General features: G+C 43.7%; 2 protein-coding genes across 5 annotated transcripts in view; one reads left to right on the top strand and one right to left on the bottom strand.

Annotated features, from left to right (window-relative positions):
* Positions 1-37,998: 37,998 nt before the first annotated feature.
* Positions 37,999-62,525, top strand: LOC138766377 (cytosolic purine 5'-nucleotidase-like). 4 transcript variants are annotated; one of them, XM_069943954.1, is made up of 18 exons: positions 37,999-38,227; positions 39,664-39,737; positions 42,199-42,316; positions 45,055-45,150; positions 46,381-46,472; positions 46,895-46,952; positions 47,220-47,313; positions 48,776-48,829; positions 50,989-51,072; positions 51,152-51,193; positions 55,283-55,390; positions 55,505-55,571; positions 55,645-55,815; positions 58,801-58,852; positions 59,270-59,330; positions 59,626-59,802; positions 60,119-60,214; positions 61,710-62,525. In XM_069943954.1, exons 1-18 carry the CDS (start codon positions 38,103-38,105, stop codon positions 61,818-61,820), a joined length of 1,680 nt encoding a protein of 559 aa, XP_069800055.1. In that variant the 5' UTR covers positions 37,999-38,102; the 3' UTR covers positions 61,821-62,525. The 4 variants fall into 4 exon arrangements, with proteins under 4 accessions (XP_069800055.1, XP_069800070.1, XP_069800067.1 ...); XM_069943969.1 differs by lacking the exons at positions 37,999-38,227; positions 39,664-39,737; positions 42,199-42,316 and adding an exon at positions 42,737-42,806; XM_069943966.1 differs by lacking the exons at positions 37,999-38,227; positions 39,664-39,737; positions 42,199-42,316 and adding an exon at positions 43,828-43,979.
* Positions 62,526-66,960: 4,435 nt separating this feature from the next.
* CKAP2L (cytoskeleton associated protein 2 like) overlaps positions 66,961-72,089 on the bottom strand; it is a 13,286-nt gene continuing 8,157 nt past the window's right edge. The window contains exons 4-9 of the mRNA XM_069959775.1: positions 71,054-72,089; positions 70,360-70,567; positions 70,102-70,257; positions 69,404-69,467; positions 69,147-69,321; positions 66,961-67,449 (exon numbers count right to left, since the gene is read on the bottom strand). The exon at positions 71,054-72,089 is cut by the window's right edge and continues 31 nt beyond it. Of these exons, the coding sequence (XP_069815876.1) occupies positions 67,182-67,449; positions 69,147-69,321; positions 69,404-69,467; positions 70,102-70,257; positions 70,360-70,567; positions 71,054-72,089 (1,907 nt within the window). The 3' untranslated portion in view covers positions 66,961-67,181. The remainder of the gene's footprint in view (positions 67,450-69,146; positions 69,322-69,403; positions 69,468-70,101; positions 70,258-70,359; positions 70,568-71,053) is intronic.

Raw genomic sequence — 72,089 nt, 5'->3', positions numbered from 1 at the left:
TGCTCATAACTATGCACTATTGATAAATCAATTTAATCACAGAACAAACTCCAAGCTGCATTCACTGATCTTCATTTATATGAAGATTATCACCAAAAAGACATTTGTTACCTATTATTGTGCCTGATATGTGTATAACCGATACAGAAAAAAATTCCATTACAATCAACATGACTCAGAATGACGCAGAATGGATTGTATATGTGTAAAGAGTTATATGTTTAGGGGTTGTAAGCTAAACGCATATTGTTCTAAGCATTTAAGTGCATATGGCTAGTATACCATGTCATTACATCACATTAAAAGTAATATCTATCTATCTATCTATCTATCTATCTATCTATCTATCTATCTATCTATCTATCTATCTATCTATCTATCCCTGTTGAGGAAAAGTTGTACAAGGACCTTATAACCCTGGATTAGGCCAGCATCCTCTGAGGAAAAGTTGGGCAAGGACCTCACAACCCTGGATTAGGCCTGCATCCTGTAAGGAGAAGTTAATCAAGGTCCTCACAGCCCCAGATAAGGCCAGCATTCTTTGGGGAGAAATTGAGCAAGGAACTCACAGCCCCAGATTAGGCAAACTTTCTCTGAGGAGAAGTTGAGCAAGGACCTCACAGCACCGGATTAGGCCATCATCCTTCAGCCTGACCACGTACACAAGTGGAGTTCATGTCGTTTATAGCCTAAGGATCTAAACCTCACAGCTAGCAACTGCTGTACAAAAAATTGTGGAGGTAAAACATAGTTCTCTTTAAACAAGTGTTTACTATCACATGGTTATATAAATAAGATTTGGACTTCAAGTTATAAAAAAATTTGAATAGTCTGGCAATGTCGTCACACTGGGAAGCTAGTGGCCACTGGTATGGTTTTAGGGTTCCTGAACCCTTTAAGATTCTCATGAGGAGCAAAATCTCACGTTAAAGGAGTTGTCTCACCATGAAGACTTCTTTTTCAAAAGAAGCCAGCTTTGCCTTTTTTTGAACCATGGCCCGGTTCCTGCACATGGCCCGGTCTATTGCCAGGCACTGGCCCAGCATAAAGCACTGGAGGCAGGTGGGCCGGCCCCCAGTGTGACGAAACCGCTCCCCTTTATGACGCTGCTTCATTGATTCTGATAGAGGGGGAGAAAACAGAGCCGGAAGCAGTCGCTTCTGTTCCCAATGTAGCGGCAGCGCCAGTGTATGGAAGCCCCAGCTTCACTTTCATTGTTTATCCTGGACAGCATGGTGACTGGCAGCGCTGAGTCCTGGGTTCAAATCCCAACTAAGGCAACATCTGCAAAGAGTTTGTATGTTCTCTGCGTGTTTGCATGCATTTTCTCCCACAACCAAAACATACAGATATCTCCATTTAGATTGTGAGCCCTAATGGGGACAAACTGACAAACTATGTAATAAAAGTATTATTATTATTATTTAATGACAACACCCTTATGTGAAGATATATATATATATGTAAAGTTTTTTTTTTTTTTTTTTGTATGAAGCTTACCATTTAAGGCCATGTTCACACATGGCAAAAAGGGCCCGTTCTGGGACACAGCCGTGTTACAGAACGGCTGCTGTCTGAGATGTTCAACCTGGCTGAAACTGCAGTATCGGCCGGATGAACATCCCTTCATTTTAATTAGAATGCGGGCATATTCGGGTGTGCCCGCACTCCAATTTGCCATAGCACACAATGTAAAGTATGTCTGGGAGCCGTACTTTACATTGTGTGCACAGTCTGTCGTGCGGCAGCAGCACAAAAGAGATGTGAGTTTTCTGTACGGTCACATGGAATCCTGGCCACAGTGTATACACTATGGCAATTAATCCATAGGGGTTAATGCAATCGGCCGCTGTGATTAAACAACGGCCATTGTTGCTAACCTGTTTAATAAAAAATACACAGTGTGAACTTGGCCTAAAAGGGTTATTCCATCATCACAATCTATGTCCAGTTAGGGTGTGTGGACATCATAGTGGGCTACTAACAAGCGGTTCTCCAGAGGGGAGATATATAGCCATATGCCAGCAAAATCAGATATTTGTTGGAAAGGTTTCGGAGCTAGATCCAGGGGTTTCCTGTGTTCAGACAACTCCTTTATGAGTAATGAGTAATGCTAGTAAGCGAAGAAGAATAAAAGCTCTGCACAAGCAATAATAGTGGAGAATACACATAAAGGCTGACAACATGAACAAAACATCTTTTTCCCGTCATAAAAAATATGCTGTTTTTCTTCCTTCATTTGCGAAAACGGCAATTGTATAAAAATAGAATCTCATTGTCTTCCTGTAGCAGCCAGCCACATATTGAAGGTGTTAGTGTACAAGTTATGTAATGCTGATAATAGGAGAGCTCACCACGTGTGATGCCTCACTTCCACATATTGCCCCCCGGGTTATTGGAACAATAGGCACATTCTTCTGGGATGATATCATCCGGAGACGAGAGCCCCCGCACAGACCCTTGTACACGGCACACTGTGTCTTATGGGAAAGACCGGAGAGCTGGGTTATTCTTTAACACCTAAAGGACTAGATGCGTCATCAGGAAAAGAACCTATTATTTTATGTGAAGTTTTTGTGTTTTTCCTAATTTTCCATTTCACTTATCTAAATTTAAAAAAAACCAAAATCTTTCAATTTTTTTCGTGGTTGCGTAATATTAGGCTGACGCTTCCTGTTCTTTTGGGGGGGGGGGGGAATCACTAGTGTCTTCCTTATCACAGGCAGTAATACAGTGAACATTGGAACCAGTATATAGATAAAACAGGACCAGACCATTCACAATAGGTGATGTTCAGAGCTCAGTCTATCCACAGGGAACCGGGCCGTGGCTAAAGCACTGGAGACGGGCCGAGCCGCCCCCAGTGGGAGAAATCCCCCTCCCCTCTATGACGCGGCTCCATTGATTCTAACGTCATAGAGGGGCGGGGGTTTCCTCCTACTGGGGGCGGCCCAGCCCACCTGCAGTGCTTCAGCCCCAGCCCGGTACCTGTGGATAGACCTGTACATGGGAACCGGGTTCCGGTTCAAAAAGAGGACCGCAGCACTGGCTTCCCTGCGCCTGCACTGATCTATCTGTGGGTCATGTTAAAGCGAATGTACCTGATGGTACATTCGCTTGGCTACGTTCACACTTACCGGATCCGCAGCAGATTTCATTTAAATAACTGAACACAGCATCAAATCTGCACCATCAAATCTGCTGCAGATCTGCTGTGGATGCTGTAGGTGTGAACGCACCCTTAAACTCCATTTACTTAAATGGAACTGAGTTTGAAACCCCAACCAATCTGGAGACAAGAGAGGCATGTTTTTGTAGCGCTGGATAACCCCTTTAGGGTACGTTCACACTTACCAGATCCGCAGCAGAAAATCAGCTGATCCTCAGCAGATTTAGTTTAAATAACTGAACACAGCATCAAATCTGCACCATCAAATCTGCTGCGGATCTGCACCCCTAAAATTGATATTATGGTGGTCCGATTTACCTGTTTTGCCCTGTGTACTCAATCGTCTGAACAGAAAAGGCAGCAATGACAGGGCACTGGTTGCCAGAAGCTAACCCTGCCAACATTTAACCAGCCTGATTGTACTTGGAGAAGTCCAGCAAGACATACACTCACCGGCCACTTTATTAGGTACACCATGCTAGTAACGGGTTGTCTTCTGCTGCTGTAGCCCATCTGCCTCAAAGTTGGAGGTACTGTGCGTTCAGAGATGCTCTTCTGCCTATCTTGGTTGTAACGGTTGGCTATTTGAGTCACTGTTGCCTTTCTATCAGCTCGAACCAGTCTGCCCATTCTCCTCTGACCTCTGGCATCAACAAGGCATTTCCGCCCACAGAACTGCCGCTCACTGGATGTTTTTTCTTTTTCGGACCATTCTCTGTAAACCCTAGAGATGGTTGTGCGTGAAAATCCCAGTAGATCAGCAGTTTCTGAAATACTCAGACCAGCCCTTCTGGCACCAACAACCATGCCACGTTCAAAGGCACTCAAATCACCTTTCTTCCCCATACTGATGCTCGGTTTGAACTGCAGGAGATTGTCTTGACCATGTCTACATGCCTAAATGCACTGAGTTGCCGCCATGTGATTGGCTGATTAGAAATTAAGTGGTAACGTGCAGTTGGACAGGTGTACCTAATAAAGTGGCCGGTGAGTGTATGTTAAGTAGAGAACAAGTTGCTACATCCAGTCCTGTCAGTACCGGTATTTGCCACCACTCCCTTTAAAAACTGGGCTAAGGTCCTTCAGCCTGACTGGGCAAATTGCCTTACATTGTGCCTCCCGGCTATTTGCAGAGATATAAAGTATATGTTTAATATGTTTTTGTAAGTTTGATAGTGATACTTTAAATATAATTGATTTATTTATTGAAATTTTATTTAAATGGCGTTCTTTTGCCCCTTTTTTAAAATTCTTTTAATTTTTTTTTTTTTATCCTTTCTTTCCACCATTTTTTTTTTGCCCATTTAGCCACACCAGTGGATGGATGCATCCTGCAGTATGTCCTGTATGTCACTCTATATTAAAGGGGTACTCCCGAGATTTTTCCCCCCCCAAATCAAATGGTGTCAGAAAGTAGAAATGTATACATATATCATAATAAATATTTTTAAATTACTCTAAAAAATCTCAAGTCTTCCAGTACTTATTGGCTGCTGTATGTCCTGCAGGAAGTTTTGTATTTTTTTCCAGTATGACACTCTACTGCCACCTGTGTCTATAACAAGAACTGTCCAGAGAAGAACCAGATTTCCATAGAAAACCTTCCCTGCTCTGTACAGTTCCTGACATGGACAGAGGTGGCAGCAGAGAGCACTGTGTCAGACTGGAAAGAACACACCACTTCCTGCAGGACATACAGAAACTGATAAGTACTGGAGGAGTTGTTTTTTTTTTTTTTTAATTATCACTAATTTACAAATTTATATAATTTTCTGACACCAGTTGATTAAAAAACCTTTTTTTTTTTCTGAAGTATCCCTTTAAGCGGTTAAGCCTACAATGCATCGGGAATAATAAAGTATCCAGCATTACATGTCTCAGTATAGTTCTTTTTAGGATAATGCTTATGGTTACTTTACAAGAAATATAACCCAGGGGATAATAGGTTTTATATGTACAATGGATGAGTCATATGAAGGCACAAATGGCCGACACCTTACAGGACTAAAAATGAGTCAATAATTTGTATGGAGCCTGCAAGGCGAGGTTCTCTACACTGGCCTGGGCTGGTTTACAGAGGAAAAGAGACACATAAGGAAATACAGCATTAGTGCAGGTGTAGTATATACAGCCAGTAACCTATGTATATCATATTCAGGTAAGGAGTTCCATAGGTTCTATATAACTAGTGCAAATGGGTAGTAAAGAGTCAAGGCCTCTTTGCCTGTCAATCATCCCCTCCGAGCACGCTGACAGGCAGAGAGCGGTGACTACACACAGGCAGGGAGCAGCCCAGCTGACTACCTGTCGGGCTCCGGGTAATAAAACTTCATCTTCTTCGGTATAAAGCTTCTGCGTTACGTGCCGCGGGTTGCTCAGGAGCTTTATATCATAGCCAAACTGGGACGATTGGTTCCCTTTAAGGGCACAGGGGTTATCCAACATTAGAAAAACATGGCCTCTTTCTTCTAGAGACAGACCCACTCTTGTCTCCAGTTCAGGTGTGGTTTGCAATTAAGTTCCATTAACTTCAATGGAACTGAGTTATGCTGCGTTTACACGGAACGATTATCGTGCGAATTTTCGCTTAAACGGTCGCATTTGAGCGATAATCATACCGTGTAAACACAGCAAACGATCAAACGACGAGCGAAAAATCGTTCATTTTGATCTTTCAACATGTTCTTAAATCGTCATTCGTCGTTCGCTGATAATTCGCAGATCGCTTTGTGTAAAGAGTCTTTCACCGATTTACCCTATGTAAAAGATGGGCTTAAGCGATCTTAAAAACGATTGCAATAACGATTTTTGATTAATGAATTTTCAAACGATTTTTCTAACGATTGTTTTGTCTAAACTCTGATCGTTATAAAAACCAAATCGTTGCTTCAAAATCGTTAAACGATCGATTGGGCGAATTATCGCTCCGTGTAAAAGTAGCATTACAGAACCTACATCTAAACTAGAGACAAGAGTGGTGCTGTCTCTGGAAGAAAGTGGCCATGTGTTTTCTAAGGCTGGATAACCCCTTTAAGGACCAGGCCAATTTTCAGTTTTTTGGTTTGTTTGATTTTCTAAAAGTCATAGCGCTTTTAATTTGTACCCTATAGGGCTGTTTGGGGTCTTATTTCTTGTGCTACAATCTCTAGTTTTCGATGGCACCATATTTGTGTTGATGGGACGTTTTGATCGCTCTTTATCATTTTTTTGGAACAAAAAAATCAGAAATTCTGGCACTTTTTTGCTTTTTTCGTTTTTGCTGTTCACTGTACGGGAACACTATTGTTAGATTTTACTATGTCGGAAAATTACACATGCTGCCATATATAACATGTTTATTTATTTATTTATTTTTAGGCGTTTTATATATAAAATGAGAGGGGGGTGATTTAAACTTTTATTGGGGTAGGGCATAGGTCATTTTTTTTCCAAATTCAAATGCAAATTTTATTTTCAAAATAAACATAGGAAGGGGATGGGTACAGAAAAAAGAAAAAGAAAAGGGGGGGTTGGGGAGGGGGTGAAAGGGGTATACATAAAGAATAAACACTACCAGTTCAGTACAATTCTTGAGAAACACATGGTGCTAGTTACAATTATAGACAGCTATAGACCACGCTTTTTAAGTCCCCCTAGGGGACTATTAAATTCATGCCTAAATTCATTCCTAAAACCGATCAATGATATGCCATTGCAAAGCATCGATCAGTGTTACCTGCGATCTTCACATAGAGTCTGCCTGCAGCAGACTCTATGAGAAGATTACCGAGCTGACTGCACAGAGATAAGTAGGGTGGGTTGGTGGATACAGAGTCGCTTTAAGTACTGTAAGGCTTAGGTTCACATTATGTTTTGCAATCCGTTTTATGCTAAAAACAGATTTAAAAAAACGGATGCATCAAAAGACTGATCAAAATGCAGCCTTTTTTTTATCCTTTTTTTTTTTTAATGGAAGTCAATGGAAAAATGGATCAAAACGGAGGCCCACAAATGCTTCCGTTTCTTCATCTGTTTTTCATCCTTTTTTTTTGCATAAAACGGATGAAAAGAAAGGATTGCAAAAACGCAATGTGAACCCAGCCTAAGGCCCTTTTTTCTTAGTAAAACTCATTTACCCGGTAATCAGCCAACGTAAAAGAGACAGTGATTGGTCTGCTGTCAGCTGGTTGTGGGACCATATAAATTATATTTATCACCTGCACATTTCTCTGTCTAACCAGGGGATGTGAGGCCGATAACAATACATAGAAGTGGCCGCATGAGTGATCCATTAATCTGTGATGTGGCCAAGCCGCATGATTAATCGAGCCTTGTAAGGACTCAAAAGATTTTGCTAATGCTGCGTTTACACGGAACGATTATCGCTTGAATTTTTGCAATAACGATCGCATTTGAGCGATAATCGTTCCGTGTAAACACAGCGAACGTTCAAGCGACGAGCGAGAAATTGATCATTTTGATCTTTCAAATCATCGTTCATCGTTCGCTAAAAATTCGCAGATCGCTTCGTGTAAACAGTCTTTCAAAGATACACCCTATGTGAAAGATGGGCTTAAGCGATTTTAAAAACAATCGCAATAACGATTTTTCTTACGAATTTTTTAACGGTTTTTCTAACGATCGTTATAAAAAAACAAATCGTTGCTTCAAAATCGTTAAAAAATCGATTGGGCGAATTATCGCTTGGTGTAAAAGCAGCATAACCTTCAAGCATAAATGACGGTGTTGTGTAAGGACTCAGGAGACTTGATATTCTACAGCTGTAGCCAATGTAACCTTGTATCTCTGCACGCCCAGTATATGTAACACACACATGTAACAACACATGGTTGCTGAGGCCTCTATACAATCGTCTCCTCCCTGCAGCATTGTAGCAGCTAGAGGCGAAAGGAATGAAATACCTCGAATTGAATGAATCTCCTCGGAGAACGCGTCGCTCAGCCTGTCAGCTTTGTTCTAACAGGTCAGCTCATTCTTCAGTCACATGCGGAGGGCGGTCAATAGGACTTTCAGTCAATTTCATACTGTATGTGCTGACACCCATTGCTTTATATATAGAGGCAGTGCCTTTAACAAGCAATAGATTTACCTTTACTTCCCGGCTCACAACAAAAATTTTAAAAAAAGGAAAGTGTCCAGCTCAATTTTTTTTTAAAGGGGTACTCCGGTAATTTTTTTTGGTGTGTTTCAAATCAACTGATGTCAGAAAGTTATACAGATATATAATTCACTTCTAATTAAAAATGTCCAGTCTTCCAGTACTTATCAGCTGCTGTATGTCCTGCAAGAAGTGGTGGATTCTTTCTAGTCTGAGGGGATGTGCACACTTTGACAGAAAATCCGGCGGGCGCACGCGTCTCCGTCCGTTTTATAGACTTCATTCTATTCACGGGCGGATTCTGTCATCCGTCGAAAGAATGAGTGTTCACATACCCTGACACGGTGCTCTCTGCTGCCACCTGTGGTAAATCTCCATAAAAAAAACTTTTCCTGCTCTGGACAGTTCCTGACACGGACAGGGGTGGCAACAAAGAGCACTGTGTCAGACTGGAAAGAATTCACCATATTCTGCAGGACATACAGCACCTGATAAGTACTGGAAGACTTAAGATTTTTTAATAGATGTAATTTACAAATCTATATAATTTTCTAACACCATCTGATTTAGGTAGATTCTGCTTACACTAACTCTTTTGCTCTCTTTTCATATCCATCTTGTGCTCTGTGCTGGTATTTGGTTACGTTCCCACCTACAAGTACCATGTTGCTGTGTCCTGGCAGCTGTCACTGACCGGGGATGATTCCGGGAAGCACAAACCTTAAATCTCCTTGCCGCAAAGTCACCTTCCTGCAAGGGTTAAGGGGGGGGGGGGGACCAGAGATTCCTTAGATGCCATGACCTCAATTTTAGTCTTCCCTGACGTGTTTGTGGCGCCAATGGTGCACGTCGCCAGCCATGGATACACCAACCTGTGGACACACACTCTATATAATCTCTGTCCGCCATATAATGTCTTCCCCCCCACTTCATATTTCTTCCCATTGTTCTTCTTGCACGTCTTGACATATACTGTATATACTGATGTGTGGGAGACACTTGGAACAAACCTGTCTCAGATTATTATATAGCACGTAAAGCGTCCATATATTTGTTAGTGTTTAATGTATATTATAGTACGGTTTGATTTTTTTTTTTTTTTTTGCCTTTATTGAATAATAAGAGAGGCAGGGATTTGCTTCCACAGCTGAATATAATCCAGATTTAATTGCAATAATCCCTTTAATTAGAAGGCATAGCGTCCATTGTGTCCTCTTGGAGGATGACTATGGCAGATGTCATTGATATATTATAGGTGTGTCACATTCTCTAGATGTGGCATCATAAGCCGAGAAACTGAACGTTATTGTCCGGATTCCATAGTGTGACCAGCTACTTATGAACAGGAACCAGTCTTCACAAATTGGTGGACGAAGAAAGGGCCTACATAGGCAACATGGCCAATGTCACATCTACATGTCCACTGTTCTGCCCATCATTGGAGCCACACAATAAGAACGGCAGAGGTGCGGGAGCCATCAAACACATACACAAACACATGGAGTAAAGTACTTCACTGTCTCTACTGAATTGCAGCCCTGTGCTACTAACCTTCCTAATATAACAATTACCATTGTTTGGGTCTAGGCATGCCTATACTTAAAGGGGAACTATGGCAAAAAAAAAAAGATTTGCTTTCAAATTAAATGAAGTCAGAAAGTTTTATAGATTTGTACTTTACTTCAGTTTAAAAATCTCAAGTCTTCCAGTACTTATCAGCTGCTGTATGTCCTGAAGGAAATAGTGTATTCTTACTACTCTGACACAGTGCTCTCTGCTGCCACCTCTGTCCGTGTCAGGAACTGTCCAGAGCAGGAGCAAATCCCCATAGAAAACCTCTTGTGCTCTGGACAGTTCCCGTGAAGGATAGAGGTGGCGGTAGAGAGCACTGTGTCAGACTGGGAAGAATAAACTACTTCCTGCAGGACATACAGCAGCTGATAAGTACTGGAAGATTTGAGATTTTTAAATAGAAGTCAATTACAAATCTGAATAACTTTCTGAAACCAGTAGATTTGAAAGACGTTTGTTTTTTTTTTGCCATAGTTTCCTTTTAATTTAGAAGAAGGGGGTTCGAGATGATTTATGTCTCTTTTTACATTAACCACTTTATGTAAAATGTAATACATTTGCTGCACAGTAAAAATATACTCTGATATACATATATATATATATATATATATATATATATATATATACAGTGGCGCCTTGGATTACGAGCATAATTTGTTCCGGGACGGCGCTTGTAATCCAAATCCACTCTTATACCAAAGCAAATTTTCCTATAAGAAATCATAGAAATACAGACATTTGGTTCCACAACCCAAATATAATGATTTATTATTCTGAATAACATGTAAAACAGATGAAACATTCAGAAGCAGCAGAATCTGTGATATTATAAGTTACTGTACAGTAATGGAGAGGATAGGAAACACAAGGGTGGACAGAGACTGCAGGGAGCATGAAGGAATGAGCAGGGCAGATGTGGGCACATACATGCCGCACTCAGGGCCGTCTTAACAGCATTATGGGCCCCTGGGCAGAGGTGTGAATTGCCCCCCCCCCAACCGCCACCATCAAATCCCCCACATCTTTGTATATAGTGCCCCCCATAGTAGCCAATCGCCCCATATAGTGCCCCCCATAGTAGCCAATCCCCCCATATAGTGCCCCCACAGTAGCCAGTGCCCACATAGTAGCCAGTGCCCCCATATTAGCCAGTGCTCCCCATATTAGCCAGTGCTCCCCATAGTAGCCAGTGCCCCCCATAGTAGCCAGTGCCCCATAGTAGCCAGTGCCCCCCATAGTAGCCAGTGCCCCCATAGTAGCCAGTGCCCCCATAGTAGCCAGTGCCCCCCATAGTAGCCAGTGCCCCCATAGTAGCCAGTGCCCCCATAGTAGCCAGTGCCCCCCATAGTAGCCAGTGCCCCCATAGTAGCCAGTTCCCCCCTAGTAGCCAGTGCCCCCCATAGTAGCCAGTGCCCCCATAGTAGCCAGTGCCCCCCATAGTAGCCAGTGCCCCCCAAAACAACAATCCAGTTACTCACCCGTCCGCCGGCCCCAGCAGCTCCTCTCCCGGCAGCGCGCACTCCCGTCATCCTTCGGGCACAGGCAGCGGGGTACAGAGAGACTGCCTGTGCCGGAAGTGTCCGGCTGCACGACACATCCAGGACACAGGCAGCGTCTCTGTACCCCGCTGCCTGTGCCGGAGGATGACGGGAGTGCCTGCTGACGGGAGACATCAGCTGCTGGGGCCGCCGGACGGGTGAGTTCCGGGACCGCCCGCCCCTTCTACCGCCGCTCAGCTGAGTCAATCAGAAGCCCAGGAAAGTGCTGCTCATTGCACTTTCCTGGGCTTCTGATCGGCTCAGCTGAGCGGCGATAGAAGGGGCGGGCTGAGCGGGCTGGGCAGGCGGAGGGGGCAATACAGGGGGCGGGCGGGACGGCTTCCTTGTGGTGCTCAGCACTGCTTGGGAGCCGTCTTCGCTTTATAGGATGCACTTAGTGCGTCTTATAAAGCGAAAAATACAGGTCACAGAGGGCAGGGGCCCCCTAGGACGCAAGGGCCCCCGGGCAGCCGCCTACTCTGCCCATTGGGTAAGACGGCCTTGGCCGCACTCTCTGTCCGGGGAGAGAGGGGTTACAGCTATGGAGAGATTACCCCCACAGTCCTGTCCCCTGATGTAAGCCCCAGCCTGAAGTGATCTGCTATGATTTGGAAGGTGTGGGAGACTTCCATGGTCGGTGTACAGGGCTGGAGACCCCGCTGTGCAGGCCATGCCCCTCCCCTGCTCCCCCTCCCACCCAGTACAGCGAGCTCTTACACCAAAACAATGCTCTTACGCCAAGTCACTGTTTTGAAAATCTGTGAGCTCTTAAACCAAAACGCTCTTAAACCAAGTTACTCTTAAACCAAGGTACCACTGTATATATATCTATATATATAATTTATTTATTTTTTCTTACACAAATTCTAAAATACTTCTACTTCTTGCAAGCATGCTGCATGTTTAGGCCTCCAGCATTACAGCAGACCTGTTAATCTTTCATTGTAACCTCCACCTCAGATAATGAGATAACATTACTGATAAACTGTAAGCTGAAAAGCGAGATGGCATTAGTAATAAATGACTGTTGTACTGACATCTAGTGGCCAATATGATAATTACCATAGATCACAAGAAGACTTTTAGTCAAATCCCGTATTGTATCTCCTTACAAAAAATTAATTCCTTAAAGCTGAATTTATATCTCATCTGTTCTTACCCTTCAGATCGATATAGGAGCCGAGCAAAGGAAGCTGCAGTAACTCAGCATGGCCACTATACAATGTATGGAGCTGTCTGTTTCTGCTCTATGAATAATAGCTGGGGTGCAGTGTGTTGGTCCTTCACTGATCAGATATTAATATAATTAATTAATAATTAATAATATAATTAATATAAAACATCCGATAAAGCCCTTTAACAGCGTCTGTACATCTGTGACTTTGCAGGTGCTTAGCTGGTACCCACTGTAATTTCACCCTCTGTGGAGAATATAGTAATGTATCAATCACACAGTTCTGGTTTTGTCCAGTCTTGTATGTCTGCACATTAGGAGAACAGATTACCGACATGTCAGACCCATTTATAGCGCTATGTTTAACATAGTAAGTTTCCATCCAACGTCAGAAATCTCCTATAGTGTGGTGACCCAGACCTCTGCTGAGATAAGTATAGGCAGGGCTGCTCTTTGACCCGACCACTTGGTTGTTGGATGTAGAACATGCGTCTCCTGGGGTCAATGTATGTAGTGATGACTAAGCTGCAGGTCATGTTCCACATGGCAATCTGTTTTCTGTCATAGAACATGGTCAGACATCAATCTATTCAGCGGGGGCTGGAGGCCAAGCAGAGAGAGAAGACCTCTAGCAGCCTATGACTACTTGGATAATTTAACACTTTTCCTTGCAGAGAAATCAGGAAGAGATGTCAGTACTTACGTTATCTTTTTTAGAGGATTTAAAGGGAACCAATCACCCAGAAAATCAATGTAAAGACAAGGATATGTGCTGATAGATCACCCAGCACACTTCCCAAATATGCCCCTGTAACCTCTGTGCCCCCCTCAATTAGACAGTAATCTTACTTTGTTCAGGTCACGCGCTGTATGTAAATTTTTGCTAAGTAGTCCTGGTGGGCGTATGTAGTCCTGGTGGGCGTATGTAGTCACGGTCCGGGGGCGTATCTAGTCACGGTCCGGGGGCATATGTAGTCACGGTCTGGGGCTGTAATCACGCCCAGAGGGGCGTGATTCGGAGGCTTGCGGCCCAGTGACGTCATCCGGCGGCTTGCGTTCCGCGTCGCGGCCGCGCCGACGTGTTCGGGAACCCGCGCATGCGCAGTACGGCGGGAGACGACGCTGACGTACTGCGCATGCGCGGGTTCCCGAACATGTCGGCGCGGCCGCGACGCGGAACGCAAGCCGCCGGATGACGTCACTGGACAGCAAGCCTCCGAATCACGCCCCTCTGGGCGTGATTACAGCCCCAGACCGTGACTACATACGCCCCCGGACCGTGACTACATACGCCCCCGGACCGTGACTACATACGCCCACCAGGACTACATACGCCCACCAGGACTACTTAGCAAAAATTTACATACAGCGCGTGACCTGAACAAAGTAAGATTACTGTCTAATTGAGGGGGGCACAGAGGTTACAGGGGCATATTTGGGAAGTGTGCTGGGTGATCTATCAGCACATATCCTTGTCTTTACATTGATTTTCTGGGTGATTGGTTCCCTTTAAAAGAATGAATTATTGCCTGATCCTGGGAAAGCTGGGTGACAACCTCTGAATAAGAAATTTGCCTCCATATCCAACCAATCATCCCACTCCATTTATATCACTGCAAAACTAGGTAGATTTATCCTTCAGAATACTAGAAAAGCTGGGTGGCAATTATAGCGTTAAAAATATTTTTTTATTCTGCAGCGATGTCAATGAGGTGGGACCTAGAGCGTCCGTGGCTGTGAGGCCTCTTGAGTCTTCCTTCCCGCCCTCTCTGTCTTTAGCTACACCCCTTGCCGTGATTTCTCCACTTCTGAGTATGCGTCAGTGCACCTGTGCCACTGCGGATTGAAACGGTGCATGAGCAGACTTCTTTACTTCTATTTAAAAATCTCAAGTCTTCCCATACTTAGCAGCTGCAGTATGTCCTGCAGGAAGTGGTGTTTTGTTTTCAGTCTGACACAGTGCTCTCTGCTGACATCTCATAAACATTACAAGAACTGTCCAGACCAGGAGAGGTTTTCATCATAAGGAACGCCTGGAAAACTGGGATACAGCCATTGGCATTGGCTGTATCACAGTGTTCTAGGTGTTCCTTACGATGTATCCACCCACTGCACGGAGGGAACAGACAGCGGGAGTCAACTGCAGAGATTTTTTATTCATACGAACCAGAAATCCGGCTGGTTTGCTCATCTCTACTTATCAGCTGCTGCATGTCCTGCAGGAAGAAAGTCATGGACAGAGGTGGCAGCAGAGAGCACTGTGTCAGACTGGAAAGAATACACCACTTTCTGCAGTACATACAGCAGCTGATAAGTACTGAAAGACTTGGGATTTTTTAATAGAAGTAAATTACAAATCTGTATAACTTTCTGGCACCAGTTGATTTAAAAAAAAAACAAAAAAAAAACATTTTTTTGCTGAACTACCCCTTTAAACATTTTTTTTTCCTTCTAATGTGTTTCTATTTTTTGGTTGTAATATTTTCTACATTATCATGGGTGGCTGCCATCTTGCCTGAGATGTTTTAACAGCATTTAGAGATATGTTTTACAGCAAGCCCAATGGACAATAATCAACAATAGACAGGATCTATCCCATTTAAATAAATGAGAACGGCTTCTTGGTGTGCTGGGTTATCCTTATCGAGGTCTTTCTACAGGAAGGGGGGATGGACGCTGAGTTGTGAGCAGCAGTTATAACCATATAAAACCTCACCAATAACAGCAATGCTTTTTCCCTGGCTTCCTTACCACTGAGTCCAGGTCTCCTGGAAACTCTATTAGCTTCAGTATCTATACCCAGCATTCTAGGAAGTATTGTCTACATTGCAGCCATAGACAACCTTGGAGATTCACAGATCAGCCAGAAGAATGTGGAACCCACTCAGAAGCTGCTGCTGCAGTCAGCAGGGGACACCGGACACTGGGCAAAAAAAAATAAAAATCTTTCAAATCAAATGATATCAGAAAGTTATACAGATTTGTAATTTACTTCTCTTTAAAAATCTCCAGTCTTCCAGTACTTATCGGCTGCTGTGTGTCCTGCAGGAAGTGGCATATTCTCTCCAGTCTTACACAGTGCTCTCTGCTGCCACCTCTGTCCATGATAGGAACTGTCCAGAGCAGGAGAGGTTTTCTATAGGGATTTGCTACTGCTCTGGACAGTTCCTGACATGGACAGAGGTGGTAGCAGAGAGCACTGTGTCAGACTGGGAAGAATACACCACTTCATGCAGGACATATAGCAGCTGATAAGTACTGGAAACCTTAAGAAGTTAATAATAAGTCCATATAATTTACTGACACCAGTTCATTTGAAAGGACTTTTTTTGCTGAAGTATCCCTTAAGCAGTGAGAGTCACAGACCTTCATAACAATAACAGATACAGGTGTCCGTAACAGTAACTACAGGTCTCCATAAAAGTAACGACAGACCCCCATGTTATAAAGTCAAGAGAAAGGCAAATTTGTCACCACAAACCATTGGGGTCCTTATGGTTATACATGGTAATGTACTGTTTTGCATAAACATTTTCTTATTGAAATTGTACTATAAAATATAAGTGAAATTTATTTTATACCTAAATACAACAATGGATTGTTGACTTGGGGTAAGTAATACTGCTGTGTAATAAGAGTTTAGATGTAGCAGTCTTACCCTATGAAGAAGAGCAGCTAGAATGTGAAACTGTATTGTCTCCAGTGACCACAAGGGGGCAGCAGACTCCCTGCATTTTCTGCAGTCTCTTATCACTTTGTATACACATTTTGTTGTACATTTCTAAGAACACCGTGTGACTGACACATGAGAACATCTAAGTACTGCAAGGGCTTACCTCAAATGAGATAATTCATTGAACAGAAAGTTCTCCTCCTCGAACCATATCCCTAACAATTATTACGTAACCCTGACCGTCGAAATTATAGATAGATGCTTGTCATTTATATTGGAAGTGTAGATTAAAACATACAATAGCCATCTGAATAATATTACTTAGAAAGCCATCAGGTACTGCGTGGCTTTTAAATCAACTGGTTTTAGAAAGTTATATAGATTTTTAATTTACTTCTTTAAAAATAAAATCTCTAGTCTTCCCATACTTATCAGCTGCTGTATATCTTACAGGAAATTTTTCCTTTTCAGTCTGACACATTGCTCTCTGCTGCCACATCTGTCCAGGTCAGGAACTGCCCGAGCATTAGCAAATCCCCTTAGAAAACCTCTCCTGCTCTGGACAGTTCCTGACATGGACAGAGGTGACAGCAGAGCGCACTGTGTTAGACTGAAAAGAAAACAACATTTCCTGCAGGACATACAGCAGCTCATAAGTATGGGAAAGACTTGAGATTTTTAAATAGAAGTAAATTACAAATCTATATGACTTGTTGGAGTACCCCTTTAGGTGCTCCAGAGCAGGACTTGCTCTATATTAATAATGGTGGTCCATAGAGGACCTATACTACTCTAAGATGTTTATGCAGTGGCCCAGAACAGAGGTTTTCTCTAATTTCTCGCAAAAGTGTATATTGGTGTCAGGATTTGTTCTTATTTGTATGTTTCCTAATTATTCCTGTTCTGGAAAAGTGGTCCCACTGCAAACTGTTTGTATTATGTTGCCCCCCAGTGTCCAAGTATGGTACTTCTCATGTATATTTATCTACCTATGGTCCAATGGTGTGATAATGCAATAGGCTTGGTGAGTCACGTGACTGTTCCCCTGCTGCCATGGTAACTCCAATAGCCGTCGAGCTTTGGCTGGGGATACCATGTCACTTCCTGTCTACCTCAGTAGTCTTGTCCCTACCTTCAAGGGAGGAGGTTGTGTAGTCCTTTCCTCTACCTTCAAGAGGGAAGGTTGTGTGTGCTCTCTCTCCACTGTTAGGAGAGAAGGACGTGTGCTCTGCTGCTCCAGTGCTGACCAGAAGTAGTCTAGTCGGAACCTTTTTCCTTATTCTCAAGTTCTCCAAGATTCTCATCTCTAACAAAGATCTGGGTGTCGTTCTTCAGTCACTATTCTCATCATTATCTATTATCATCAACAGCAACTCCATTTCACCCAGTATCATATCTCTGGCACTACTACTACCATCATTCAGTCTCCTTGCTTCAAGTTTTGCTATCATCACAGCCTATTGCAGCATCACCCATTTCACAGTTATATTCAAGTCCGCCTCAATCCTGGTTGCATCCAGCAATCCTGGTTGCTATTGGTTACCACTGTTACAATAAACGCACAACTACCGTTGTTTCTGAACCCTGGCATTGGTCTAGTTATTGGTGCCTTGACTAAGGACAACGAAGAATTGCTCGGGCCCCGCATGGTCAGGATCCCCTCGTGGGTTAGTCTGCTCCCCTCGTGCCAATACCGTCACCTAACATCTGGCAACTGGCTACCCGGGTCCTACCCAGTACTACCACCTACTACTACCCTCAGCGGGAGGCCCCAGCGCATTTATATTCCCCACAAACTTATACTTATACTATACCCTTTTTTTTACCTTTTGTGCCCCTATCCTCATAGGTTACATCTCTCATTAGGAATTGCATAATAGTTACAGAGTGAGGCAATACAATGTACACATTATAATGGTGCTCGCCTATACAACCCCTATCTCTCTTTGTTTCATCACTTATACCGGGGACACGTTACCCTGAGGTCACTGCTCCAGTCTATTGCACGTCTGTCCTGCCAGCATTGCCGTCCACGTAACCAGTCTCTTACTTGGCACGCTCCGAGCCTTCTACCACACGACCTTTCACATGAATGTCATTGAACCTGCGTTTCATTAATGGTCAGTGATAAATTGATGGAGTTGAGGATGTATTTACTTTTCTTAGAAGACTCCACTGTGGCTTTAAGTGACTGTACCACCAGGCCCAGGCTGAAGCACTGGAGGCGGGCCGACCCACCCTTAGTGGGAGGAAACCCTTCCCCCTCTGTGATAGGGTTCCATTGATTCTAATGGAGTCACGTCATGGAGGGGCTGGTTCCCTGGTGTCTAGTGGGGAGCATCCACACATCTTACCCCGTTCGGGGTCAGCGCCGTAATGGCTGCAGCAGCCGGAAGCAATCAATGTGCCTATCTCATCGATCTATGCAGCATATCTATGCAGCATAGATCTGTACGAGAGATCAGTGCACTTATATTAGAAGTCCTCCATGGGGAATAACCCTAACCCCTGGGGGGCTTCTAGTATAAGTGTAAAAGTACAAATAAAAGTGTTGTTTTTAATAAAAAGCCCCTCCCTTAATAAAAGTTTGACTCACCCCCCTTTTCCCATGTTATAAATAAAAATAAATAAATTAATTAACATGTTTGGTATTGCCGCGTGCGTAATCGCCCGATCTATTAATTAATCACATTCCTGATCTCGCACAGTAAATGGTGGAAGCGCAAAAAAATCTGAAAGTGCAAAATTGCACATTTTTGGTCGTATCAAATCCAGAAAAATTGTAATAAAAAGCGATCAGAAAGTTGCATATGCGCAACCAAGGTATCGATAGAAAGATCACATCATGGCGCAAAAAATGACACCTCGCACAGCCCCATAGACCAAAGGATAAAAGCGTTATAAGCCTGGGAATAGAGCGATTTTAAGGAACATATACTTGTTAATGGTTTGAATTTTTTACAGGCCATCAGATACAATGAAAGTTATACATGTTATATATCGTTGTAATCGTAACGACTTGAGGAACATATATAAGAAGTCATTTTTACCCCCCCCCCCAAAAAAAAAAAAAAAATGAAAAAAATATTTCACCACACTTTGAATTTTTTTCTGGTTTCGCAGTGTACTTTATGAAAAAATTTAGTACAATAAGTGGCGCAAAAAATAAGGGCTCATCTGGGTTTCTAGGTGAAAAAATGCAACTGTTATGGCCTTTTAAGCACAAGGAGGAAAAACAAAAACGCAAAAATTGAAATTGGCCGGGTCCTCTAAGGGTTAAACTGGCAGCCCCGTGCCCTACGGGAGTGGCCTAGATTGTGTATGCATTAGGCTGGCACAACCTCTCTGTCCCTCCTTCCCACCCTCCTCATCATTAGGAATGCTCCAGGCAGATTGCCTACTATTCGTCAGCTGTGTCAGCCTGGCACATGGGGCTGGATCATTAAAACACCTGTGCAAATGTTCAGCATGGAGAAAATGTTCGAGTGGCATTCCTAATGATGAACAGGGTGGGGAGGAGGGACAGATTGGTGGTGCACAGTTAGGGCACAGATATTCTAAGCCACGCCCGTAGGGCACGGGGCTGTAAGTTTAAAATAGTTTTTTAGGACAATAACTGCATCACCTGCTGAACGGACCCCAGGACAGATTCTGGATTAAAAGCAGCTATCCGAAGGTACAAGCGGTTTGGGGGGGTCAGATTGTGGATACAAAGTCGCTTTAACTTGTGAACAGTGTGAACTACTTGTGAACTACCGCCGTAGCAGCCGTAACGGCGGCCCGTGGCGCTGGCCCCCGGAGCTCACATAGCCTGTAGCACCCGGCGGCCGAGCAGGCCTCCCGGGTGCTACAGCTGTTTGGGGTCCAGGGATGTCCCGGGGATTCCCAGGCAGCACAGGTGACAGGCTCGGAGTGGCTTGGCGTCCGCCGGGGGCCAGGGTAAGTACTTCTGGCGCAGGGACTTCCAGCACTAACAAGCGCTCCTGTGTACAGGCTAGGGGCGGATGCTGAGCTCACTGGTACCTGTGCTGCCGGGGATGCTGCCCCCCCTGCCACCGTATTGCCGTCCCGGCAGCACAGGTACCGGTGAGCTCAGCGTCCGCCCCCAGCCTGTACTTCCGGCACAGGAGCGCTTGTTAGAGATGCACCCTGCGCCGGAAGTACTTGCCCCGGCGGACACTGAGCCACTCTGAGCCCGACACCTGTGCTGCCAGGGAATCCCCAGGACGCCCCCCCCCCCCCCCCGGGAGAAGAGGAGAAGACAGCCGACGGGGGAGTTAGGTGAGTTGTGTTTTTTTTTATTTTCTATCTGCTTTGCAAAGGGGGATAATACAGGGTGGGGCCATCTATGGGGGATATACAGGGGGACCATCTATGGGGGATATACAGGGGGGCCATCTATGGGGGATATACAGGGGGCCATCAATGGGGGATATACAGGGGGGCCATCTATGGGGGATATACAGGAGGGCCATCTATGGGGGATATACAGGGGGGACATCTATGGGGATATACAGGGGGCCATCTATGGGGGATATACGGGGGGACATCTATGGGGGATATACAGGGGGGACATCTATGGGGGATATACGGGGGGACATCTATGGGGGATAATACAGGGTGGGGCCATCTATGGGGGATATACAGGAGGGACATCTATGGGGGATATACAGGGGGCCATCTATGGGGGATATACAGGGGGGACATCTATGGGGGATATACGGGGGGACATCTATGGGGGATAATACAGGGTGGGGCCATCTATGGGGGATATACAGGGGGGACATCTATGGGGGATATGCAGGGGGGCCATCTATGGGGGATATACAGGGGGGGCATCTATGGGGGATATACAGGGGGCCATTTTTGGGGGATATACAGGGGGGCCATCTATGGGGGATATACAGGGGGGCCATCTATGGGGGATATACAGGGGGGGCATCTATGAGGGATAGTACAGGGGGCCATCTATGGGGGATATACAGGGGGGACATCTATGTGGGATATACAGGGGGAAGCATCTATTGGGAATATACAGGGGGCCATCTATGGGAGATATACAGGGGGGGCATCTATGGAGGATATACAGGGGGGACATCTATGGGGGATATACAGGGGGGCCATCTATGGGGGATAATACAGGGGGCCATCTATGGGGGATATACAGGGGGGACATCTATGGGGGATATACAGGGGAAGCATCTATTGGGAATATACAGGGGGCCATCTATGGGAGATATACAGGGGGGCATCTATGGGGGATATACAGGGAGGACATCTATGTGGGATATACAGGGGGGCCATCTATGGGGGATAATACAGGGGGCCATCTATGGGGGATATACAGGGGGGACATCTATGGGGGATATACAGGGGGGACATCTATGGGGGATATACAGGGGAAGCATCTATTGGGAATATACAGGGGCCATCTATGGGAGATATACAGGGGGGCATCTATGGGGGATATACAGGGGGCCATCTATGGGGGATATACAGGGGCCATCTATGGGGGATATACAGGGGGCCATCTATGGGGGATAATACAGGGGGGCCAATCTATGGTGGATTATACAGGGAGGTATATATAGGGGGATAATACAGGGGGCCATCTATAGGGGGACACCATAAGGGGGCATTTATAAGGGGACCAAATGAGAGGGCATCTATAGGGGGACAACATGGGGGACCATCTATAAGGGGGATGGACAACACGGGGGGTAATTTATAAGGGGCCAACAAGGGTGGCATAAGTACGGGGGAATACACAGAGGGGCATTTACTATAAGAGGATCACATAGTGTCAGGGCTATCCACTAAACAAGGGTGTAAATGGGCCAATACAGATGTGCAGTGTGTATAGAGATGAGGATGGTGCCATAGTGAGGAGTGAGGATCCATAGTGTGGATTCGTGGCTCGGAGAAGTTCTAATGGCCCATGAAGGATGAAGAAGAAAATGAAGGAAACAACTCCCATCAGAGAAGACGTCCCCTGTGAGTCACTTAATATAACTGTACTGTAATTTACACTCACCGGCCACTTTATTAGGTACACCATGCTAGTAGCGGGTGGTCTTCTGCTGCTGTAGCCCATCTGCCTCAAAGTTGGAGGTACTGTGCGTTCAGAGATGCTCTTCTGCCTTCCTTGGTTGTAACAGTTGGCTATTTGAGTCACTGTTGCCTTTCTATCAGCTCGAACCAGTCTGCCCATTCTCCTCTGACCTCTGGCATCAACAAGGCATTTCCGCCCACAGAACTGCCGCTCACTGGATGTTTTTTCTTTTTCGGACCATTCTCTGTAAACCCTAGAGATGGTTGTGTGTGAAAATCCCAGTAGATCAGCAGTTTCTGAAATACTCAGACCAGCCTTTCTGGCACCAACAACCATGCCATGTTCAAAGGCCCTCAAATCACCTTTCTTCCCCATACTGATGCTCGGTTTGAACTGCAGGAGATTGTCTTGACCATGTCTACATGCCTAAATGCACGCCATGTGATTGGCTGATTAGAAATTAAGTGGTAACGTGCAGTTGGACAGGTGAACCTAATAAAGTGGCCGGTGAGTGTATATGGTGTACAGAACCTGTGTAGAGCTGAGTGTGTTGATGGCGTAGTGGTCGATTGAGGGGGTGGGGGCCCCAATCAAAAGTTTGCTATGGGGCCCAGCCATTTCCAGTTACGCACCTGCTTGTGAATCTTCCTCCAATACATCCAGATAGATGAATTGAGTTTGTGAATCCTATGGGAACAGGGATCGATTTGAGTCAGAAGAAGCTATGCAAGGTGCTGCGGAACTAGTTGCCGATATATAAAGAAAGGAATTAGTCTGTTTGAAGCAGGTGCTATGTAACTGTTGCACCACGGATCTATTAGTCTGGATCAACTAATCTTGACAGCTAGGCCCGAATAGTTTAGAGTGGAGTTCCTGACTGGTTCTCCTAGTTTTTGTAATTCTGTGCTCCTGTGTTCTTTGTGCTTTCCGTGCAAGGTTCTAGTCTAGTCTTGTCCCAGTTAATCCTTATATTTGTATTTTAATGCTATATTCACACTATGTAAAAAAAAAAAAGCTGTATTTCATAACAATGTCCATTGTTTGCACAACACCAGCCCATGTTATGAAATATGGCTGTTGTGTGAATATAGACTAAGGGTACAAACCCACTTGACGTATTTGCTGCGTGAATCAGTCTTAAAAATAAGCAGGCAAAATGCAGGTTGGCTTTATACAATTGTTCTGCGTTAAAATACGCAATTGCGTATTTTTGAAGTGTGAAGCTACATGCGTTTTTCGCACAGGTTGTTAACAACTGATGCTTTGCTAACACAAGCTTCACGGTTCAAAAATACGCAATTGCGTATTTTAACGCAGAACAATCGTATAAAGCCAACCTGCGTTTTGCCTGCTTATTTTTAAGACTGATTCACGCAGCAAATACGTCAAGTGGGTTTGTACCCTTAAGTTGTATTTGTAAATATCATTTGCCTGTTTGTTTAGCACTTCTTTCCTTTGCTTTTGTCTCTTTGTCTTATTGTCGACTTATTGAATGTGAAAGGTAAAGTAAGTTCAGGGTTCCTTATAGGGTATTTGCCTGGACAATGAGGCTTAGGGTGCCTTTACACAGAGAGATTTAGCTGACAGATTTTTGAAGCCAAAGCCAGGAATGGATTTGAGAAGGAGAAATCTCAGTCTTTCCTTTATCACCTGTTCCCTGTTTATAGTCTGTTCCTGACTTTGGCTTCAAAAATCTGTCAGATAAATGTCTCTGTGTAAATGCAGCCTTAGCGGTGTCTGGTGTTTGGTTAGAGTTCAGGGACAGACCTAGGAGAAGAATAGGGACAGTTTACTAGGATCAGTCCTTGTATTTGTCCCTGTTTTTTTATGGTCTGTATTCCTTCACTCATCTATTCATCCCTTCCAGCTCCTGCCATCTAGTGGTAAGATGCTATTCCTGTTCTTATTGCCTGCCAGTATTGATATGTATGTATGTATGTATACAAGATTTATTGGCTCTCAAGGACAACCATGGAACATTAGGAAATGGATATTTTCATCAGACTGTGTTAAAGGGAGCCTGTCACCGGGGACGCGGGCACAGAGCCCGCCCGACCCCCCGGTGCAGCTCCCGGATACTTACCCTTTGCGATGAGTCCCGTTCCTGGAGCTGGTCCCGGGACGAAGATATGAGCGCCCGAAGCCGTGCGCGCGCTGTATGCAAATGAGCAGAGATGAGTCTGATGCCCATAGAGAATGACGGCTCCGTCACTCTCTATGAGCGTCGGACTCACTTCAGCGGCGCGCGCGCACGGCTTCGGGTGCTCATATCTTCGTCCCGGGACCGGCTCCAGGAACGGGACTCATCGCAAAGGGTAAGTATCCGGGAACTGCACCGGGGGGTCGGGCGGGCTCTGTGTCCGCGTCCCCGGTGACAGGTTCTCTTTAAAATCTCAACAATAAAAAAATCCTATACTAAAATGCAGTGCAATAAAAAAACCATTTTATGCATATATATTCCTCATGCATGCCTTGATGCAATATATCTTTAGGATGTCCTGTATTCAGTTTGTCTCAATCCAGAGGTTATTCTGTTATCCTAGTAGATTGTGGTGCTGCTTTCAATTTTATTGATCCCAAGATAGCAGAAATCCCAGGTATTACTCCTGTATCTTTAGAGAATCCAGGACAGGTTCCTGGGGGGGGGGTAATCAGATTCTCTACTCCTGTAACCATTCTGGTGGATTATATTCATTCTGAGAATTCTGTGAGGTATAATCTGTTGTTATTCTAGGAATTTCATGGTTTCAGTTGCACAATCCTGCTTTACATAGGGAGAAAGGGGAACGGGTGACGTGGGGACAGAAGGTACAGCCAGGCATGATGGGAATTGTAGTTTTGCAACAGCTAGCTGGCCTTAGTTTGACCCCCCTTGTTTACTTTATCTTTGTCTATAGTGGAGGTTGAAATTTCATTAAGGATTTTACTTTAGTGTCAAACATGGGTGAGATGTGCAGCCATTTTCTTGTTCTCCAGACTTGTACATTAAGGATTTTGTGTCTTCTCTCAGTCAAGTTGAGATGCGCTACCTCCTCATAGGGCGTATAATTGTGTGGTTCCTATGGGAGATGGTGAAACAACCAGAGAGAGATGTAACTGTATAATAATATGGATGATATATGGGTTTAAACTGAAATTCAGCATTTGGCCACAAGATGTCGCTGTTTTGCAGTTTAAGGCTGTCCTGTTGTCAAGGGAGACGAACCTTACAGTTGGAAGATGTGACCTGAGGAGAGAAGAAGGAACAGATGAGGGAAGTCTGAGCAGTCATTTTGATGAGAGATGGCTATAGCAGATGCAGACTTGTGGTGTGGTACACCTCCGGAGTGGAGGCGACACGGCGACTGTGCTCTGCCGGGATGTCGGAGGTAGAAATAGCAGAATACTTGAGAGAGAGAGACAATACTTGTGCCTGTGTTTTGACTCTTTGGTCTTTGCACCACCTATTGCCCTACAATTGTCGGGGGACCCATCCTAGTGGGTGACACAAGCCCCAGACCCTGTTACCTGGGATGAGTGGAATGCTGAGGGTTCCCTGCTTACACCTGCGCTGCGAGATAGAGTTCATAGGCTTTTAGCAACTTTGCTCTATCCGGATCATTTACTTTACTTTTCTTTATGGATACTGTCCTGCACTGTGACTCTCCTTTTACACGGCGTGGGTTGAGATGATCTCTGACTTGTCCTCTCTAGTGAAGGGTTTAACACTGCATAGTGTTGAGTGGAGTTACTTGAGAAGAAACTGTAGGTTGCATCTTGTCTCTACAGAGTCTAGCAACAAAAGACACTACACTTCCTCTACCCATGTGACTTCCTATCTACAGCCCCTTTAAGGTGTGCTGGGAATGGGTGAAGACTAGTGCATATGTGAGAAGTAAAGAAAGAAATGATAGGACAGAAGAAGAAAGCACTCTCATTGCTCTACAGATCCATGTGACATACAAATAATTTCAATACTACAGCTGTGCAATAACTAAATACACATACTTACAGCAGCGACATCTTGTGGCGAAACTTTAACACTACTACATCACCACTTACATCCAAAAAGTACAGGCTTTTATGAAGGCTGTAACTACTAGCAACACCCGTGGTGGGACACCACAGGCTGATGCCATCCACATGAAGTATCCTCCTTCTAGGACACTAGGACACCATAACTGCAGAGAAGAGCAGCTATACTAGTCTGTGACTGGATCCTGTTGAGAGGGGAGAGATGTGCTGAGACAGCATAGGAGCTGTGTCAAATCCAGTTGTGAAGAGAAATGACCGCCATCTTTACTACAGAACTTTGGCAAGAGGGACCCCCTCATTCAGTAACCGTCTAAAGGAGACCCGGGTCAGTAGCATGCACGCTAAACTTTCTGTTACAGGTATTGGGCCTGTAGATAGTTTAGTCAGGACTATTGTCTGTCACAGGCTACATTATATTGAGTAAGGAACATCACAGCATACTCAGCCATTTGTCTTGTTATTTTGTTATTTGTGGTTTGGGGAACAGTGTAAATAGTTTATAAAGATTGTAAGCTGTTGTGCTACACCACAAATGCCCATGAGATGCACCCCCACATATTGATTCCTGTTTATTCAGGAAATTAATAGGTATATGGCGGGTGGCCTATCTGACAGGTGGCAGCCATATGGTGGCGGGGAGGACGGGACCGAAGGCGGACAGGGAGCAGAGCGGCACTCCTCCCGGCAGGCATATGGCGGTGGGGGCGGACGGGGAGCAGAGCGGCACACCTCCCGGCAGGCATATGGCGGTGGGGGTGGACGGGGAGCAGAGCGGACAGGCTGGGGGTGCAGGAGGCGTGTATCAGGGAAAATGAGCGGAACGGGGAGCAGAGAGTTCAGTGCAATACTACTATATCGCACTGAACTGTTAAATTTATAGTAGATTATCCTCTAGAAAGCCACCGACTGCCATAGTAATCGGCACCCCCTGATTGCTTTGGGGGCAGAAATTGTTGTCATGCCCTGAGAACTGGCAGCTTATACTACAGTACTGCCCTGGACACTCCTTTCCTTATCTGCAGCTTTTTGCTCACATTTTGTACATACCCCAGATTCTCAATGCAAACCATGAGCTTCTAATGCCAAATGTGAACTTCGAGCATGTTTGGGTTTGTCCGAACCCGAACTCTTGGCATTTGGTTACCGGTGGCTGAGGAAGTTGCATCTACCGGTTTGGGTTTGGGTGAACCCCAGTTGTACACAGACCCCCTGTGTGCTCCAACAGTTGTATAGACCCGTGTGTGCTCCCCAAGTTGTATATAGACCTGTGTGTGCTCCCCCAGTTATATTTAGACCCCCTAAGTTTCTGATGCTGGCCCTGCAGGGCCCCCCCCCTCCGACAGACTGTCACCCTAATCTCTTTTCCAAGCAAATTTCCCAGCTCTAATTGGGGATTATACATAGACTTCTGACCACATGGAAATCTTGACATATTTCCATCTTAGCCCCTATAGCTGCAGTAAGGATGTATTGCCTACATTCCTGTATCCCTTTGTAATCTTAGCAATGCAGATCCCCACCTCGGCTCTTTGCACCAAACAATCTTCTATCATTAAAGGAGAAGTCCGGCGAAAATTTTTATTAAAGTATTGTATTACCCCCAAAAGTTATTCAAATTACCAATATACACTTATTACGGGAAATGCTTATAAAGTGCTTTTTTTCCCTGCACCTACTACTGCATAAAGGCTTCACTTCCTGGTATATGATAACATGGTGATGTCACTTCCTGGTATATGATAACATGGTGATGTCACTTCCTGGTATATGATAACATGGTGATGTCACTTCCTGGATAAAATGGTGATGTCACGACCCGACTCCCAGAGCTGTGCTGGCTGTGGCTGCTGGAGAGGATGATGGCAGAGGGATGCTTAGTGTCCCTCCAGAGCCCTGTGTCTCTTAGTGTCCCCCTGCCATCGTCCTCTCCAGCAGCCACAGCCCGCACAGCTCTGGGAGTCGGGTCGTGACATCACTATGTTATCCAGGAAGTGACATCACCATGTTATCCAGGAAGTTACATCACCATGTTATCCAGGAAGTGACATCACCATTTTATCCAGGAAGTGACATCACCATGTTATCCAGGAAGTTACATCACCATGTTATCCAGGAAGTGACATCACCATTTTATCCAGGAAGTGACATCACCATGTTATCCAGGAAGTGACATCACCATTTTATCCAGGAAGTAAAGCCTTGATGCAGTAGTAAGTGCAGGGAAAAAAAAGCATGTTATAAGCATTTCCTGTAAAAAGTGTATATGGGTGATTTGAACTTTTTTGGGGGCAATACAATACTTTAATAAAAAATGTCGCCAGATTTCTCCTTTAACTTTATTTGGAATTCAGAACTGCACTGAATCCCTTGTAAGGTAGGTAAACGGACTATCCTTCCTTGAAGAACTGTTTTATAAATAGTGACACTTGAAATAATTATGTCACGCCAGAGAGGCTGTTCAGTGAGTATTGTTGTGTGTTTTGAGTTTATATATGTATTTACTGATGTATGAGGTTATGCTGCACTGTATTAGTGTTATGTTCTGCTTTATTACAGGTGCTGCAAGGCAGTGGGCCATGGTTCCCAGCAGTGCCACCATGTTGGATTTTGGTGATTGGCAACATGTATGTGGTTGGCTACTAGATGGGATTCTTTTTTCTTCTTCTTTTTTTTTCTTTTACTTACGTAGAGGTTCACTATCTACAGATTATACTGCTCTATCATATTTCTCTTCACTTTTGTCCTTTGAGCTTGTCATCTAACGCGTTTCCAACCTTCATTGTCTTTATTTATAATGTGACCAGCCTTGTGACTATAAACCTTACATTCAACCCCCTTCCACACTTGTTTTATTACAGGTGCTGAAGGTGGTGGGCCACAGTACCCTGTGGTGTCTCCATGTTGGATTGTGGTAGTTGCCAACATGGCCGAAGACTTGGGCAGCCAATCACCAAGGAAGTTACAGGTATAAGCATAGACCTTACCTATACCTACTACAAGCAGGGAGATGGTCACGGTTATGCTGGTGCCATACTACCAGCTGAAAAAGGAGCTTAGCAAGATAGCATCATTGGCACCATAGGAAAACCTTGAGGATATACAGTAGCATTGTCAGAAGTGGTAAGCAGCATTGCTGGCCCGTGTGTAGCAGGCCTGGGCTTGGACATCAGGCTGCTGGCTTGCTTGTCACAGGAGAGCCAGGACAGAGGATGCTTATAAGTCATGTGATTCCGGTTGCACGTTTCCCCGCTGCCCGAGCTCGTGCTTAATCTTTTCATATAGTAAATATTGCACCACGTGCCAAATTCTAGTAATAATCGACCTTTGTTCTCTCTAATATTTACTCTGAGGTCGCTTAACAGCAGAATTTCTTTGTATTCCATGGTTTCATTCTTTTTTGACCTTGTGAGTTAACAGACATGCCTCTACTAATAAGGACCTGGAAATTTGCCGTATACCTGGACGCTGATCACGTGAGCCAATTCAATGGCATTTAACATTCCTTCCCTAAGGGCCCTATTCCACCGGACGATTATCATTCAGATTATCGTTAAATCGTTCGAATCTAAACGATAATCGTTCGGTTGAAATGCAGTTAACGATTAAAAACCGAACGAGAAATCGTTGATCGCTTTATAAGACCTGGACCTATTTTTATCGTTGCTCGTTCGCAAAACGTTCGCAAATCGTTTGCATTGAATAAGACGTCGCTCGGTCGTTCGCAGTAGATACGAATGCAATAGCGAAGAAAAAAACGATCGCAAATACGATCATAAGAAACGATTATCGTTCCATGGAAATGAGTAAACGTTAATGAACACTATTAACCCCTTTGTACAGTGGTCCCTAATGATGGCCTCAGGTTACAATAGTGTCTGCATACAGTGGTCTTTCCTAGCCCATCACTCATTTCATTGGTTTGCTTACTTAATTCAGTGCAATACTACTATATCGCACTGAACTGTTAAATTTATAGTAGATTATCCTCTAGAAAGCCACCGACTGCCATAAACGGCACCCCATGATTGCTTTGGGGGCACAAATTGTTGTCATGCCCTGAGAACTGGCAGCTTACACTACAGTACTGCCCTAAACACTCCTTTGCTTATCTGTAGCTTTTTGCTCACATTTTGTACATACCCCAGGTACTCCATGCAAACCATGAGCTTCTAATGCCAAATAGAAATGAGTGAACTTCTAGCAAGTTTGGGTTTGTCCGAACCCGAACTCTTGGCATTTGATTACCGGTGGCTGAAGAAGTTGCATCTAACTTCTTCAGCCACCGGTAATCAAATGCAGAGAATTCGGGTTTGGGTGAACCCCAACGTACTTGATGTTCACTCATCTCTAATGCTGAAGACACAAAACCAAAGCCCTTCATATCTGTGGTGCCAAGTCTATTACTTTTTCCATCATCCCACCCAACCACACCCATAGAAGAGAAAGGTTCTTCCCTTCACTATATGAAGCCTGCACTTGGATGCAACTGACTAGGGTCCTGGCCTAGTGATGCAACACCACGAGCTGAAAAAGAAATCGGAGTAACATCTGATTATTATTATATAATGAAATAGAAGAGGAGTAGCACTCACCACTGTAGTCTTCATACAATTCTTTATTACTTACTTCATGAAAAAACACATATGGACACAGTGTGGACTATGTGAGCAGAAGCTCACACTCTGTGTCCATGCGTGTTTTTTCATGAGTAATAAAGTAATAAGTAGAGATGAGCAAGTAGTGAAATATTCGACTTTCGAGAATTCGAATCGAATAGGCACCGATATTCGACTATTCGAACGAATATTCAATCCCATTATAGTCTATGGGAAAAAAATTCGAGGCACTTGGAAATCCAAATTCGTCCACCTGGAGGTCACCAAGTCCCCCATGAAACCTCCCTAAATGATGCCAACACCTCTGGAATGACACTGGGACATTAGGGGGAGCATGCCTGGGTGCACCCAACACCCCAAAATCGCAGTATAATGCCACTCTCTGCAGTTGCGAATGAAAAATATTTGCGAACACTTTACGAATGTTTACGGCAATGTTCACACATTTCCTTTGTATTTCATGCGCAGCGTTACATACATGATTCCAATGTGTGTCCGTAGAGCGTCACGTTATTCGCGCGTATTACGCAATACACTGTACGAACGCTAGGCCGCAGCAGAGCAGAGATTAGGCAACTGGCACTATAGGTATCATGTGCCTTAGGCCTTTTACTGGGCAACTGGCACAATAGGTATCATGTGCCTTTTACTGGGCAACTGGCACAATAGGTATCACTTGCCTTTTACTGGGCAACTGGCACAATAAGGTATCACATGCCTTTTACTGGGCAACTGGCACAATATATATAACGTTTACCTGCCCTTAGTGGGCTAAACGCGGGACACTATACGTCACTTGTACACACAGGGTACTGGAATGAATACACCTGCTGATGCTACTGTTATATCATCTATTTCTTAGCACTGAGAAGTGCTTTGGATTCAGAGATGACTTTTTCGCTGGATCTTAGCCCTGAAAAGGACTTTTGGGTTCTGTAGTAAGCCTGCCTAACCAAAACGCTACTAAAACCTATCTCTCCCTGCTGCAAGATCTTTCCCTGGCTAGGTTGAAAGCGCATCTGCGGTCGAGAGGCAGAAGTCAATTATTAAATATTCAAGGTCATGTGGTTCAGCCATCCAATGAGGGTAGACGCCGTTTTCGTGCTGCGTGCGTACTCCCAGGGTCCCTCACGGCCTCCCTGCATGGTGATTGGATTAAAAAAAGCACCAAGTGCGATGGGAGGGCTTTGGAATGTTTCCCGCGTATTCGTCACACTACTCGATTGAATTCGAATCTTTCAAATACCGCTATATTCGATCAAATCGTATTCGCTCATCTCTAGTAATAAGAATAAGTAATAAAGAATTTTATGAAGACTACAGCGGTTCTCTGCTTTGGAGTTTAGCACTCCGTAGTCCGCCCAAGTGGGTGAATGGCACACCGCAATCTGTATGGACCTTACCCATGGCACCTGTAGTTACCACCTGCTGTTGTCTCTTAGTAGTGGGGATCAGAATATCATTATTTAATCCCTATTTTCTTGAGAAAGAATGTTGGGGTCATATGAATTTGTTCCACCACAACCCTTGTAACCTGAGGGAACTATTATTATTGTTGTTGTGTTATTATTCAGACACTTATTCTGGGTAATCGCACTCCCATCTATCACGGTATGTGAAGTATAAACATTGACATAAAGTCACATGTGTTTCAATGAATAACACTCCTAAAGAAATATGTATTATTGCACATCAATGCGAGACTCAAAAGAGAAAAAAACTTCATGCAAAACACTTAACCTTTATGTGTGTTTTTTATTTGTAGTGTTTTGACTTTAAACAAATATGAAATCATTGGTGTTTATATTGAACGATGGACAACTAAAATGTGTCCTTAAAGAGGAAGCCCACTTAAAGGGGTATTCCTGCCTTTAGTACTTATCTCCTATCCATAAAATAGTGCCTGATTGTGGCGGCCCAATTGCTGGGACCCCCTGAATTCTCATGTGGATAGATTATCAATTTTTTTTCCTAGAAAACCCCTTTAAAATTATCACAAGCTTCTACGGTGATCTAAGTTCAATTCACTTGAATTGTGTAATGTTTGAGTCGTACGGATACATTCCCAAACTTCTAAATAGGGAGTAAGAGGGCACCCCAGAGTGATAACCCTCACCATCCACTTCTTTTACACTGCCTTTGAGTTTCATGTTGTATCTCAGCAGATCAGTAGCGCCCTCTAGGGGTGCGTTATGTTTTCTTGTTGTTTCCAGTAAATTAATGAACTTGACCTGATTCCTGATAAATCGCTCTCGCCAACAGAGGAATGAAGTCATATGAAGAAGTAATGACATACCTGGTCAAGTCTTTAACATTTGTGAATATCTGAATATTCACTCTACAGTCAAACAGTATATAAAAGGGGTGTGATTAAAGAAAAGCAATAAAAACGTGACTTTATCATGATGTCCTGCGTGCATTTCTTATGTCTACCAATCTTTAAAAAAATATTTCCAACTCATCCATGGAAAATTTTATACATTCCCCTATATATAGGTTGTATAATGGGAAAGCTCCCAACATATCCGGCTAAATGTGACCATAGATGTTCATTGTCGGAGAACACTCCAGTCCTCTTTATTAGCTAACAAAACACAGTAATCACTGAACTCAAGGAGATCAGTGAAAAAATTCCAATGAAGTACTCAATAAAGAGTCTCCACTGATGCCCCCCAAAATTTAAATATGCAAAACAGGAGTCCGTGGAGCCTCGGTTGCGAGTCTCAAAACACGGGAATAGCCAGATATCTCTAGCCTGTTGCCACGGGGTGCCTCCATGATGGGGAGAGCACCACACCACCCTGATAAATAGCCCCTTAAGTCCCACTTAGTTGCAAGTATTGGAACATAAACAGGGAAACAACAGGGTGGCCCCTTTTTGTCAATGTCTAACTTTTGGGGGCATCAGTGGACACTTTATTAGCTAGACAGATTTAAAAAAAGGCACATGGTTGGTTGGTGTCTTTTTACTTTGCTGGCAGTATGCATGGTTTATATGTATTTGTAGCATGGAACAGTGCAAGCAAAGACAGCTGCTAGATGGGATTGGGGTGACTTGGTAAGGTCCAAGTAGGTTGTTAGAAGTATTCGGAGCCATGCTGACTGCAGTGCATCTTACAGGAGCATGATGGTGGTGGTTCTACAGATGCTCGGTTGTGTTCAAGTCAAGTGGAGAAATAAGGGTCAGGGCAGTTCTTGGTCTATTGTCTTGGTTATAATCTTCCAACTAATTACAAATATTTCGAGCTATGTGACATGTCGCATTTTCTTGCTGGAAGACCCCACCCCCCCTAAGAAAGATGATGAGCATGTGTGGGTGCATGTGATCTACAAGGATGGATTCTTACACAGATTGGATACATGTACCTTCCCCGTGGATTGGTGGTCCCAGAAAAAGGCACCAGAACATTCCCCAGACCATAATGCCATCAACACCAGCTTATGTTTTCCCCACAATGGTCTCAGGGTGTTTTGTCTCTGTTTCTATAATTCTAACCTGACATGCTGATGCGTTAAATGAAGCGACTCAGCAGAGACTCTTTGCTGGTCCAATTCTAATACTGCAGCGAACAATGCATTAGCAGAGGTGCAGTCACCACCCGTATGCTCCAGAGTCACTAATGCAGTAGGGTTTGCAGAACTGTTAGTTTAGACTTATTTTGGTAGCCCCCCTAGTTAATTTCGATGGTGAGCTGCTCCACTGTAGCATGTTGATCGGCCCTGATATATCTTCATAGCCAGTGTTCATCTCTGACATCAATGACAAGTGGGACTCCGCAGTTTTCACGTCACTTATTTACAGTGGTGCCATTTGTCTATTCACTGTACACTTTCAGCATAGAAGGAGACAAACAGTTCACAAACTATTACTGATAGGAGGAGAATCCTAACCATACTTTATTTATTATTTATGTTGCACCAACATACTCCACAGTACTGTACAAAGATTCAGCATTTTTCATAGCAGTTCCTGTCCTCAGAGAGGCTCACAATCTAATTTCACATGCAAAATCTTAGTATCTTATCAGTATCAGTATGCTTTTTAATTGTAAGAGGGGGCACCAGGGCACCCATTAGGAGCACTGCCCGCTCCCGTAGTGCTGATCCGCTCCTGGCCAGACAGATTGGCGCTATGAGGACGGGCAGCGCTCCTAACAGGTGCCCCAGTGCTACGGTCTCATCGGACCAGGGAGCAAACTACTAACTACACCGGAATGGTGCCGAGGAGGTTTGTGTGTATGGGTGCTGGTGAGTATAGAATATGAGTCCCAGTGATGTAAAAATAGTACAGCTTTACTGTCAAGTTCTTCAGTACTACAATTCACTTTTGCTGAATAGATAAATCTTTAACAGAGACTTTAGTGCTTGAACTTGTTGTGCTTAAGGAGGTTCTTGAGAAGTAGAATAAAAGAGAGGTAGTTGTAGCGGTGCTTGAAGAGTGAAGGAGAGGAGAGGAGTTTGTCAGAGGAGCCCCAACCCAATGTAGCTGTGTACTCTGCCTGAACTTGAAGATATATTTTGTAGTGAGATACTTGTAGTTGTGTTTAGACTTTGGTCTGACCACCTTCTGCCCTACAGTGTCAAGCTACCTGTCCTGTCAGGGTACTACAAGCCCCAGCTGTGGTTATCTGGGCGTAGCTAAGTGTCTGTGTCTTCCCAGTTACCTGCACTGCAAGATAAGATATGTAGGCCTTCAGTACTGGCTGCTTTGTCCTATCCAGGCTAGTTCCTCTTGTACTCATGATACTTCCCTGCTCTGTGTAGACATGTTCTCGGTGTGGGTTAGGGTGTTCCTGGATGACCTACCACGTAGTGGTAGTTGAGAAAGAACTGGTTGTCTCTAGTTGCATCTATACACTTGGGTGTCTAGACTAGACTGCACTGCTTGTCCCTGACAGGGGTCCTGGCATCAGCCAGGCCCTGGCTTAAAGGGAACCTGTCACCCCCCGTGCTGGGGTGACAGGCTCCCGACCCCCCGTTAGAGCCCCCTATACTCACCTAATCCCGCCGGGTCCCGCTTCTGGAGGTGGTTGGGTGACGGAGATCTCAGCCTCTGCAGCCCGGCGCGCGCGCTGAGAGATGAGTCCAACGCTCATAGAGAATGACGGAGCGCTGGACTCTCCTGTCATTCTCTATGGGTGTTGGACTCATCTCTCAGCGCGCGCGCTGGGCTGCAGCGGCTGAGATCTTCATCACCCGACCACCTCCAGAAGCGGGACCCGGCGGGATTAGGTGAGTATAGGGGGCTCTAACGGGGGGTCGGGAGCCTGTCACCCCGGCACGGGGGGTGACAGGTTCCCTTTAAGTACTGCAGGAACAGCTGTTGTTTTTTTTTGTGTCTTCCCTCTGAGAATCTGGATAAGACTTACTGTGCACTTCTTCCACCAGTGTCTCCTCCTACAGGGGCCTAAAGTGAGCTACCCTGTGAGTGGTGGGGATGAGTGTGTGCATAAGAAAGAAGAGAAAAGATTGGCTAGAAGCAGAGAGCACCTCCTGTTAGTCAACAACTACACATGGTATAACAATAACATTAACCCATAACTAACTTCAGCTGTGCAATACATAGAAATATTAAATACTGACACCTAGTGGCAAAATTGTCCAGGACAATCGATGCAGATGACAATTGATGTTCTGGTGCAGAATAAAAATTTGGAACTGATCTGCTGCCTGAGATAGGAGTCGTCTTGGAAGAATTTTTCCCACACCTGCCTAAAACTCCACAAATGTCTGCACAGTACTGTATAACCTCCATTCTATCAATAACAGAATATTGTTATTGTTATATCGTGAAGAACAAAGTGGAATTGTGAAGGTGTTATACTCCATTGGACAACAGGTAGGTACGCAGAGGCATCTAGATCGTCCTGTCTTTATCTGCACATCTCCTAAAGTCAAGCCCTTTGTAAGCAGAAGCCAACCCTGTGATGGTTGATAACTGACCTGACTGGAGACTACCTTCTCGACCTTATTTTTTAAAACTCAACTGTAAATGCTGGAGTGGAAATTAATGGTCATATATATTTAAGAGCAGCCCTATGTCAAATAGCAGTTCGATCCCCAGCCAGAACAGGGGTAAGATAAGCAACTCATTGCATCACCATTACAGATCCTACAGCTCCCACTGGGGTTGACACCCATCATTCTTAGTGCCTTATATTGCAAGTCATCTCGACCAATAGCAACACATTAGAGAACAATGAATCATGGCAAGACCAACATTTCATTCCACACTCTCCATACATTATCTATTTAGTCTCCTTCCCCCAGTTCTCAACTGCTGCTTTCCACTGAAAACACACTCTGTGTGTGGACTTCACTTTTAAGTGTCCTCCATTTGGATGTGATTTTGCAGTTCAGTTATATTAGTTAGTCGTGCTTAGCTGCAATACCTCACACAACCTGAGGGCAGGGATGGCGCTGTTTTTTTTTAGTAGCTGTGCATTTACTTATCCCTGGTTAAACCCCTTTAAGGGGCTGTAGTGCTGATTTAGTGCTGCGGCTCTCCCAGTGACCCGGCTATGCAGGGGGCTACAGCTGGATCCATTTAGGTAATTCAGCACTGCAGCCCCTTCACTCTCAGGATCAGCGGGGGTCTTAAACATCAAACCCTCAATGGAGTGGTGGCTTATACTAGCAACATGTTATCACTTTACAGATGTTCATACTTGTATAACGGAACAGGGGCAAAGTTTACCATGCTCCGGCACTGTGGGGCAGGCTGCCATGTGATTGAAGAATGAGGTAACAGTGATAACACTTGATTTGAGAGGTGCAGACCAGTCACGATGGGCAATATGCCCCCCATACAGGTATACTGACAGGTAACCTAAACACAAAAAATGGCATAAAAAAAACAAACAAAAAAGATCGGGAGGAAATATGAAAACATATGAAGAACCGCGTGACACGACGAAATGTGAAGAACAGATAGACGGGCAAGTTGTGTATGTGACAGACTGTGCAGGGGAAGAATGAGACTTAGAGAATTGGGAACAGGAGGGATTGTAGAGAGGAGGGGGCTGTTGGAACAGGAGTAGGAGGGAGGGATGAGGCAGCGGCTGTCCACTTCTGATAACATAATCTGCAGCATACGATAGACCCTTGGACCTGGGTGTTAAGCTTTAGTGAAGTGGCACTGAGAGCACAGGGAGTGCAGCACTGAGCGTACGGCTGGCACACACACAGCTTTGGCCATGGGCAGCATCAGTAAGGAGCATGACATGGGTACCGATGGACGCCAGCTGCATGACCATCGCCTCAGCTCCACCGACATCAGTGGTATCGATTTACGGACATTCAAGAGAGATTACCACCACCGGTGAGTAGCAAGGGCGGACGGCGCTTTTTAGCAATAGAATTGATTTAATATTTGCATGATCCAATGTCTATAAAAATGCAGGAACGACAACGGGCAATTGAGAAAAACTTCCAGCAGGCCTGAAGGATTGTCGCTAGAAATGAGCGCAACTGGAGCATGGTCTAGTCTGATCATTCGGCATTTGATTACCGGTGGCTGAAGGAGTTGGATGCAGCTCTAGGAAGTCCTGGAAAACCACAGGGCTGCATCTAACTTCTACAGCCACCGGTAATCAAATGCCAAATGAAGTTGGATGCAGCCCTATGGTTTTCCAGGACTCCCTAGGGCTGCATCCAACTTTTTCAGCCACCGGTAATCAAATGCCGAACAATCAGACTCAAGCATGCTCCATCTGCGCTTATCTCTAAATGCCACTTCTATGGCCACCTTGACATGTTCAGCTAATACTAGTTCTGTGATTCTGTGATGTTATACTCCAGTTCTGAATTGGGGACACTTAGGTGACGCTTTTAGACTTTGTGAGGCCTATGAAATACTACAATCTGAGGACCCACAATCTGCAGGGCAGGGGGTTATAGTGCATGCTTCAGGTCACCCTCAAACAGTTCACTGAGTCCGTTCTGGTGAGCTTATCTATTGCAGCATCGTTTTTGATTGTAATTTAACTAATAGGTGTCACTGAGATACAGATGATTTCAGGTTATCCTGAATAACATGACTCTAGATGATCATCAGTGTGACCGCAATTCAGCCAATTTGATGAGTGTGCACAGGGGTAACAGGTGTGACAAAATGAGCAATAAAAGTTAGAAGAGAGCGCGGTAGAATGTGCAAGTTACACCCAACTTTCAAGCTGGTATATGGATGTAGCATATCGATATATATAAAATATAGCGCGTTCCTTATCTTTGCGCCCCAAAGATCTGCAATAAACATATATCTAGTATAGTAGGCTCTCAAGAAGTGGATTTTTTAAAATTGAATATAATATATGCTGATTGAATTAATGATCAATAAATCATATAATAATATCATATTATTGTCATATTGATTTATTGCTCATTAATTCAATTAGCATATATTAAACAATAAAAAAATTCTACTCCTTGAGCTCCTACGATACTAGAAAAAAATTAAAGATGAGCGCAACTTGAGCATGTTCAAGTCCGATCAGCATTTGAATGGAAAACATGGATGCAGTCTCCTAGGGCTGCATCCCACTTCTTCAGTCACTGGTATTCAAATGCTGAACAATAGAACTAAAAAATGCTCACGTTGCGCTCATCTCTAATAATTGAATAGAAATTTTTTTTCCTAATTTTTTTTTTTAGTTACTGTGACTATTAACAACCAATGGGAAACTGGAAAAACAATTTGTAAATTGTAGAAATAATGAAGAAATATTGCGTTCTTGTTAACTTCAGATTTCCCTGCAGGATTTTTGTCAATCGGAGTCTGGGTCTGGAGAAAATAAAATGTTTTGGATTTGATATGGATTATACATTGGCAAGTAAGTTGTTTCTTTTCCCGGAATGTAAAATCACAGATTGTTTATATAAAAATGACTATGGGGCTCTTCAACATAAATACAGTGGCCCCTTAACATACGATACTAATTGGTTCAAGGACAACAATTGTATGTTGAAAATATTGCATGTTGAGACCAAAATTCTACTGTCTGTAACATTGTATGTCGAGTCTGGTCTCAAGTTACAATGATCCAGAAAGGACCATTGTATGTTGAAAATATTGTATCTTGAAGCCATTGTAAGTTGAGGGATCACTGTACATCCTTGGGTGCATGGATTTAGCTATGTGATTGTTACCTAATAACATTGTCTTATGCTGCGATTACACGGAACGATTATCGTGTGAATTCGCACGATAACCATCGAATTCGAACGATAATCGTACATGTAAACACTGCGAACGATCAAACGACGAGCAAGAAATCGTTCATTTTGATCTTTGAACATGTTCTAAAATCGTCGTTCGCAAAAAATTCGCAGATCGTTCCGTGTAAACAGTCGTTCGCCGATTTAACCAATGTGTGAGATAGGCTTAAGCGATCTCAAAACGATCGCAAAACGAATTTCCGTACGATATATCGTACCGTCTAAACGCTGACCGTTATAAAAAAAAAAGGGTTACTCCGACTTTGTTAATTGTACGATCGGGCCAATTATCATTTTGTGTAAACGCAGCATTACAGTTAAATGGTCATAGTGGTTTCAAACAGCTTTCTTCTTTGCTACAGCCTATGTGATTCCTAACATATTTGTAAGTCACTTCCTTTACCAAAAATGACTCCTTAACCTCCAAAAACAGCTCTAAATTCTTGGACAACAGGTGTCTCATTTCTTTGCAATCTATTGTCCACTGGATGTTGTTAGGGGAACTCTGTCTCTAGTGACAGAGAGATCTGAACAGGACACAGGAAGTGGGGGCAGGGTTTACCACATGCTATGGAGAGAGGACAGGAGAGAGAAAAAGCCAGGGCTGTGTATCTGAACTGCCCCAGCCCCAGGGGCCGCTTGTAGGCCGGGACCGCGGCTATTAGTGGGCAGGGTCCGATCGCCGTGCCCGCTAATCTAAATCGCTGTGACAGCTGCATCTGAATACTAACTGCAGCCTATTCCCTGGTGTCTAGTAGGTGGATCGACCCCCCCCCCCCCCCCCGCGCGCAACGTGATTGCGGAGGGGCAATCCCTGCTTCTGATCTGGGCCGAGGTCTGCGCCGTAATGGCGCAGATCCCGACTCAGCACTCTATTGAATTCGGCTGCAGCAGCCGAAAGCAATCCAGTGCCGATCTCATTGATCTATGCAATATTAGTATACTGCATAGATCTCAATGAGAGATCAGTGTACTTATACAAGAAGTCCCCCAGGGAGAATAACCCTAACCCCAGGGGGAATAACGCTAACCCCAGGGGGAATAACCCTAACCCCAGGGGGGCTTCTAATATAAGTGTAAAAAAAAAAAGTGTTATTATTGATTTAAAAAAACCCTCCCCTAATAAAAGTTTGAATCATCCCCCTTTTCCCATGTTATAAATAAAAATAAATAAATAAACGTAATCGCCCGGACTATTAATTTATCACATTCCTGATCTCGCACGGTAAACGGTGTAAGCGCCAACAAAGTCCCAAAGTGCAAAATTGTGCATTTTTGGTTGCATCAAATCCAGAAAAATTGTAATAAAAAGCGATTAAAAAGTCACATATGCGCAATCAAGGTACCGATAGAAAGAACACATCATGGTGCAAAAAATGACACCTCACACAGCCCCATAGACCAAAGGATAAAAGCGCTATAAGCCTGAGAATAGAGCGATTTTAAGGAACATATATTTGTTAACAATGGTTTGAATTTTTTAAAAGCCATCAAATAAAATAAAAGTTATACATGTTACATATCGTTGTAATTGTAACAACTTGAGAAACATATATAACAAGACTTTTTTACCCCAGGGCAAATGGCGTAAAAAAAACAAAAAAAAAAACAAATAAAAACAAATAAAAAAATGCGTGCTTTTTTTCAATTTCACCACACATTGAATTTTTTTCTGGTTTTCCAGTGCACTTTATGCCAAAACCCAGCCTGTCATTGCAAAGTACAATTAGTGGCGCAAAATATAAGGGCTCATGTGGGTTTCTAGGTGGAAAAATGCAAGTGTTATGGCCTTTTAAGCACAAGGAGGAAAAAACAAAAACGCAAAAATTTTAATTGGCCCGGTCCTCTAAGGGTTAATGGTTCCTCTTATAGAATCATGCAGGTATATATAATGACAAGCATGCTTTTAAGTAGCATACACAAACACAAATGCATAAATAGACATTTCCTAAAGTATCACCATCTGCGCTTAGTCACAAATCTACCTACAGGACTTTATATATCTGCCTATAACGCTGTGGATGTGTATCATATTCTCTATTATATTGTGGTATTCACTATACACCTTCTGCACAGTGTACCGCTCCCCCGACTACGAGGAACTTTGCTTTGAGCTTCTTGTGGACAGACTGGTCTCCATTGGATACCCCCATGAAATTCTTGAGTATAAGTATGACCCAAGCTTCTCTACAAGGTTTGTGTCTATTTTGTTTTTCTAGTAATATATGAATATTAGCGGTATGTCCACCATCCCCTTTTTTTTTGCAGTGTTCCCAATGTATTTTGGCAGACTGATCCTTTGGGGTATTTACTATTGTCTATTTACTGATGTCTTATCCATAAGGTCAATCAAATATTAATTGGTTTTTATATCCATATCCAATGTCCAGACAAACCTTGTAAGTAACGGGAGATATAGGTGGCTTCTCATATCCCATGCTTTGCTTTGCATGCGTTCAGCTGACGGCAGGACTCATAGCACAGGCACTGCACAGCAGCTTGCGCCGTGCAGACCAGGGACAAGGAAGATGTCACGTCGGCCGGGGGGGAGCAGCTGACGGCAGCACAGGCACAATACCTACAAGGGAGCTTGCTTGGGGACCGGGGACAGGGAATATGTCACAGCGGGCAGGGGCCCCCTAGGACGCAAAGGCCCCCGGGCAGCCGCCTACCATGCCCCATGGGTAAGACGGCCCTGATTACACGGGGCGATGCAGAGGAGCAAATGAGGGCCGACTTGTCAGGTCTGCTCGGGTGATTGCTAGATCGTCCAGGCAGCCCATAGAAGATAGCACCAGTCTGCTACCGCCGTTCCTATTCCGCGGGGCGACGACAGCAGATCGCTGGTATCTTAGTCGTTTCTCTTTCAACATGTTGAAAGACAACAACAGACAACAATCAGCCGAAATTTCACTGTTTTCGTTCCAATTTTTTTTTTCTGCATACAAATACACAGTCAGCTATGCTTTCTGTATACAGCAAAAGTGTATGCGCTGCAATCCGTTTTCCCTTATTATGTAAATGAATAGGAATAAGTGGATCTTGCTGTATGGAAGACAGCAGCTTACATCCTGTTAAACAGTTTTAAATGTATATGTTAAAAACTTTTGAGTGTTCAGACCAGGGCCGATCAGGAGAATAAGCTGGGAGAAGTGCGCCCTCAAAGTGTTCTCACGCGGCTTTGTAATAATAATATAAGTCTATGGAGCCGTCCTGCTCACACAGACACAGAGCTGGGATAGAAGCACCGGGCAGTGCGGTCTTCTGTCCACTGATTCCCCTGATCGTCACACCCCAAATGGTCAAAACTTTTAACGTCAATACAGATACAGATACACAAAATGCAACCTTAGATGCTCCCCCTTCCCGCTGTAATTATGGCCGGGTTTATACAGAATTTTTTTTTTTAATTGTCTACATACACAACAGATAATATGTACATAAATGCTGTGTGTATCTCTGTATCTTTCTACAAGGTTTTCTATACTAAGACATATGATATGGGGGAGATTTATCAAACATGGTGTAAAGTGAAACTGGCTCAGTTGCCCCTAGCAACCAATCAGATTCCACCTTTCATTTCCCATAGAGTCTGTGAGGAATGAAAGGTGGAATCTGATTGGTTGCTAGGGGCAACTGGGCCAGTTTCACTTTACACCAAGTTTGATAAATCTACCCTATATATTGTATATACTGTATTGCAGCTAGACCCTATGGCTTTTACTTACACCGTGACAACTGATTTGTTGATGTCTTGTTTAGCCGTATTCCTGCTGGTCTTCCCTTTCATAGCTTGTCACTTACAGACATAAAAGACTTCTCAATAGGGTCTTAATCCAAGGAATGAATAGGCCCTGGTATCATTTTCCTAGCCTGAGAGGAAGCTATTTGTATGACATATAAAATGCCATTGGTTTGGAACTAGCAAAACTGTGACATGACCACAACGTGTGAATAAACATCCAACTCTCAGCCAATTGAGTCAAGCCTTTTAAAGGGGTATTCCATCGAAAATCTTCTTCTTTCAGATCAATTGGTTTCAGAAAGTTATATAGAGTTGTAATTTACTTCTATTTAAAAATCTCCAGTCTTCCAGTACTTATCAGCTGCTATATGTCCTGCAGGAAGTGGTGTAATCTTTCCAGTCTGACACAGTGCTCTCTACTGCCACCTCTGTCCATGTCAGGAACTGTTCAGAGCAGTAGCAAATCCCCTTAGAAAAATCTCTCCTGCTCTGGACAGTTCCTGACACAGATAGAGGTGGCAGCAGAGAACACTGTGTCAGACTAAAAAGAATAAACTACTTCCTTTAGGACATACAGCAGCTGATAAGTACTGGAAGACTGGAGATTTTTAAATAGAAGTAAATGACAAATCTGTAAAACTTTTAGAAATCAGTTGATTTGAAAGAAAAAGAATTTCGCCAGAGTACTCCTTTAATGATCAGCTTCTCACTTTATTGGTTTAGTACCTTGTCCTGCCTACAGGTGGTGCAGTAAGGCTTACAACACATAACAAACTTTTTTCATTAACAAAAGTCTTTCTCCAGAGGGTAACAATGTGTATTACTTTTAAAGGCGTGAACCCAAAATACTGCTTAGAAGCGGAATCCCTCAGTGACATCACCACGCTCTTCTCCACAACACTTTACATGATCTGTCAGGAACAGATAAGGTTATCCTGCCGCACATACATGACATAGTCGTATTTTTGCCCGGGTACATGTTACACGTAGTCTTTCTCTGACACACAATAATGGGGCACTATTTTGCTCTGTGTATCAGCAGCAGTGACTGCAATAGATTGCATGGTTTCACATGCGTCAGAGCTGGATCGGGCTTTGTATTCTTTGTGCACTCAATGACACTCTCAGCTCTGCTACATCTGTATACGCCTATCTGAATGAATAACTATGCCTTGTGTCTTTGGCAGGGGTCTGGTGTTTGACAGTCTCTATGGAAACTTGCTGAAAGTGGACTCTAATGGGAATGTGCTGGTCTGTACTCATGGTTTCCGCTTCTTGAAGGGGTGAGTGACATAAACACCCCCAGTGATTGGCCGCAGTGGCTGCGCCCGCTGTTTGCTCAGGCTCATCTATGGGACGGAAATAGGGTCTGGATCCAGAGTGACATGTTTGTGGGGTGCCGTCATGATGCTAAATTCTTACAGAAGATCCCTGTGGGTTTACTATTTCTATACATAAATCCATTGTGCACTGGCCAGAATTCCATTGAGTCTCCTCTTTGTCCTCTGACCGTCTCCCTCGCCGTGAGCGGGCCTGACACCATTACTAAGTATCTCACTTTTATTACATAGAAAATAACTTCCATATTATATGGATGAGTGTAATGGTTGTCTCCCCATCCTGGGGTCCTGGGCAGCAGATCTGCTTGGCAAGGGCATTAATACTATAGAGGAAGCCCATGCAGTTGCTCTGGGCCCTTGGAAAGACAATGGGGCAGCCCCGGACAGTCCCAAACTGTGAGGGACTCTCCATTTCTAGATGAACTGGCTTACTGGCGAACAAGGAGTGTGGGATTGTCCCAAGGGATTATCCAGGATTAGAAAACACTGCAACTTTTTTTCCAAAAACAGCGCCACCCCTGTTCTCAGGTTGTGTGTGGTATTACAATTCAGCTCTATTCACTTCAATAGAGCTAAGCTGAAAAAAGTACACCCAAAGGTAAGGACAGGAGAGGCCATATTTTTCTAATTCTGGATAACCCTTTTAGTAGACAAGGCCCAGCAGTGAGTTTAGTGTTAAAGCTTTGCAGCCAGGGAGTGAAGTGAACTGATCACCTGACCTGGCTCAGGGGATGGAGGACAAGTAAGAGATTGAGGGTGTTCTGACCTCCAAAATCCTTTGTGATCCCCAGATCACCCCTTTCCCCGGTTATTTTGTATTGAATACAGTCACAGGTACAGCATGCGACTCACAGCTCTATTCATTCTCTATGAAGCTGCCAGAGAAAGCAGAATACAGCACTCAGCTTTTTCTGGCGGCTCCATAAAGAATGAATAGAGATGTGAGTCCCATGCTGTACCCGCGACTGTATTCAATACTAAGGAGTTGTGGGCCGATCTGGAGATCACCGAGGGGTTTGGATCTCTTACTTGTCCCCTATCTATGTGGGGATAGTGGGGGTTAGTTTCAAGTTGGAATACCCCTTTAAGATAAGGGAATATTTTGTGTTGCTTATATAGCTTATATATCTTTTATACACCGGTATATCCCAACCCATTATTATTATTGTTTAGGGCTGAAGTGTGGATAAAATATCCCAATAAATTCATCCAGAGAGATGACACCAAGAGGTACCATGTCCTCAACACGTTGTTCAACTTGGCGGGTGAGTTTGGTGAAATACGACATTCCAAGTACACCGGAATGAATGACATCACCTATTCGTATCACTTCTACTATTTGCCCCGGAAACCCATGGGATTAAGCAGAATATAGTTAGCACAGAGCACCTGGACCAGGAAAGCTAATCACAGTAAGCTAGGGTGCATAAAGCATCCCTTGCTTACTGTTTAGTCAGATCTACAGGTTTAACAGATTTGTATATTAATTTATTAGTCCCCAATCTGACTGCTTGGCCGTGATAGAAGTTGCATTGAGGCACGGGTTGGAGACAACTGGGCTAGACCTTCAATGACATTGACTACTACTTCTAACCACTACCATAGCCAGTTGGCCTACACAAGCGCTATCTCTTCTACTACTAAACAAAAATTGCATTCAATTGATCTGGGCTGCCTCTCTTCACAGAGACCTATCTTTATGCCTGTCTGGTGGACTTTTTTACTGACTGCCCACGATATGTGAAGTAAGTGTTGTCTATTTCATCATCATTTTGGGATCTTTATACATTTGTGCTAGCCACCTCAATGGACGCCAAACTAGAGCAAAGATTGTGTTCACCACCTTCAGCCAATATGGTGGCTTGTTGGTGCTCCCTTGCTCGGAGAGCCCAGGTCACATGTCTTACTATTCATTGTGTAATACGTTTATAGTGAAATGGGGAAGGCCCTTCCAGGCGAAGTTACTGTATATTATAAAATGTCAGTGATTGTTTATTTTAATTCCCTTGTAGCTACGACACTGGATACCGCCACGGCAATCTGTTTATGTCCTATAAAAGTATGTTTCAGGATGTGAGAGACGCCATGGACTACATGCATGACTCGGTGAGATCATGGGTGGGAGATATAGAGGTCATGCACATTATCTCATTGACACGACTGTCAGCAACACATCAGGAGGAACCCCGTATGAATTAGATAAGAGCTCCCACTGCTCCACCCCTTTCTGTGAGGAAATAGTCAATGGTTCAAGTATCTGACCATGACTCACGTAGTATTGGAGTCATCAGATCTTCACATCAGCAGAATTCCCACAGAGAGAGAACAACATTCCCCTCGGACATATATGTCATGCAGAAACAACCGTAGGTTATCATAAGCTGTTCTCAATTACCACCTGGTGGATGGCTTGGGACTAGGCCCGGACAACATCTGTGCCCATAGCTGTACTTGCCAGAGTACGCTAGGAATGTTCTCTAAAACAATACACCACAGTAAAAGTAAAAAAAACACCACAAAACAAAGGTTAAGCCATTGGGAACAAAGTGCACCATTGGGTTAGGTTGGAAGTGAAGTATAACTATATGATGTATAGTATTAAGAACAGAATATATTAGAAAAGGCATGATAACATGGTTCAAGATTTTTTTAAAAAAAAAACAGTCTGTTAATTTTTACAGAGACAGCGCCACTCTTGTCTATGGTCATGTTTGGTATTGCAGCTCAGTTGCATTCATTTGAATAGAGATGCGCTGCAATACAAGACACAGACTATGGACAATTGTGGCGTTGTTTCTTGAACAAGTAGATTTATTTTAAAATGTTAACATTTTATCTCATTGATATTTACTAGAGCTTTTCTTACATAGCTGTATATGAATTGGACATCCTAGAGACAAGGGGAGGTATACTAAGAAGCCTCTGCTCTGGTGGCAGCTTATTTCGCAGAGAACAAAAGGATTAGGCCGTTTAAATCCAAAATGTCTTCGATATAATTTGCAAGGGGGGAATTGGGAGGCCATAACACATTAAATGGTTGGCTGGTCCCATTAAAATCCAAGGGTTTGATTAACACATGACTAATGTTTATGACTAGCTTAAGGTTTTCCACTTACACAAACTGATATGCATAGGCTTAAGATATGCCATTAATATCTGACCAGTGTCAACATGTGGGTTCCCGCCAATCTGCTGTTTGGCATTGGTTGGTTGCACATCTACTCTGTGAACAATGGAGCAGGAAGCAGGTGGCTCTGTTCACCACCTAGTGGTCATGTTGAGTTACTGCAGCTTAGCTTCCGCTAAAGTAAACAAGAGCTGAGCTGTAGTAACCAGTCATGGCCACTACACAATGAACGGAGCTGTTTGCATCTGGCTCCATTCACAGTGTAGATGCGACCAATGAGATACTGATGAGGGTACATTACATAAAGTACGACAATTCAACCCTTCTCTTAATAAGGAAGATGTAACACTTACTTTTTACTTTATTTATGTGTACTTTTATAATTACTATTATTTTTCAATATGGCCAATTCCATGAATTCTCCATTGTATATTCCCATAGGGTGTCCTGAAGGAGAAGACACTGCAAGATCTAAATAAATACGTTGTCCAAGATGTAAGTTCTTCCTGTTCATCTTTGTTTTAGCATTTTTATATTTGCATACATAGATAAACTGGGTCAAATTCACACATGCGGAACACAGGTGTATTTTTGTGCCCACTCTATGACTGTAGGTCTCGGTCTAATGACATGAACTGAGAGCATCATAGGGCATCTATGATGGTGTCACTTTAAGTCGTTGGAGCTGTGGTCAGGCTGAGACTTATGGACGTAATATGGTCACAAAAATGTGCTTGTATTATTTTCATGTGAATCCAGACTTGAATTTAAAGGGGTTGTCCAGGCTTAGGAAAACATGGCTGCTTTCTTCCAGAAACAGCACCACTTTTGTCCTAAGCTTGCATGTGGTTTTGCAACTCTGTTCCATTGAATTGAATGGAGCTGAATTGTAATAACCTGGAATTGTGTGTGCTTTGAAGTCACCTCAATAGACTACTGGAATTGCACTTGTCGAGCACTGGATTATCACCTGCTATTGTTTGCTACTGGGGCTCAACAGTGTTTGTGCTCTTCGGGGAAACACCTATTGAAAAACCACCAAGTGTCTAGGGAGCTGGTCTCCTCTATTCATGTTACAGATAGATTAAAGTTTGCTTATGTTACATGTCTGCTGGAATCCTTGTGAACAGCTATAATCTGTCGGGGAGTTTAGCAGCAAGTGATCAATTTCCCTACAGTAACACCACAGGTAAAATTAAAGGGGGGTTCCACTCAAACATAACTTTTCATATGTTGCTGTCCATGTTCAGACTAACAATTCATTCCATACTTGTTATTATCGATTCAGTTTCCTTACCCCAGTTCTGAGCTGCTGCTTTATGCTGAAGACACAAAAATCTGTGTGAGCTTTTCTCTCTGTCTCCCCCACCTCCCTTCCAAGACGGCTGATGTAAATAAGTCCCTATCTGCAACTTTGTAATCCTGGGAGTGTAAATCACAGTAAGTTCATTAACAACTTGACCTCAGATTAACACTCTCAGTCTTACAAAGAAGCTACAAAGTTGCAGATAAAGCGAGAGCTTTACATCAGCAGTCTCAGAAGGGGGGAGACAGAGAAAAGCTCACACACAGTTTTTGTGTCTTCAGCAGAAAGCAGCAGCTCAGAACTGTGGGAAGGAGACTGAATAGAAATAACAAGTATGGAATGCATTATAAGGCCATGTTCACACGACGTATATGACCTGCCGTTACGTGACCGTCTCTGAAAAGATCATCTCTGCCGGTGCTGAAGTACTGGCCGGAAGATCTTTCCGGCCGCAGCGTTCTGATGTAAGCACATTAGCGCGCGCCCGCATCAGAGCTCCTCATAGCACACAATGAAGCAAGCGGCCGGAGCCGCTCGCTTCATTGTGTGAACTGACAGGGCTTTCTATCGCGCTATTTACTGAATTGACATGTCAGTTATTTGCGGCGCCGCTTGGGATCCCGGCCGGAGCGTATACTATGTGTATACGCTCCGCCCAGGATCCCCTAAAGCAACATAAGGCTACTCCACTCGTACAAAGTACGGCCGTTGTTGCCGATGGCAACAACTCCGGTACATTTAAGATGTGTGAACATAGCCTCAGTCTCATTAATAGCAGCAACATATAAAATCTTTGAGTGGAATACCCCTTTAGGGTGCGTTCACACCTACAGGATCTGCAGCAGATTTGATGCTGTGTTCAGTTATTTAAATGAAATCTGCTGCAGAAAATCAGCTGCAGATCCTGTAGGTGTGAACGCACCATTAAGCATTATAAGGTGCTCATTAAATCAATGGGCTGTCTGAGTATTGTATGCGCATATTGAGTCCTTTAGGGTACAAACACACACGGCTTATACGCTGCGTATTTACTGCTGCGATACGCAGCCGATACGCAGCAGATACGCAGCAGATACGCAGCAGATACGATCTAAATAACTGAACACAGTATCAAATCTGCTGCGTATCTGCTGTGTGTGTTTGTACCCTAAGGCTTTGTTCACGCATAGCGTTTAAATAGCACTTTTTTACTGCAAACTGTACGATTCGCTAATTACTGCTATGTGTGAACACAGTCTCAGAGTGTAGCTCTGGTTGGTAAATGAGGGTCCTAAATGGGAGACCTCCATCTATTCTGTAAACAGCCCCCGTTTGTTCTATCATAAAACCCCGATACCTGATTTTGCAGGAGAGAATCCCTTTGCTGCTGAGTCGTTTACGGGAGGTGGGGAAAGTTTTTCTTGCCACAAACAGTGATTACAAATACACCAATGTGAGTATGTCTACCATCTAAGCAGCAGCCATAGCTCTGTATTCTGCACAGTGCCTTATACTCTATCTTGTTCCTCCAGGCCATCATGTCCTACCTGTTTGATGATGGAATTGAAGATAAGGTTAGTTAATGTTTTCATGAAGACGTATGAATTGCATATAGATTTTAGACAAGGGTAACCCTTGTCAGAGGTGCAATAATCTCATACCATAAGTATCCAGGCTATAAATACAAGTCAGAGGTACAGAAACTGGCTGGATAACAAAGGAAGTGTTCATCTATAATATGTTCCTGTGGCCTGCATAAGGCCATAAGAAAGTTAGGGACCGACATACGCTGGCGTTTCCTAATATTATTCTCCATCTTGATCCATTGCACTGTTCATGTTAGCTGTAGCCTCGCTATAGACGTTACAATAATCATTAGTACATCAGCAATGAACTGTAGTGGCTATGTATAATGAGAAGAAGCAAAATAGAAGAAAATAGAAAATAGAAAAGTAGTAATACAGCCATGTATATGATGGATATTTGCAACAATGGGAACAATTATTCTCATACCGTGTTTCTTAGAAAATAAGACAAGGTCTTATATATATTTTTTTTCTCTAAAAAAAAAAAGACTAGGGCTTAAAAGGTAGGTCTTATTTTCAGGAAACATTGTATGTCCCCATTCTGGACAGTAGGTAGCTGCCATATTGTATATGTCCCTGCTGTTAGGTTACTATACTGTATGTTCCCCTGTAGTTAGGCCTCCATACTGTATACCTCCTCCCCCTCTGTAGTTCCTCCCCCATACTGTATACACCCCCCTCCGAAGTAAGGCCCTCCATACTGCACACCTCCCTCCCCCTCTGCAGGTAGTCCCTATACTGTATACATATCTACCCCCTCTGTAGTTTCTCTCCCATACTGTATACCTCCCCTCTGTAGTTCCTCCCCCATACTGTATACACCCCCCTCCGAAGTAAGGCCCTCCATACTGCACACCTCCCTCCCCCTCTGCAGGTAGTCCCTATACTGTATACCTATCTACCCCCTCTGTAGTTTCTCTCCCATACTGTATACCTTCCCTCTGTAGTTCCTCTCCCATACTGTACACCTTCTCCTCTGCAGTAAGACCCTCCATACTGCATACCTCCCTCCCCCTCTGCAGGTAGTCCCTATACTGTATACCTATCTACCCCCTCTGTAGTTTCTCTCCCATACTGTATACCTCCCCTCTGTAGTTCCTCCCCCATACTGTACACTGCCCCCTCCGCAGTAAGACCCTCCATACTGCATACCTCCCTCCCCCTCTGCAGGTAGTCCCTATACTGTATACCTATCTACCCCCTCTGTAGTTTGTCTCCCATACTGTATACCTTCCCTTTGTAGTTCCTCTCCCATACTGTACACCTTCTCCTCTGCAGTAAGGCCCGCATAGTGTATACCCCCCCATAGTGCTTCCCCCATACTGTATACATCCCCCCTCTGCAGATAGTCTCCATACTGTATACCCCTCCCCCTCCATAGTTGTTCCCCCATACCGTGTATATCCCCGCTCTGTAGTTGTCCCACCTACCCTCCCTCCTACATATTCAATGCCTCCTACTGTGCATCTTATTACCCCTCCTGCCTCCCCTTCAGCTTGTGCTGAGCAGGTGGGGGTGGAGCATAACAAGCCTGGTCCTGATTGGCTGATGCTCAGCCATCTAGTGTCAGGGATCTGGTCAGCTGACTTGAACTAGGGCTTATATTTAGAGTAGGGCTTAAATTTCAAGTTTACTCTAAAAAGCCTGCAAAATGAAGCTAGGGCTAATTTTTGGGGGCAAACATATCAGAGCCCTATCCTGGGGGTCTGTGGTTTAGCTCTCTATGGCATGGATCAGATTTGACTTGGATTTCTGAGAAAACATTGCTGCATGGAGCACCATATGGGGGTATAAGGCATCTCGGCATGACCTGCAAAGAACCAGTATAGATTTTACACAATATCCTACAGCACAACAGCAGGTGCAAGTATTGCCACATCTGGTTATTTTTAGGAGTCTCCCGACTATATTCTCAGAGCAGGAAATCCACCATAACCCAAAGCTTTTCCTAGAAATGCTTCACTAAGGACAATGACAACATTGGAATTTGTTGTCACACCGGACCTGCATCCCCCAGACCCTGAATGGGATTTACATATGTCTTCATTCATAACAGTCCAGATTTCCCTGGCAGTCAGGGTTGTCAGAAAGCTGGACTGACAAATCCTATGGGTTCGGTAATGATAGTTATAAGTAGTTCTCACCACTGGTAATTCTGCATCTTTGAAATGGTTGAATATTAGAGGAAGTCTTTATATAGTTATAATAAGCTCCCCCCCCCCCCCCCCCAAATCCCATTGATCTCTCCCTGACTCTATAGTGGGTTAATCGTCTGTACTGGGACATTGGGGACTTGGGCTACATCCAGATCGGGCTGCCAGACTAAGCGCCTAGTTATTAGATTAACAAGAGCAAGAATCTCCTATCATGTAATATATAAAGAAATGTGAACGATGAAGCAGCAGGTGCGCAGGGTTACTGTGATACCCCCACAAGCACATGTAATGCCACAACAATTACCATAGTGTTAGTATTAGGATTACTGTTGTCTCACAATTGTTTCATCTCAGACCCAAAACTGAAGGTCACATCCACTAAGGATACAGGTCATTGATTTGTTGGACCCTATAATACAGGCAGCTAGGCTATCTGAGACAATGCCAGAATGTTTTGGATGAGTTGGGTTTTAGGTCACTTGTTTCCTTAATAGAAAGACACCAACTGTGGTAGATATCCGAAACTTTGGCTAATTCCCACATTATCCTGACTCTTGTTTACAACCAGTATATTAAAAGCATGTGATATTCAAAGGGGTGGACAAGAGAAAAAAACAATAGAGCTACACCACACATATTTTTTTGTGTGATCAGGTATCTCATGCTGGACACGTTGAAGAAACAAATGTAACTAAGCATTGTTTAATTGGGAAAATTGAGGATTTGACATATGGTTTTTCCAAATTTGTATATGAAAGGTATAAAATATAGTTAGTACTTGGATTTTTATAATCATTTAATCTGATTTGTTGATATACTGTGCCTTTCTGACACTACATATTTCTTTGTGTGATCACGTGTTTCATGCTGGGCACATCTTTACTAGACATTGAAGAAAGAGTTGGGACAAGTTGAGATACGTTCTTTCAGATCCCTAAATGGCAAAGTGACATATTTCTTTAATGATATTTTAAACCCTCTTTATTAGGTAGGTTTATAGTCTAGGGATTATGCGAAGCTGGTAGCCAGTACTGGAACCATATATAGCTAAGAAAAAGCTCAACATAAGGGACAACTCCATGACTTGGGATATTTTATTTGATATGGCATTCAGCCATCTCCTGGAGTTATATGATCAGTCAATCTAATTTATCGATATACTATCCTAAAACTATATATACCTTTGTGAAATTATGTGTCTCATGCTGGGCAGATTTTCACTACATGTTGAGTTGGGAATTTAGGAAAACAGACAACCAGTCAGATGGTATTAAAGGTTTCTCAAAGCCCTGAATGGCAAAGTGACCTAGTTGTGTACTTAAAGCCAATCAGAATTAGGTAGATTTGTCATTTAGTAATTAAAGAAAGAATGGGGCTAGGGATGGTCCGAACCTGCCGAGGTTCGAGTTCGTACGAACCTGAACTCTCGGCAATGATTCCCGCTGTCTGCCCACTCTGTGCAGCGGGTGGAGACAGCCGGAGGACCGCCTGGAAAACTGGGATACAGCCATAGCCATAGGCTGTATCCCAGTTTTCCAGCCGGTCCTCCGGCTGTATCCACAATCTCCACGGAGGTGGAAGACAGCGGGAATCATTGCCGAGAGTTCAGGTTCGTACGAACGCGAACCTCGGCAGGTTCAGACCATCTCTACATGGGGCCATTAGCTGAAACAAACTAAGAAATGGCTGAACATGAGACGATGACTACATGATTTATATTTGCTGGGGATATCTTGTCTGATATGATGTTTATAAAATTCACTACTTCATTAATATGGCCATTTAATCTGATTTTGTGATATGCCTTTGTGTGATCATGTGTCTCATGCTGGCCACATCTTTACTATATGTGCTATTTACTTTGTACTAAAAGTTGCACTGTGTAAATTATGGTTTCTATCTCGCTGTTTCCTTTGTTTAGTATGATCCCAAGAAGAAAACATGGCGGTCTTACTTTGATCTGATTCTTGTGGATACGAGGAAACCGCTCTTCTTTGCAGAAGGAACTGTACTTCGTCAAGTCAACACGGTGCGAATTGTAGTTTTGCTATAAATGCTATAGGATTGTATATTGGTAATCAGCTTTGCCAAGCTTTCTAGTAGATGACAGGTAGTCAATCATTTCTATTGCTGTTGTTTTTAGGATAATGGAAAGCTAAGAATTGGCACCTACACAGGCCCCCACCAGCACTGTGCGGTGTACTCAGGAGGTAGGTGATCTTTTCTACCGACATGTCATGGGGGTAGCTGACACTGCCATTGCTGAATGTGCTGTATTTTCAGGCTCCTCTGATATTGTAAGTGACCTCCTTGGGGTGAAAGGAAAAGACATCCTGTATGTTGGGGACCACATCTTTGGTGACATCTTGAAATCTAAAAAAAGACAGGGATGGAGAACATTTCTAGTTGTCCCTGAGCTGGCCAAAGAACTCAACATCTGGACTGAGAGTAGTGGTGAGTACCTGGCTATAGAGGGGTTTGCAGGACCTGCTGTGTATCAAACTTATAGGGCTTTTTGCACGATAGACCTTTCTGCTATATTATCTGGATATTGATTAGAAAACAGATAGACACACACTACCAAACCAGTTGATTTGGCTTACCTAATAAAAAAGGGCTACTTTAGATTCAAAGTATACATCTAATAATGTGCAGATGGAACCCCTGTAAAGCCTCTGTCTCTCAAGCCCTTTCAGGCAATGGCTCCACCTCACCTACAGCCTACTGTAGTCACTGCCTGTCCCATGTGCTTTACAGTGCAGCTTTGCTTCTTCAGCACAAATAGAAGTCAGTTCAAGGATAGAATCAGAAAATACATCTGTCATGTAATTCAGCCTCAATATAGGGCTTTATGGAAATCCTCTTTAGGGTGAGTTCACACGTACCGTCCGCAGTGGATTTCACACTGCGAGTTTGCAGCGAAATCCGCTGCGGATCCTTCCCTGTCACTTTCAGTTAGCTTACATAGAATGTAAAAATCAGCCCCTTTAAGCCCCGTGGCCCGGTGCATATATTACCTGGTCTGTGTTCCAGCTTGCTTCGGGGGCTCCCAGCATCTGGACCTCCCACTCAGCCAATAAGTGTGCTGCGGCGGGGCAGCGCATTGATTGGCTGAGCACCGGGAGATGCCGGGAGCTCCTGAAGCAAGCTGGAGCACGGACCAGGTAATATATGCACCGGGCCGCGGGGCTTAAAGGGGCTGACTTTTACATATTCTCAGCGGGATTACAATGCATACAGACTCCTATCATCCACACCATGAAGACTCCCATTATCCACACTCCCATCATCCACACCATGTGTGGTAAACACGCTGGTGATCTCCAGTGTTGTTGTATCGGAGGATTGGCTAGTCACTTGCTAGATGGTAATGTGTGACGCCACTCCAGTGGTGGTTGGCCAAGATACAGACGGACCTTAGAATGTTATGTTGTGACGCCAGTGAGGCACACAGATGTGGGGGGCACACCTGCTTTTAGTTTAGGAGGCCGACTGGAGCCTTTTCCCCTGTGGACAGTGTCCTGTCGGGCTGCTACGGGGTCCCTTGGGTTAGTGTAGTCACGGATGGCCAGAGTGGTATAGTGACCTTCCCAGACTATCGGAACTGCCACCCACAGAAAGGGGAAATATCCCAAGGCTGTAGTGTATGCTGTGTTGGTGCGGGGTGAAGAATCACAGAGTCTCTTTATCATAAATAATCTTCGTTTTACTTGAAAAGTACTTGTGTGCAGCAAGACATACTGCTGTGCATTGACAAGGTAAGTTATACTTAACAGTTCCCTTGACAAAGCACTTGATAATGCACTTGATAATACGAGAACCAGATCTGCAGCAGGAATAGAGTGAGGAGTACAGTCCTGCTGACTGAGTAGCGTGTTGAAGGATACAAAGAAGCAGAGTAGCAGAGAGGAGGATGTCGTGAGTGGCCCAACCCAAGTAGTACTGTGCTCTGCCGAGATGTTGGAGGATGAGGTAGAAGAATACTTAAAAGAAGAAGAAGAGAATATTTGTGCCCATGTATTGACCTTTGGGTCTTCACACTACCTTATACCCACTAGATTTGGGGGACCCGTCCTACAGGGTGACATAAGGCCCAGACCTTGTTACCTGGGATGAGCGGAATGCTGAGGGTTCCCTGCTGACAACCGCGCTGCGAGATAGCAACTTTGCTCCTATCCAGATCAGTTCCTAGCTTACTTCTGTCTGTGGATACTGTCCTGCTCTGTGACTCTCCTAGTCCACAGCGTGGGTTGAGGTTGTCTCTGACTTGTCCTCTCTTCAAAGGGGTTTAACTGCACAGTGTTGTGTAGCATCACTGAGAAGAAAACTGTTAGCTGTGTTCTGTCCTGATTCCTACCCATACGGGGCTCTAGGTAAGACTGACCTAAGTTGGGGACCTGGCAGAGGGCCAGGGCCCAGAAAGGACCACTGTAGAGAGCAGTGTAGCTTGTGTCCTTCCTCAACAATGTCCAGCACCAGAAAGAACATACCCTTCCTATACCCATGTGACTTACTTCCTCAGCGTATCTAAAGTGCGCTGTGAGTGGGTGAAGAGTGGCATAGAAGAGGTAAAGAGAGAGGTCATAGGAGAGGAGAAGAACAGATTCCTGTTGGTCCACAGATCCATGTGACATACATACAAACAATAACCCTTTACACACTTCAGCTGTGCGGCATCTGAACACTCAAATCTAATACAGCGACATCTAGTGGCGAAACTTTATTACTACCTTCATCACCACTTCTATACAATAAGTACAGGCTTTTCTGAAGGCTGTAACCAATAGTAACACCCGTGGTAGGATACCATCCATGCACAATCCCTCAACAGGGACACACTATTCAACTCACTCTCATTCATACAATTTGCAAAAGAACAGTCACACACGAACAAGCGAACATACACTTATACTTATGTTTGTCAGTGACCTTAGGGATGCCGAAAACTTTGCTCCGGCAGGATTCTTCTCACTGAGTGCGAAGAGGCCCGGCTGAATCGTGCATGTGCTGGAAGCAGCCTGTCTCTTCCCTGCACATGCACGGTAAATAGAAGCCACTATGCATATATGAATATGCATAGTGGGCGGAATGGGAAGGGGGCTAGCTGGGCGATGGGTGATGTCCCAAATGCTCCAAAGCTGTTAATTTCCATAGGGGCAATTAGGGAATAGCTGCACAATGCGGAGGAGAAGAAAATAATTATCTACAGTGATCAAGTTAGAAGGTAAAGAGATTGTGGGGCATATAAGCAGGTTCATTGGGCAGAACCTGCTGATAGTGCTGCTTTAAGGTCAATGAAAGTGCTTTTTTGTGTTGTTGCAAAAACCATATGGTTGTAAGCCATGCACTCCAGGGCCCTGGAAATAACTTTATACATAGGGACCAGCTATCATAGAAGAGGTTGTCTCACTATAAGATACATCTGATTATGTGTTTCAGAGCTTTTTAATGAGTTGAAGAATCTGGACATTTTTCTTGGACAGTTGCATGAGTAAGTCTCTAATCCATGTATATGCAGTACATTGTATTTGTGTGCGTGCGTATATATGTATGTGTGTGTGTGTGTATATATATATATATATATATATATATATATATATATATATATATTCGTTTTTTACATACTTCCACATAATTAAACATCTAATAATAAGATTTAACACAACTGTAAATAAATGTATAAATGTAAAGGGATCACTCCTGTAATATTTGTCTTTTTTGACTAAAAAAGTATTTGCAAAAGTATTATGATCAGTGACTGTAAAGTGGGCGTTCTGTGGAACCGGTATCTAGTGTATTCCTTTATTTTAAGAGATTTTGCATGTATTTCTTGCAAATGTATCAATAGTACTGACCAGCTCCCTACTTATATACCCAGCTGTGTAATAAACTGTTTATAATTCTCCAGACACATGGACAGTGGCAGCAGCGAGCAACCAAATATCACCTCCATTCAGAAGCAGATTCAGGTACCATGACCCCCCCCCCCTTGTGTAACTCATCCATGTAACAATATCTATCTATCTCCTATCTATCTATATCCTATCTATCTATCTATCTATCTATCTATCTATCTATCTATCTATCTATCTATCTATCTTCTATCTATCTATCTATCTATCTATCTATCTATCTTCTTCTATCTATCTATCTATCTATCTATCTATCTATCTATCTATCTATCTATCTATCTATCCGTCCATCTCTGTGTTACTTTATGTTACTAATATCCATCTTTTAATTTTTTTTTCTTTTCATACATAGAAAATTACCCAAGAGATGGACTCGTGTTATGGAAAGATGGGCAGCCTGTTCCGCAGCGGTTCCCAGCAGACATTGTTCTCCAGTCAGCTGATGCGCTATGCTGATCTGTATGCCGCCACCTTCCTGAACCTTCTGTACTACCCCTTCAGCTATGTGTTCAGAGCTCTTCCTGTGATGGTATGTCCCCTGGTTACAGGATGTGCACCTAGCCGATGCTACACAGATGTGACATAGTCCTAGAATTCATAATAATAATAATAATAATAATAGCCAGCTATTGTCTACCATTTACAATACCGGTGTCCTTATGTGAAGGGAGGCTATTGGGCCCAGATGTGACTGCCACCTCTACACCTCCTATAGTTATAGCTAAGATGTAGCTGTAATAATGTTGAATGAGATCTACAGAGGTAACCTATGCAGTGATGACTCTAAGCAATGCCTCTTTAATTTGCTAAGGTTTAACCCCCGTTCATATTTTAATATTTCTCAGATGCCACATGAATCCACAGTGGACCATGTAAGTGTGGACGGAGCAGATGCCAGCAAGATTATTGGGCAACATTTGAAATACATCAAAAGGGAGCATGTGAGTACAGGATGTATGTGACTTGTAATGTAGACATTGAAGGAGTACTCTGGTAGAACAGATTATTTACAAAACAACTGGTGTCAGAATCTCAAACATTCCAGTACTTATCAGCTGCTGTATGTCCTGCAGGAAGTGGTGTATTCTTTCCAGTGTGACACAGTGCTCTCTGCTGCTACCTCTGTCCATGTAAGGAGCAGCAGCAAATCCCCATACAAAAACCTCTCCTGCTCTGGACATCTCCTGACACAGCTGAGAGCACTGTGTCAGACTGGAAAGAATACACCATTTCCTGCAGGGCATACAGCAGATGATAAGTACTGGAATACTTGGGATTTTGTAAATCCCAATTAAAGAGTTTATCCAGTGCTACAAAAACATGGCCACTTTCTTTCAGAGACGACACGACTCTTGTCTCCAGTTCAGATGCGGTTTGCAAATAAGCTCCATTCACTTCAGTGGAACTGAGCAGTGGTGCTGTCTCTGGAAGAAAGTGGCCATGTTTTTGTAGCGCTGGATAACCCCTTTAATTCACAAATCTCTATAAATTTCTGACACCAGAGGATTTGAAAACTATTAAAGCCTCAATGTTTAAAGGTGTTGTCTAATTTAGAAGCCTCATTTTCATTGTAAAATTGGTTACAAAGAACAGCCACTCATTGGCCTAATTGTTCTGATGGATGAATAGGCCAATAATTGCTCGGTGTAATAGGCCAACAAAAGAGCTGATTGCTGGGTTTTGACAGGTTTAAAAATCCTCACTTGTCAGCCCTTTGTAAGGGCCCATTTACACAGAAAGATTATCTGACAGATTATCTGCCAAAAATTTGAAGCCAAAGCCAGGAATGGATTTGAAAAAAGGAGAAATCTCAGCCTTTCCTTTATGACCTGATCTCTGTTTATAGTCTGTTCCTGGCTTTGGCTTCAAATCTTTGGCAGATAATCTGTCAGATAATCTTTCTGTGTAAATGGGCCCTAATAGGGGATGTGGGGATAGAGAATGAGAGAAGTTAAAGAGACTCTGTCAGCAGATTTAGGCTGACCTATCTAAGGGTAGCATAAACTAGTGACAGAGAAGCTTAACAAAATGATGTATCGCTTCTGTGCAGCTGATTTGGAGATCTCCTCCTGAATAACATGGACACTAAGTAGTCCTCTCTATTACGTGTGATTAGTAGTCCTGGATATTCATGAGCAGCAGCAAACTCCGCCCACCAGCTGCTGATTGGCAATTATCTATCCATGCTGTGTATAGACAGTCAACTGTCAATCAGCAGCTGGAGGGGTGCGTCAAGAATCCTATTCTCCTGCATATTAGGAGAACGGCTGAATAGAATTATACAAAAAAACACCGATCTGTTCAGCGTTTCTGCAACAGCTGGAGAGCCTGAGTTTGACATCTGTGATCTCTGTGAAGCTCATGTCACAGTGTAATACAGCCCTTACTGGGGCTGGAGTATTAGTAACCGGGCACCGTTCTCTTTTCTGATTTTAGCCTCAAGACGATTGGCTGCAGCTGGTAAACACCGCCAGGTTAAGCCTTCAGGATTCGCCAGCACTAAAACCAGAACCGGAGAGAAGTCACCTAAGTGTCATGCTTTATTAGGACTGAGCGAAACGTGCACATTATGTGCGGCTATATCACATACCCAACATTCTCTGCTGCACAGCTGACGGACCATGGCGGCCGGAGGGGTAATACTCACATGTGGGGTTTAGAAATGGTTGTAAGAAAACAGGAGTGGTAATTGTTACAGGAATCAAACTCAGTTTACAGAACACAGTTTGACATCAGTTTACATGCAGGAAGGTTACATGGGAAATGGGCAGATTTGTTTGTTGCACTGAATTCATTGCAGATAAATTAGTCCCTGTGTCATCCTCTTCTGTCACGTTGGCCAGTTCCGTCATTTCATAGGTATATTTCTTATAGAAAACCCCCAATATGTCATCATAGTTGTCACCTAGTTATTCCAGATTTCTGAGAGAGTCCATACATCCCTAAAGATTACTATCCAGTATAGTCAGAACAAACAGTCCTAGGAGCAGGTACTATAAGTCTTGGTACCAAAACTTCTAGTCGAAATGTGTGACAATGAACGGGCCTGATAGGCTTGGAGCTCTGAAGTTGTCATCTGTGACCCATGTTAATCAGATTCCTTAAAGATGTTTTCCAGGAAAAACAATTGATAGCCTATCCAGCTGATCAGCTGCTGCATGTCCTGCAGGAAGTGGTGTATTCTTTCCAGTCTGACACAGTGTTCTCTGCTGCCACCTCTGTCCATGACAGGAACTGTCCAGAGCAGGAGAGGTTTTCTATGGGGATTAGCTACTGCTCTGGACAGTTCCTGACATGGACAGAGGTGGCTGCAAAGAGGGCCGTGTCAGACTGGAAAGAACACACCTCCAGGACATACAGCAGCTGATAAGTAGTGAAGACTTGAGAATTATAAATAGAAGTGAATTACAAATCTAAATAATATTCTGACACCAAATAATTTGAAAGAAAAAAGAAATTCACTGGAAAACTCCTTTAAAGGCTCCAGCAATATGGCTGCCACCCTAATATACCAAAATTAAATAAAAGAAACCTAGAAAACACATTTTGGAAAAATACATAAGGAAATATGTTTCTGTCTGGCTCTATTCCGATAAGTTTTAAAAAAAAGAGAGAGATTCCCTTTAAGCCATCAAGGTTCTGTTTATCGATAAAACCAAATTATTTGAGTCTGAAAGATAACGCTATAAAAATTGGAAAATCTGACTTTAAAATGTCACTGTCATTAAAAAATTTTTTACAGAAATCAATAGTACAGGCGATTTTAAAAAACTTTGTAATTGGGTTTATTAGCCGAAAAATGAATTTTTATCATGAAAAAGCAGTTTGAAGCTCTCCCCCCATCTTCATTGTTCTCCTATGGAGAGAGGGAAATGAGACACCAAAACAGGACAACAAAAAGTTAATTTAAAGCTACATCACAGGGCTATCTCCTCTAACAGTCAGCACTGACCTCTCTGACTTCTGAATAGCACTCTGAATAGCTCCCCTGTTGTTTAATCCTTTGTTCTCTGCTGCCACATTTCTTATCCCCCCCTCCCCTCTTCATAGAACAGACAGGATCCATCTGATTGAGATTTCCTGATTCTGAGCAGTGGATGACAGAAAGGAGAGGAGGGGGGACCTTGGGAAAGTCTTTTTAAATGCAGATAATGGCATATTTGCCTAATAAACGCAAATACAAAGTTTCTTAAAATCGCTTGGACTATTGATTTTTGCCAAAAAAAATTTTAATGACAGTGACTATTTAATTTAAAGGAATTATCCAGATTTAGAAGAAACACAGCTACTTTCTTGCAAAAGAGCACCCCCCCCCCCCCCCCGTCCTCAGGTTGTGTGTGGCATTACACCGTCATTTACTGGAACTGATTTGCAAAACCCACACCCAAACAGAGGACAGGAGAGGTGCTACTTCTGGAAGAAAGCTGCAATGTTTTTCTAAGCCTAGAAGAGAGTTTTCAACCGTTGATTCAAGGTGGGAAGGGGGCTTATGCATGGATCTTGCTTTATGGCGTACACATGATGCCAGAATCCTCATTCACATACACAGGATTGATCACAGCAAATTTGTTACATGCCAAGCTGTGGGTTGCAAGAATTTTTTTTGGGGAAAAAAAAAGGACAATTCTGAAGTTTACATTGTTCCTTTGAAGCTTCTTTTTATACTCTTGAGTGTTACATAGTTTGGTACATATCACATAGTCCCAGCAGAAGCAGCAACTTTATAGATATGACATATGGGGGGGGATTCACTCCATGCACTTCCTAGAATAGAGAGATCTAGTAATGGTGATTAACCCCGCAGCCTGTCCGAGAATATCGGGGCAAAAACCAGACCACTGCTTAGGGTCTGCATATATGTATGAGGTCAGAGAGAGTCAATGCTTCCATATATTCTTAGAATAATCTGATTACTAGTGATATGATAGTGATGAGGTGAGGAATAGTATGGTATGGTGTGACTGCTGCCAGGGAGCTTCTAGTCTTTTGTCTCATCACTGCTAATCCAGCTTCAAACTTTTTTCAAAAGAGCGGGGTAGGTGGTGGCTGATCATAACATGCGCCTAAGTCCCTGGCCATTGTCCCCCACTCCAGTTCCCAGTCCCCCGGCCGCTTCCTGGTCTGAGCGGGGACCCAGGTTGTGACGTGTCAATCCTGTGTAGCCAGTCAGCGCCTGAGGCAGGACCCCGCTACGACCTGGGTCCATGCTCAGACCAGAAAGCAGCCAGGGGATATCGACATCGCATGTTATGTTCAGCCACATCCTACCCGGCTCTTTTGAAGGGAAAAAAAAAAAGTACTATCCTGGACTTCCCCTTACAGGGGGTATTTCATAAGAAACCATTCAACATCTATCCAATGTTTCTACCAGGAAGAATCAGATATTTTAAACTTATAAAATGACATACTCACATTTTAGCTATCATTTCATACAAACATCTCACTGCAGGACTACAAAGGACTGAGGTGACCATTCTAGGAATTAGTGTGGGGAAATGGAGCGCTGTATCTAATGTGCTGATATGCGCTATAGTGCACAGGGTGCTGAGGATGAAGGTAAGAGACAGTTTCCCTTTAATAGATGAATCATTAGAGAAACACTGGATATTAGAATAGCAACAGACAACTGAATAGATTCATTTTCAGGACCAGAAATACTAGTGCCAGGGCATAATATCCTGCACAGATAACATGGCTGCCACCTGATGATTATTTTATGATGATGCTTGGCAGGAGGTGACAACCAGTCAGAAGTGTGCACATACCCTTACGCCATGTATGATCAACAGGCGCACTCCTATCAGCTAAACAGCACCCGCAAACATTAGCCAATCTAATAGATATACACTTTTCTGTATGTTCTTTTTGTGGTTTTACTTTTTCAGACAGCTTAAAGGGGCTATCCTATACTTACATAAATATAACGTAGTAGGATTTTTTTTTCACCGATGAAAATAAAAACATTTATTTGTTAAAAACAATTGTGGTGATCATTTTTAAAGGCTATGTTCAAACACAGTATTTTCGACAGTCTTTTTTTCAAACAAAACCAGGAATGGGTTGAAAACATAGAAACAGCAAATCTTTCCATTATAATTTTGCCCTGTCAGTTCCACTCCTGGTTTTGGTTGAAAAAATACTGAGCAAAAGACTGATGGAAATACTGTTGTCAACACAGCCTTAGGCTATGTTCACACTACGTAAGTTCCACAGAAATCTATTCGGTACTTACGTAGTGCTGCAAGCTGAGGGAATCCTGGCCGGAGTGTATACACCCCGGCCAGGATCTCTAGTGGCGCTGTGAGAAACTGACCCTGTCAGTTCACACAATGGAGCAAGCGGCTCCGGCCTCATGCTCTATTGTGTGCAGTGGGGAGTTCTGATGCGGGCGCGCACGGATGACTCGCATCAGAACTCAGCGGTGCTAAAGATCATCCGGCTGGTACTGCAGTACAGGCCGGGATGATCTTTTCTGAGACCAGCCGGGTCAGTCTCTTACCAAATGTTAACATAGACTTAAAAGGAATTCTCACGGAGAACTCTCTGTGGATTCCGCAGCTCACTCCTGCACATCTCCACCCTTGCCATAGACTCCATTCTATGGCCGGCGGAGATGCGCGCAGCTCTGAGTGGGCGATCTGCACAGGTTCCGTAGTGTGCACTTACCCTCAGACTACCTATACTAACTGGGTTTCCCCCCACACAGGGTATGCTGTAATTCTCCAACCAAGTGGAGTGCAGTCTTTAGTAAGCTTTTTCCTGACCTTTTTGCCTTGATATGTATGGCTTTCACCTAGAATACTGGAATAACTGCATCGCTAAACACGCTCCAATTCCTTTAACACCATCTTTAAACTTGCATTGACACTCCACTTCTGCAATATTTTACACTTTGGTATTTTATTACAAAAAATATTATGCAGTCAATATACAGGTAAAGCTGAGCAATGTCTTTTACATTTCATAACACTGTAAACATGTACAATATTTTCCTATTCCTCCTAAAATTTAGTAAGTGCAAAATAAGGCAATATTTTACAAAAAATACAAAAAAATAGCACTTCTTACACAGAGAGCTGTATAGCAGTATCTGCTACATGTAATATATTAGCGGATTATAACACACATTTCATTTAGTGACACTGACAGCAGGCTGAATAGAATCATTGTGCACACAACTGTAATCACCAGCAGATGGCGCTGGACCTCTCTAATACATAGTAGGGAGTTGTCAGTTCCTGCTCAATGTTGTTGTGGCATGGGGCTCAGGAGCTGTGTCTGTCCTAGGTGCAGTGGTTGTCAACGCATGATGCAACGATGAACAATAGGTCTGCCCTAAGGGGGCCCTCACACATCCTTTTTGTGTGGCGGTTTTCAGGCATTTAAAAAAAAAAATTTTCTGACGTTTTTGATTTTGTTTGTGGTTCAGGTGTTTTTTGTGTGCTGAACTCTTTTTCCTCTGCCATCACATGACCTAGTTGCTGAACCACAAAAGGTGACAAAAACTCCAGAAAAAAACAGCCATGCGCACAGCAATGGCGTTTTTGAAACAATCAGAACAATCCCATTAAAGTCTATGGTAGAAAAAACGCCACACCCTGAGCATGCTGCATTTTGGAAAAACTGCCAGAGACTCAAAAATGACAGAAAGCAGAGACCCCCCCCCCCCCCCCCCCCCCCCAAAAAAACACCTTGCGTGTAAGGCAGATCATAAACGTCCATTGACCCCCAGCTAACATCTGCCCGTGATCTCAAGGCAGTGTGAAGCCAGCCTAAAGGTACAGTGACTAAACTATTACTGGTTATTTGTTCTGTCTGATGGACAGGGCCAGAGATTTCAGTTCTGAGAACAGACGACCTGAAGACATGAACATGTTGCTGAGCTGATAAGAGAGTCCTGTGCAGACATCACACTGGCCCTTCATGTTGATCCTCTGTAGGGTCTTTCTTCAGGCTAAGGACACCATGGTCTGCCTCTTCTGGCAGTGCCTCATTCCTCACATACATGTAGGCTTCTGTATCAGCCTGGTCCAGGAGATCATCCAAACAGGACACCACAGTATCATGTTCCTGCACTACCTCTGGGTACTGCGAAGCTGACTGATGGATCCGCACTGACCTCCGCACTGGGGTGAGACGCTTCCACTCTTGGCCGCTTCCAGGAATCTTCTTCTTGCTGTTTGGAAATATGGGAATCGGTGAATAACTAACATACATGTAGTAAAATCCAGACAAATCTTCAAAACTGAACACCTACATCCTTAACCTCTTAACGACGCAGGACGAGCATACGAGTATGCTTGTCCTGCGGCCGTTAAGGGTAAACAGAGAGGGCTCCCAACGCGGTCCCCAGTTGCTATGTGCAGCTGGGGGACGCATGTATTAGCCGGTGCGGCCAATCGCCACTCCCGGCTAATTATTTAAATGCAGCTGTCAAAGCTGACATCTGCATTTAAATAGCCCGTGTCCCCCTGTCCCTGGTGTCTAGTGGGGGGGGATCTCCCCTTGCCCGATGCGATCCCGGAGGGGAGATACCTTCTACTGAGCCAGCTGGGGCTCAGCGTCGTAATGGCACTGATCCCGACTCGGCAAACACTAGGTCTGGTCTGCTGCAGACCAGAATAATAGAGCACTGATCTGATGGATCAGTGCTCTATTATAAACAGCATTGAAGTCAATGGGAGATCAGTGCTGTGCATATAGAAGTTCCCCAGGGGGCTTCTATTTAATGTATGTGGGGAAAAAAAAAAAAAAAAAAAAAAGACTTTTTATTAATAAAAAAATCCCCTCCCTTAATAAAAGTTTAAATCACCCCTCTCATTTTTGTTTAAATCAAATCAAGAGAAAATGTAATAAAACATGATCAAAAAGTCGCATATACGCAAAAAAGAGACAGAAAGAAAGAAAGAACAGATCATGGCACAAAGAATTACTTCTCACACAGCTCCACAGACCAAGGGATAAAAGCATTATAAGGATGGGAATAAAGCAATTTTAAACACATTTAGTTTTTTTTTTTTATTTAAATTTTTTTAAAAGCCATCAAATAAAATAAAATGTATACAAGTTTCATATTGTTGCAATCGTACTAACTTGAGGAACATAGATAACAAGTCAGTTTTACCATAGGGTGAACGGCGTAAACAGGAAACCCCTCAAAATAAAAAGAATTGAACCTTTTTTTCAATTTCACTGCACATATAATTTGTTTCTGGTTTTGCAGCATATTTTATGTAAATATTAAGTCTGTAATTACAAAGTATAATTGGTGTCGCAATATATAAGGGCTTATGTGGGTCTGTAGGGGAAAATATGCAAGTGCAGTGGCCTTTTAAACACGAGGAGGAAAAAACGAAAGCGCAAAAATGAAAACTGGCTCCGTCCTTAAAGGGTTAAAGAAGTATTTTCCCCAGCTTGTATGCCCTATTGAAAGTGATCGGGGTCTGACTGTACCGACAAAGTTGATACAGTCAATCCTGGAATGAATGGTGTGCGCACGATCTCGAAAGTCTGCCCTCCATTTATTCGTTCTTAGGACTCCCTGAATAGGCGTTACACCTCGCCATGTTGGTTTATGCAAGTCTTGACAATGGTTACAAAGTGCGCACAGGCTTATATATAAATGTTGACTTCTGCAGACTTGTGAGCTTCAGGAAAATGGAAAGTGATTACTAACATCCCCAAGGGCTAAGGTTAAATAGGATATGAGCATTAAAAGTAACCTGTACATTTACAAAGCTGTTGCCTCCTACAGGAATTGTAGTAACATACGGATGAAGCCATGTGCAGACTGTATGCAGCCTATACACATGTATGGGCCTTATGTCTAAGACTTTGTAATCACAATTCTGTATCAGAATACACAACCGTTACCTGGAAAGAGATGTGATCTGGAGCTTCACGGCAGAGCCCTGGTCACATACGCCCGCTCCAGTACAGGTGGTCTTCATCTCTTCTGTACGGTTTGTATATGGAGTCAATGGGATGTCCTCATGGATATCATTCTCCACCTCCTCCTTCTCAGCTGGCAAAGGTCCAAATGTGACCACTAGAGAAGAAAAGCCATGAGTATTATGTGGAGAGTCCCCCGTCTTTCATTGTAGGGTAATAAATAGAGTGATATAAATTACCTTTTGTCTTCTTGCTTGTGTTCTTCATGATGTCAAACACAACTTCCCTCAGCTCTTCAATTGGCTGAAATGAAATAGACAGCAGGTTAAAGCAGGACTATACTAGAGCCTATTGCCAGAAAATCTAGTGAGGGTCTAACAGATCTAGTAGTCACAGTAAAGCTGACCATACATGCTCGCCCGACAACTGTTACTTGATCCCTCCATATGCACACCTGGCTCAGCCAAGCGTGCATGTGTTTTCAATGGAGAAGAGAAAGAAAGCCACTGGCAGACATTTCTGGCAGCAGCTTATCTCCCAATGACATAAGGATAAGGGTATGCTAAAATCTTTTTTTAATTACTTTTTTTAAATTAGTGTCAGGAAGTGGTGTATTCTTTCCAGTCTGACACAGTGCTCTCTACTGCCACCTCTGTCTGCGACAGGAACCATCCAGACCAGTAGCAAATCCCCATAGAAAACCTCTCCTGCTCTGGACAGTTCCTGACATGGACAGAGGTGGCAGCAGAGAGCACTGTGTCAGACTGGAAAGAATACACCACTTCCTGCAGATTTTTAAATAGATAAGACATTCAGATGATGAGTGTAGTTGTTGGGACAATCTCTATAAGAGCAAGCCTATTTTAGATCTTCAGAACAACCAGGAGAAGTATGAGCAGCAGAGATAGAGAGAAGTACGGGCAGAGAAGAAACTTACTGTAGCCCCAAACTGGACCCCTTGTTTGTACACGTCAATAACGTCATCGATGCCTTCCCGTTCTAAGAGCCTAGCCTTACACACCCAGTACTTGGCAAATTTCTTTGCTTCAGGGACCTTGTCCAATGCAGCATGTATATCTTCTCCTGGAACGCCCTATAGGACAAGAACGAGAGAATATTCAAATCCATAGTATTCACAGTGCACACTTGCAGAAAGCCAATGCTATGGAGACATGACATGGCGGAAAACCTTTACCTTCTCGATGAGTTCTAGACACTCGCTAAGCGTCTGGCTGATTTTGATTGACAGACAAAGGAGCTCCTCCTCTTCCTCGATGCCTTCCCATAAAGAGCGGTCACAGGGGTTATGCTTTTTTGCTGTAGGTGGCCTCTTCGGTGGCAGTACCATAGGTGGTCTCTTGTAGGTTTTACCCTTCGAGTTTAGCCATTCTTCTAACTTCTTCCTTATAAGTGGAAAAAAAAAGAGTTTTACAATCACTCGTACATATAGACATACAGGAACCATTGCAAATTACAATCACACACACACACACACACATACACACACACACCACCTATCATAAGAGTTTAGTGCTTCCCTGTTTAGATAGAGTACAAGACAAAGTACGGGCCTGACCAAGATAGCTACACGCTGTACTTCACTGTCTACACCAGGCCTATTGAGCTAATGGTGGGGATCAGAGATAGCTGCAATCCCAGCCACTGCAGCAAAATGTGTGCTGTCTATTATAGACAACACCCACTGCTCATACCATCCATCTGTAAGTTTACCATCAGTGTGGTTCTGCTGCAGGGGTACTGTAGTATAACATAGTGTCCACTCCAATGGTCCCTGTCTGCCACAGCAAGAAATACTGTTTTTTAGTGCCTCTCCCTAAGCAAGGGTCCCCTCTACAACATCTATATCTATATTATAGCCTATCACCTACCTGCGGTCTTCCACAGTCATTCTGGGAGTCTGTGGTCGGCAGGCGGAGTCCGTGGCAGTCAGGTTGGATGCTTTTGTGGTGGATTTCTTAGTCTCAGCAGTCACACCTTGTTGCTTGTCCCCCCCAATCCCATTCTGTTTAGCGTACTCATTCTTTGATCTGTCTACGGCTTTATTCCATCCAGTTGGCCCTGTGCTTTTTCGCGGGGCTATCGGTTTATTCAGTGTATGAGTTTTCTGGCTATTGGCCATGTGCTTTGAAGCGATATCAGAACTGTGTGGTTTTATCTTGGGAGCAGACACAGGACCTGTGCTAACCTTCTTATTCGCCATGATATTGGAGGATGCCCCCGGTATGGCTGAGCTGGGCTTGGTAGGACAAGTGGTTTTTTGTGATTTCCTCTCCACCGGCTCCTTGCGGACATCTAGTGGTTGCTTTGCGCCATCATTCCTTGAAGTCTTGATCAGGAAGCTTCTTTCACTTACACTTTTAGATCCAGACATGCTTACTCTAGAGACTATGCGGATGTGTCCAGCGCTGGCCACGGACATGGGCGTCCCAGCTGGTGGCTGAGGCTTAGCATCATGAAGATTGGTCTTGGTAGTCTGTGTTATGGTTTTGGTTAGAGGGATTTTCTTAGACTGGGCGATGTTCTGCTCTCTGCCCTTAGCCTGAATACCTGAGCATAGCCCTGATGCATGTTGGTCCCTCCAGGCAGGTGATGTATTGTCCATCACACAGATTTCTGATTTCTCCCCATGCTGAGTTTTTGTATAGACGACGGTTAATGCGACGTCCGATTTGTCACTTCTTTTCAGCTTTATAGAATGGGGAACAGTAGAGGGCTGTAATGTCCTTCCTGCATGGTCTGGTCTCGTTCTTAGTAGGCCGCCGCGAGATGGAGGAGCGTTTCTGGATAAGGTTTTATTCTCAGGTCTGCTGGCTGCGACCATCTGCTGGGTAGGTAGTTTTCCTGAGCTTGGCTTGTATGGAAGGGATCTAGCGTTGGAGGTTTTGCTTCTACTTGATTCAGAAG

Source organism: Dendropsophus ebraccatus, chromosome 1, assembly GCF_027789765.1.
Source record: "Dendropsophus ebraccatus isolate aDenEbr1 chromosome 1, aDenEbr1.pat, whole genome shotgun sequence".
NCBI classification, from domain to species: Eukaryota; Metazoa; Chordata; class Amphibia; order Anura; family Hylidae; genus Dendropsophus; species Dendropsophus ebraccatus.
This window is presented reverse-complemented; position numbering and strand designations above follow the sequence as displayed.

What these genes read in the sequence shown, in the direction of transcription:
- LOC138766377 (XM_069943954.1), top strand. Translation starts at nt 38,103, where the DNA reads ATGGGCAGCATCAGTAAGGAGCATGACATGGGTACCGATGGACGCCAG. An exon ending in ATAAATACGTTGTCCAAGAT is followed by an intron (nt 48,830 to 50,988) that starts GTAAGTTCTTCC and finishes CTGATTTTGCAG; the next exon opens with GAGAGAATCCCTTTGCTGCT. An exon ending in CTGTGCGGTGTACTCAGGAG is followed by an intron (nt 55,572 to 55,644) that starts GTAGGTGATCTT and finishes CTGTATTTTCAG; the next exon opens with GCTCCTCTGATATTGTAAGT.